The sequence below is a fragment of the Nicotiana tabacum genome, chromosome 2, assembly GCF_000715075.1.
Source record: "Nicotiana tabacum cultivar K326 chromosome 2, ASM71507v2, whole genome shotgun sequence".
NCBI classification, from domain to species: domain Eukaryota; kingdom Viridiplantae; phylum Streptophyta; class Magnoliopsida; order Solanales; family Solanaceae; genus Nicotiana; species Nicotiana tabacum.
In genome coordinates, this window is record NC_134081.1 from 120,712,215 (window position 1) to 120,784,303 (window position 72,089).

At 39.3% G+C, this 72,089-nt stretch overlaps 1 protein-coding gene, 1 long non-coding RNA gene and 1 pseudogene across 2 annotated transcripts; 1 reads left to right on the forward strand and 2 right to left on the reverse strand.

The window, feature by feature from the left end:
* The first annotated feature begins 20,072 nt into the window (after window positions 1–20,072).
* On the forward strand, window positions 20,073–25,154 carry LOC107771577 (uncharacterized). The gene is made up of 7 exons (XM_016590983.2): window positions 20,073–20,621; window positions 21,984–22,131; window positions 22,632–22,823; window positions 23,302–23,430; window positions 23,884–24,053; window positions 24,328–24,458; window positions 24,757–25,154. The coding sequence occupies exons 1-7, from the start codon at window positions 20,390–20,392 to the stop codon at window positions 24,850–24,852; spliced, it is 1,098 nt and encodes a 365-aa protein (XP_016446469.1). The 5' UTR covers window positions 20,073–20,389; the 3' UTR covers window positions 24,853–25,154.
* A 1,495-nt stretch (window positions 25,155–26,649) lies between these two features.
* LOC142168742 (uncharacterized) lies at window positions 26,650–28,382 on the reverse strand. The gene is made up of 3 exons (XR_012698686.1): window positions 28,249–28,382; window positions 27,213–28,117; window positions 26,650–26,814 (listed from the first exon to the last, which is right to left on the reverse strand). It is a non-coding gene; the product is annotated as an uncharacterized LOC142168742 (long non-coding RNA).
* An 18,164-nt stretch (window positions 28,383–46,546) lies between these two features.
* Window positions 46,547–49,408, reverse strand: LOC107771576 (butanoate--CoA ligase AAE1-like; annotated as a pseudogene).
* Between the last annotated feature and the right edge of the window lie 22,681 nt (window positions 49,409–72,089).

Genomic DNA, 72,089 nt, shown 5'->3' on the forward strand with positions numbered 1-72,089 from the left:
GGAATTTGTGAAAAAGGAAGTGATAAAGTGGTTAGATGCGGGGATCATTTTCCCCATCTCCGACAGCAACTGGATCAGCCCAGTCCAATGTGTGCCTAAGAAAGGTGGGATGACTGTAGTGCAAAACGAGAACAATGAGTTGATATCAACAAGAACAGCCACGGGATGGCGAATTTGTATGGACTATAGAAGATTGAACAAGGCCACCCGAAAATACCACTTTCCCTTACCGTTCATTGATCAAATACTAGATAGATTGGCCGGCAAGTCCCACTTTTGCTTTATGGATGGATGTCAGAACGAGTAAGAAGGTCGATCGAATGCCATTTGCTAATTTTCTAACTCAGTTCTTAATATATGAGGAGGTTGCGGAGGAGCCAGAGTTTGACCACACCATCGATCAGCCCCTACGACAAACGGACATCTCTAGTCTACGACTGAAAGAAGAGACTGCCATGACATCTTTGACAGGTGCCGAGCGCAATTCTCGTGATGATAGTTTTATGGCCCATATCTATGGGATGATGGATTTGCAGCTGAGGATAGGGGGTCGGCCGGCCACATCTTAGGAGTGGACCTTATTGGAGCAGCGGTACCCGCTCAATGCTCATGCCCAACACCTAGTTGGGATATGTGATGGCTACAGACTCCATGATGATGAGGATATCAATACACCTGAGCAGTCTGAGGCAGAGCCGGAGCAGTCAGATGATGAGGACGATGATGATGATGAGGAGGAAAAATAGGATGAAGAGTGGAGAGCCTCAGAGGATGAGGGCGCAGTTTGATCAGGGCCCTACTCATTTTTCTTGTTTTGTAAATTTGTGCATGCACTGAGGACAATGCATGATCTAAATGTGGGGTGGAGACTTATAGAAATTACTTGTAGTTGCTTGTTTTTGTTATTTTAGTAAGTGTCGTTTTCGTTAGATAATTGTTTTAGTTATTTGTTTTAGTGATTTGGTTTTAGTGATTTGTTTTTGTTATTTGTTTTGTTAGAATATATATATATATATATATATATATATATATATATATATATATATATATATATAATAGAAACTTGGACTTCCCGACGATGGATCTCCTAGACAGTTTTCTTGAGGGAAGTAAGTCTAGAGAAAAATACCAAAAAGTTTTTTTTGTGTGTAGATAATGTAGTAATTTCTCCTTGGTTTTTCTCTGGGCCGCGGTTCTTTTCCAAGGGCTTTTAGTTGAACCGGGTGTAGTTAGTTTTAATTTTTAGGAGTAGGAACCACGGGGCTATGCATTTAATTGCACCAATATCTCTTAGCTTTGTTATGCCTTGAGAATAGTTAGTACTATGGTTGTGGCGCTTAGGCTCGGTTTTTGACTCTAGTATAAGTACCTTAAATCATAGATTCTTAATTTTGCTTAACTGCTTGGACTGGAGTGTCGCGATGAAACCAATCCTGAGTGAGTTATGTGCCATGTCTGTGTGAGTTTTTGTATGTATTCTGTGCATTACATTTGATGTCTAGGACTTGCCCCGTGTGTGTGCAAAGCGAAAAAGTAGTCTTGTTCAGTCTATGAAGTGATATATGCATTTCTTTGTTAAGCCAGATATATATATAGTTTACACACCTAAAAGTTATGTATCGTAGTTAACACCTTTGAGCCTATAATCCTGTTTCTTTGGTAATCACATTACAAGCCATACCCATTTGTTTGAATCGACTATATATTTGAACTTTATCAACTCTCATGAGCACTTGAATTGTGATGAATTATGAAAAAGTTAAAGTGTGGGGGTGGTGGGTTGGCTTTTGAGTGGAACAATTGAAATAAGGAGAAAGGTGCACCGTTTGAAAAAACAAATGTCAATAAAGCCACTTGGATTAAGATAAAAGAAAAAAAATAGTTGTATTGTAAGAAAAATAATTATTGATGGTGGTGGCTAGTGATATACTGGTGCTTAAAGAAGTAGGGGCTAATATAAAGTGAAGTTAATGTGGAGTTTTGGTTTGACATAAGTATGGGCTTGAATGTTAAAGTGTATGTATTAAAGTACTTAAGGGAGGTGTAGTCACTTATATCCAAATGTATCCTACCCGACCCGCAGCCTACATTACAACCAATCAAAGTCCTACTTGATCTTAGACTGAATGAGCTCGATTAGTAGAGTATTACACTACCGGCAAGCCTATGGTGCATCATTTGTGGCATATGAATGTTTTTTCTGAGAGCGATTGAATTTTTCCTATCTTGAGTTCCTACGTTCTTAAAATTCATTTTGTGTGGAACTAAGCTCTTTGTTGGGTGAGGGCACGTGATTCATAAAGGAAAGGTAATGTCGTTGACCTCCATGTTATAGTAAGTAAGTGAATTGTGAATAAGTCATGGTATTTGTGATTCAAATCTTGAGGCGAGGATGTTACACCTTGGTGCTTAGACTATTTTAAATATTTTTGGTGTAATGAGTTAAGGGAATTTCTTAGTGAGGTTGTGTCTGTAAGTGTGGTTTGATTGTGCGAGGACGCACAATGTTTATGTCACGACCCAAAATCTAACTAGTCGTGATGGCACCTAACCCAACCCGCTAGGTAAGCCAACTTTCAATTATCCAATTCCAATAACAATTATTAAAATAATTTAAGTAAATAATTATCTTAACCTTATAATGCCCCAAGAACTGGTAGTACAAATCATGAGTTTCTAAGAATAGAGTGTACAAAGCGGAGATGAAATAAATACATAGTTTGTTTGAATAATACATAACAGAGCTTTTATAAATCTAAGGCTACCCTGAACAAGAGGCAGCTACAACAGGAACGCAGGTACATCTTCAAATCTCGCAACCATCGAGCACAGCAACAACAACAGCCAGTATCTGCACGCAATGTGCAGAAGTGTAGTATCAGTACAACCGACCCCATGTACTGAGTAAGTAACAAACCTAGCCGTAGGTTGAAAGGAGTGACGAGCTTCTACCAAGGTCGGGTCTAAAACCACTAGTCCACAACAGTCCATAACAATATAAAGCAAATAGTACCAGAAGAAACACAGAGATAAAAATGCTCAGCCGAAACATGATTTCAAAAATAATAGTTCTTCCTTTCAAATGCATCAGTAAAAACGCAAATCGTTTGCCAAAGTTGCCAAAAATATGAATAATTTGAGAACAGGAACGAGGACATAATTTCTCCCCAAGTTTACATAATCCATAATTCGAGTGGTAAACTTCAATTTTCCTTTGTGTTATAATGTTTATTTTTATGTATTGTATTTGTATTAACACTCATATATTCCACAGCGGATACCGGCCAGATATGAATTTTACAAGTTATGAACCAACGAACAGTTGGAATATGCCTAGTTTTGGTGTGTTGGATCATGGTGGTCCCTCCGTAAGTCATCGGCAACATGATAATGTGCATCATGGGATATCAACAGATTATGATTTGTAAGTTAAGTAATAGAGTTTATATGTAATGTTTGGATGAATTTGAGAAACTCATTATTTTATTGGTTGTGCAGTGAAAACGAGCAACTTGAAGGTCATGTCCTTACTCAATTGCCTGAAGGCGACATATTTAATCGGGATCTAGCAGATGCGCAGAGTCAGGAAGATGATAGTGATTATGACAATAATGTTGACGAGACTGGAGATGACACACCCTTCCCTGATGAGGGTGATGATGATGAGGACGAGAATGATGAACCTGATTTGACGAGGGAGCATTCTCCACCTCCCGTTAGACCAAGAGTGTACGAGTCTCATATGTCGTTTCATTCAAGGGAGATTCCCTACCTTGATCAATTGCCAAGTATGTCGAATGTGGATTCCCTGACAAGGGATCTTGACGAAATTCGGACAACAATATGGGACGAATCTAGAGTAACAGTGTTGTCAAAGAATATGCTTTTTGCTAACAAAGCGCGCCTAAGTAGGACGGTGTGAATGTACAGCATAAAAGAGTGTCGCGAGATCGTAGTTCATGAGTCATCTTCGGAAGTATACAAGGTTATTTGTTGTAGATGTTTTCAAGGTTGTAATTGGATGCTGCGAGCGAGAAAGTTGAAAACAAATATATGGATTGTGGAGAAATACATTGGCACCCACACTTATGAAATGGACATATTCAGTGGGGATCATTTTAATTTGAATGTTGACTTGATTTCTCTTGTCTTGATTCCACACATTGAAGCGTCCGTAAGGTACAAGATCAAAGAGTGTATAATATTTGTCCACCAAGTATATAGATGTACCATTACCAAAAGAAAGGCATTTATCAGGCGTAAATGTGCGTTTGAAATTGTTTATGGTAACTAGGATAAGTCCTTTGCCGCTTTACCCAGGTACATGGCTGCAGTGCAACACTTTTACCCCGGGACTGTTGTTGAATGTAAGCTTGAGCGAGTCCGAAAATACCAGAATACATATTCAGATATGTGTTATGGGCATTTAAACCAACCATTTATGGTTTTGTACATTGTCGGCCGGTAATATCCATAGATGTCACTCATGTCTATGGAATGTATGATATTAAGTTATTGATCGTCATTGCAGTAGATGCTAATAGAAGTATATTTCCTCTAGCATTTGCTATTTGTGCCAATGAAAGCCAAGAGACGTGGATATTGTTTTTGAACCACTTGAAGGAGCACGTTGTCAGACAGCGTTCAGGTATTTGTCTAATATCTTATCGGCATGGCGGTATTTTAAGTTCTGTACAGAATTTGTGTGCATGGCAAGAACTGTATGCCTACCACCGTTACTATGTTAGGAACTTGAAGGCCAATTTTCAGAGGGCTTATCCGAACAAGGACTTACATGATTTAATATGGATGGCTGCAATAGATCACCAAGAGTGTAAATTTAGTATGGTGGTAGAAGATGGAGAATTTTGACTATAAATGTGTTAGAGTCGTTCAACGGATTATTTAATGTAACGACCCGACCGGTCCTTTTGCTTTCTATATCCTCGTTTCCCTAAATAAGACTCCTCGTATGTGCTTTTATAATTTTATGACTTGCGGAGATGGTTAGTTTGGGATTTGGAAGGGTTCGAGTTGAAATCGGAACACTTAGTTCCTTAATATTGGCTTTAAAGGGGTAGGTTTGACTTTGGTCAATATTTCTAGTAAACAACCTCGGAACCGGGATTTTTCGGTCCCAATAGGTTCGTATGATGATTTTGGACTTGGAAGTATGTTCGGATCGGGTTTTGGATGACCCGAGAGCGTTTCGGTGCATAAAGTTGAAAGTTGGCGCATTGGAAGTTTTAAAGTTCTTTAAATTTGGTTTGGAGTAGGTTTTGGTGTTATCGAGGTCCGTTTGGGATTCCGAGCATGAAAATAGTTCCGTATGGTGATTTAAGACTTGCACGCAAAATTTGGTGTCATTCCGAGTAGTTTAAGTATGAATTGGCGCGTTCGGAGTAAGTTGGAAGAATTTGAAGTACATAAGTTGATTCTATTGGTTTTGGATTACGATTCTTAGTTTTAATGTTGTTTTCCGAGTTCCGAGGGTTCGAGCAAGTTCGTCTCGTGATTCCAAACTTGTTGGTATGTTTGGACGGGGCCTCGGGGGCCGCGGATGCCATTCAGACGAGGCACGAAACTCATTTGACTTGGATTGAATAGCTGAAGCATCAAGTTTCTGGTACAATCGCACCTGCGGAGGACCAGCCGTAGGTGCGAGCTCGTAGAAGTGAGCCAATAACTGCAGAAGTGAGAAGGAGTGGGCTGCCCAGTGGTCGCAGAAGCGAGGAGACAGGCCGCATCTGCGAAGGCGCAGATGCGAGGAAGGGAACCCAAAAGCGGACCGGTGCTCGTGCTGCAGAAGCGAGCTCACAGATGCGATTCTTCGCCCACCGAAGCGGGAAAGGAAGACTCGGGCATGGTCCGCATCTGCGAGGCTTTGTCTGCAGAAGCGGAAGTGCTGAAGGCAGTGAGCTTCATTTAAGTCGGGACTTAGACCATTTTTGGTTCATTTATTGCATTCCTTGGGCGATTTTGGAGCTCTTAGAGAGGGTTTTTCACCTAGCTATTGGAGGTAAGTAATTTCTATCAAATGTAAGTTAAATACATAGACTATGGGTAGATTTTAATATGTAAAATTGTGAAAGTTATGAGTTTAGATGAAAAAACCTAGGTTTGGATAAAAATGAGATTTAACCACGAAAATGGTTATGGGATTGAGTGAAAATTATATATTTGAGTACGTGAGGTTATGGGTAACATTTATCTTTGAAACTTTTCGGAATCCGGGCACGTGGGCCCGGGGTGAATTTTTGGAATCTTCCAATTTTGGTTGGGTAATTACTCTAATAGTTAAATTATGAACTTTTGAACACATATTGATTAATTTATATAACATTTGACTAGTTTCGGGCTGTTTGGCACCGAGTTAAGGATATAAAGCATATTTATGGACCAGAAGTGAGCTTGAGAACAAGGTAAGTCTCTTGCCTAACCTTGTAAGAGGGAACTCATCCACTTAGGTGTATTTGTTATGAATTACTTGTGTGGGGAGCTATGTACGCACTAGATGACGAGAGTCCGTGCGTAGCTAAATTCCATGTGATGTCCGGGTAGTCTTAGATTTACATCATGCTTTGTTTGCACTGTTATGTTGATTATTCATATTAATTGTCTTAAATAGAGCTGAGATTAAGGATTTTAAGATTTAAAGTCTCCAGTTTGAATTTCTTATATTTGGAAAAAATTGAAAATTTTTATAATAACTCTGATAAATCCATGTTCACTCGTGTCACAAGTATTTCGGCGAGCGAGGAAAATTCCTCTACTCTCATGGGAGCGGGCCGTTCACCTCGATAGGTTAATAGATGCATCTATAGTTTGTGTCGTTCGACCCATCGACAGTGCACATAGTATATTTTTGGATCGGGTCGTACGACCTCGACATAAATCATGCGTGATAATACTCGGAGCCTAATTATACTTGATATTATTTTATTGCTTGAGCGGTTAGAATTATTTAAATGACAGAAATTGACTTGGAATTTATTATTAGTGATCACTGCTTGTTACTGAGTTGTATTTATTATTTACATAATCCATGCTTATTTAGAATTCAAGTATTTTATTGTTAGCCCATACTAAGTGTTTATGTCAACCCCTCGTCACTACTTCTTTGAGGTTAGACTAGATATTTACTGGGTACATGTTGTTTATGTACTCACGCTACACTTCTGCACTAATCGTGCAGGTTTTGAGGCAGGTGCATGATGACATCCAAATCCACTACTAAAAAGTAAATAGATACGGTCGCATGTAATATAAATTGCCCAACTATGAGTCGGGGTCGAATCCCACAGAGAACAATATGTAGGCGATTAGAAATGTAAGAGAATTATCACTTGTTATGCAATGCCAAACACTTAGAATTTGGTTGTGAAAATATTATAGCTAAATGCGAAAATGTAAACTAACCTAGAAAGCAAGTAAAATGATCAATGGCTACAAGCATGGATGCATCGGGATTTACACTCAAGTAACGATCCAATGTATTTCACGATTTTATAAATATGAACGAGTTTATGTTAATTAGCCTCGGGTAATAATTCTATATTAGCTTCTTACGAAGAGTAACAAGACTTCCTAATTGAATTATCCCTAAAACAATTAAGAGATTAAGCACATCCGGATACGGCTACAAGGGTTAAAGCCTCAAGTTCTTGTTAATTAATCTTTTTCAACCCCAAATAATCTTTCTATATATGTGACAATTCTATAATATAATTTACAAATTGCCTTCCATATTTTTATTACCATTTTTTTCTCGAACTTGTATAAAAAAAATTAAAAAATAGAAAGTATATGTTGGGCCCACTTAGGCCCGCTTGGGCCCGGGACCGGCCCACTTAACCCGGGACCGTTAGTTCGTGATCCCGGTCCCGGGCCGGTTCTAACAAGAAGCCCGCGAAGCCCGGGACCGCTTAGGACCGGCCCGCCTAGGACCGACCCACTTAGGACCAGGCCCGCGAAGCCCACTTAGGACCGGGCCTGGCCCACATGCCACCCCTAGTTGTTACTAAAGAAGTTTTTTCGAAAAAGGCCTAAAAATACCACCGCTATAAGCACAGACAACTCACGTGCGGCACGGACAACTCACGTGCCATAATATAAATATCTGGATCCGCACGGCCAACTCATGTGCTATAATAATAGCTGAATCCGCACGGCCAACTCACGTGCTATAATAATATCTGGATCCGCACGGCCAACTCACGTGCTATAATAATATCTGGATCCGTACGGCCAACTCACGTTCTATAATAATATCTGGATCCGCACGGCCAACTCACGTACTGCATGGCCAACTCACGTGCAATAGTATAATATCTGGATCCGCACGGCCAACTCATGTGCAATAGTATAATATATAGATCCGTACGGCCAACTCACGTGCAATAGTATAATATATATATAAAGCCAACATGGCATGCTGCAGTGTGCAGCCCGATCCCAAAAATATCCTTACAATCAGGCCCTCGGCCTCCCTCAGTCATTAATCTCTCCAGTCTCTCTTTCATGGGCTCACAATGTCATGAGAATAGCCCGAAATGATGTATCAATAAATAACAACAAAGACTGAGATATGATATGCAATGAAATGAATATGAGTGAGTATAAATTTTCGTTTTAAAATAAATATTTCACAATAATATGACCTCTGTGGGTCCCAATAATACTGGCACATAGCCTCAACATGATTTTTAATATGCTTTTCAGCTCAATTTCTTTAACTCATAAAACCGCATGGAAAATGCCAAGATCATTTAACTACAAAATTCCACAGAAACAATTATGTCATAATTTCTATAGTGTACGCCCACACACCCGTCACCTAGCATGTGCGTCACCTCCCAATAATTCACGAAATATATATATTCAGGGTTCATACCCTCAACTCCAACATTAGAAGAGTTACTTACCTCGAACAAGCCAAATCCAATGTCGAGCAAGCTAAGCAATGCTCCAGAAATTCCATTCTGCGCGTATCAACTTCTAAACAGCTCGAATCTAGTCACAATTAATTTGATTCAGCTCATAAAAATTATAGGAATTAATTCCGTATCAAAATATTAATATTTTCCAAAAATCTGAAATTAGGCCCCAAAAATCATCCGTGGGGCCCACGTCTCGGAATCTGATAAATCTCACAAAATCCGAACTCCTATTCAACTACGAGTCCAACCACACCAAAATTACTCAAATCCGACCATAACTCGGCCTTCAAATCCTCAATTTAAACTAAGAGGGTTTTCAAACGTTTCCAACTTAATTCACCAATTAAATGATAAAAATAACCATGGATTCGGGTAATTTAACCAATATTGAGTTAAGAACACTTACCCCGTTGTTTCCTTTGAAAAACTCCCGAAAATCGCCTCTTCCCGAGCTCAAATCCGTCAAAAATTGAAAATGGGACTGTCCAGACCTCTCGTCTTCGTGAACGCGACAGGTCCCTCGCGTTCGCGAAGCACAACTCGACTGCCAACAAATTTAACCTTTCACGAACGCGACCGTGGCTTCGCGAACGCGAAGCTTTGCAAACCTTACCCTTCATGAAAGCTACCACGACTTCGCGAACGTGAAGTTTTACCAGCTCAGGCCTTCGCGAACACGACCGCCACCTCGCGAACGCGTAGAACAAGGACCCGGGGGTCCCCAGTAGTCTCACTCCTCCAACACCTCTCACGTGTTCGTGATACATGCACAAACCATACCTTTACGTTCGCGTCCTCCCCTTCGCGGACGCGAAGAACAAAACCTCACACTCAGAAAACACTCTTCGCGAACGCGAGGGCCCACTCACGAACGCGAAGGAGAAAATCAGAAAAAATGCAGCAGGAGATATCAGCAATCTCACCAAGGCCAAAAATGATCTGTTAACCATCCAAAACTCACCTGAGCCCCTCGAGACCTCAACCAAATATACCAACAAGTCCTAAAATATCATACAGACTTAGTCGAACCCTCAAATCACCTCAAACAATGCTAAAACCATGAATTACACCCAATTCAAGCATAATGAACTTTGAAATTTCTAGTTTCTACAAACGACTCCGGAACCTATCAATTCACATCCGATTGACCTCAAATTTTGCACACAAGTCATAATTGACATAACAGAGGTATTCAAATTTTCAGAATCGGATTCCGACCCCGACATCAAAAAGTCAACCCCCGGTCAAACTTCCCAAAAATTCAACTTTCGGCACTTCAAGCCTAATTCCACTACGGGCCTCCAAATAATTTTTCGAACACGTTCCTAAGTCCAAAATCACCATACAGAGCTATTTGAATCATCAGAATTAAATTTCGAGGCCATTTACACATAAGTCGACATCCCATCACTATTTTAACTTAAGTTTTAAACCTTGGAACTAAGTGTTCCAATTCATTCCAAAACCTCACCGGACCCGAACCAATTGCCCCGGCAAGTCACACAATAACTGTAAAGTACAATTTGAGTAGTAAATGGGGAAACGGGATTGTAATACTCAAAATGACCGGTCGGGTCGTTACATTTTAAGTGTGGGGTATTGATGTGTGGCTATAATTCCATAGTTTCGTATATTATTTGCCTTGCATTTTATATGCTTTAATGATAAACTACACTTTAATTGTGCGTTACAGAGTCTATTTTATGTGTAGGTGAATTGAAGATGAAAGTAGAGCAAAAGGAATACTTAAAGTCTAAAGTGTGCTCGAAAACAGCTGAAAAGAAGAAAGAAAGAAGTGAGCAGCCTACGAACGAGGAAGCTGGCGAAGCCAGGCCTAAAGTGGGCGTTAGAGCAGGCGACGCCAGGACTTTAGCACGCGTTAGAGCAGGCCAGGCGAAGGGTAAAACGAGGTCTACCAGGCTTTGGGGATGGCGACGCCAGGCCTGGGGCGAGCTCAAGCTAGCAGTAGGCCTCGCGAGGCCAGGTCTGGGCGTGCACATTCCGAGTTTTAAAGACTTATTTCGTCTCCTGGTTTGACTAGGACTTGGCCTACACATTTAGGTCTTTTCCTACACATATAAATAGACCTGAAAATGCCACTTTTGAGGACTTTTGCAACCGGAGGCAAGGATAGCTCGTGGAACAACCGTTGGGAGTTAGACTCATCGATTTCTACATCCCTTTATCCTTACTTTGTAATTTAATTACGCAAAATACTTTGGATATTGTGACTATGAGTATGAGTAGCTAAACTTCTAATCTAGGATTTTGATGGAACCTATTGGAAGATGATTTTCATGTTATGTTAATATAGATTTGTCGTAGTATTTTCTATATTTGTTCAACTATATTATTATTGTTGTTGATTGAAGGGACCTCAATCGACTGTGCCTATTTAGTGTGTATTACTTGGGAGAGAGTGCATATTTAGGTAGTTGTTGAACAACATTACTCCTAACGTATACGAGGGATCAATATGAAGGGTTTAAAGGTGGGATTAGGGATAACAAAACCTTGATGCGATCCGAGTGAGCCGTAATTAATGCCAGCTAGCATAATTCGAGATAATATATCTAGTAAATTGTGGTAATTACTTAGGAGAGAGTTAAGACAGTCAGAGTGCTCTTGATCGATAGAGAAGACTTAGGCAAATTTATAGAAGGCGCAGCGAAAAGGATTCCGACAATAGGGGAAATCATAACCTTAGATCATTCCAATTCTTGTCTACAAACCGTAGTAGTTAGTTATTAATTGTTGCACTTGAATTACGTAATATTTAGTTAGTAAACATCCAGATTGTCACTTAAATATTTCTGAAGATTGATTGCGTGAGTTCGTGCGAGTCTAGTAGCTGTGTTTGATAGGTTAATTCCCTGTGGGATTCGACTCCGGACTTATTAGCCAGAATATATTTGCAATGACCGCTTAGTCCTTTTTATAAGGCATAGTTGGGCGTGATCAGGTATCGCGGAATAAATAATTACACGGTTTGAGGTAAGTAACACTTCTAAACTTGGTTCCAAGGGTATGAATCCATGAATTACATGTTGTATGAATTGTTTGGAGATGACACACACGCTAGGTGACGGGCGTGTAAGCGTATATCATAGGGATTATGACTTAATTGATTCCGTGGAGTTGCATAACCAAATAAATGTCATTATCCGCACATCTTCCACGTGTTAGAGAAATTGAGGTGAGACTCATATTAAAGATCATGATTTGGCTAAGATCCTGAACCTGTGGGTAATACCAACACTGGCGCCGTAGGCAAAGCAGTCTTGAGCTTCTAAAAGCTCAACTCACACTCGTCTGACCATATGAATGTGGAACCCTTCTAGGTCAATTTGGTCAATAGAGATGCTATAGATGAAAACCCCTCCATAAACCGACGATAGTAACCTGCCAAACCCAGGAAACTCCGGATCTCTGTAGCTGAAGTAGGTCTAGGACAATTCTGAACTGCCTTAATCTTCTTAGGATCCACTTTTATGCCTTTTGTCGTTACAACATGCCCAAAAAAGGTAACTGAGTCTAATCAAAATTCGCATTTTGAGCATATAACTGATTATTCTTCAAAGTCTGAAGCACAGTCGGAAGATGTTGCTCATGCTTCTCTCGACTGCTGGAGTAAATCAAGATGTCGTCAATGAATACAACCACAAAGTAATCCAGATAGGGCTTGAACACCTGGTTCATCAAATCCATAAATGATGTTGGGGCATTTGTCAGCCCAAATGACATCACTAGAAATTCATAATGTCCATACCGAGTCCGAAAAGCTGTCTTAGGGACATTAGATGCCCTAATCTTCAACTGATGATAGCCAGACCTCAAGTCAATCTTCGAAAATACCTTGGCACCCTGAACCTGATCGAATAAGTCATCAATTCTCGGCAACATATACTTTTTCTCGATAGTAGCCTTAATCAACTGCCGATAATCTATACATATCCGCGTTGAACAATCTTTCTTCTTTATAAACAACACTGGTGCACTCCAGGGCGAGATGCTAGGTCTAATGGATCCCTGATCAAGCAAGTCTTGTAACTGCTCCTTCAATTCTTGAACTCCGGCGGGGCCATATGGTATGGTGGAATTGAAATGGGCTGAATGCCCGGAGCCAAATCAATACAGAAGTCAATATCTCTGTAAGGTGGCATCCTTGGCAAATCTATAGGAAATACTTTTGAAAATTCGCGAACAACTTGTACTGAGTCCATAGAAGGAACATCCGCACTGGGATTGCGAATATAAGCCAAATAGGCTAGACACCCCTTCTCGACCATATGCCGAGCCTTCATATAAGAAATAACCCTGCTGGTAGAATGACTAGGAATCCCTTTTCACTCTAATCGAGGCAACCCCGGCATGGCAAAGGTCACCGTTTTGGCGTGACAATCCAATATAACATGATAAGGCGACAACCAATCCATACTCAAGATGGCATCAAAATCTACCATATCAAGAAGTATCAGATCCACGCTAGTCTCAAGACTCCCAATAGTAACCACATTCGAATGATAGACATGATCTACAATGATAGAATACCTCACCGGTGTGGACACGTGCACAGAAGCTCTCAAAGAATCAAGAGGTATAACCAAATATGAAGCAAAGTAGGAGGACACATAGGAATAAGTAGATCATGGATCAAATAAAACTGAAGCATCTCTATGGCAAACTGGAACAATACCTGTGATCACGTCATCAGATGACTCGACTTCAGACCTAGCTGGAAAAGCATAAAATTAGGACTGGGCCCCACAACTCGGAGCTACATCTATGTGACGGCCTCTAACTGGTTGTCTTCTACCTCTAACAACCTGACCTCTACCTCTAACTGTCTGACCCCTACCCCTAGCTGGTCGGGCGGGCGGTGGAGTAACCGATGCCGGAATGATGGCACGAGAATCCTGCTGAGATCTGCTGCTCGACAACCTAAGGCAATGCCTCCTGATGTGACCAATGTTTCCACACTCATAACACCCATCCTACTATCATGGTTGATGAAACTGAAGCTGACCCGACCGTGTCGGATAACTGCCATAGTGACTCTGGAGTGGTGGTGCACTAATAGAAGCTGAATGTGCACTGAATGCTAGCTGTCCAAGGTAAGGAACATAAGGACCTTGACTCCGTGAAGCACCGTGAGAAGTCTGAAGTGCTGAATAAAATGGCCTGAGAGGATGACCCTTACCATAAGTACTCCTGCCTCTAGACGAGGCACCTCTGAAATTACCGGAATGATGGGGCCTCTTATCTGACACTAGCCCTCTCTCCTGTGAAAGAACCATCTCGATCCGCCTGGTGACATTAGCAGCCATCTGAAAAGAAATCTCACTCCCGGTCTCCTTGGCCATCTGTAGCTTGATAGGTTGAACGAGTCCATCAATGAACCTCCTCACCCTCTCTCTCTCTCTCTCTCGGTAGGAAGCAGAAGAAGAGCATGACGGTCTAGATCCACAAAACGGGTCACATACTGAGTGACTGACATATTGCCCTACTGGAGACGCTCAAACTGCTTGCGGTAATCCTCTCTCATTGTGATAGGGAGGAACTTCTCTAGAAATAGCCGTGAGAACTGCTCCCAAGTAAGTGCAGGCGAACCAACTGGTCTAGTAAATACATAATCTTTCCACCACCTTTTGGTGGAATCAGTCATCTGAAATATAGCAAAATCAACCCCATTGCTTTCGACTATCCCCATGTTCTGCAATACTTCATAGCAGCAGTCAAGAAAATCCTGTGGTTCCTTAGAAGGTGTACCACTGAAATGGATTGGAAATAGCTTGGTAAACTTTTCCAACCTCAACAAAGTCTCAGAAGACAAAGCAGGCCTATCACCGACCTATGGTGCAACAACTGGTTGAACTACCCCGACTGGATGGGCTACTGCAGCCTGATACTGGGGAGTTGTCTGTGAGCTGAAATGGCTAAAATAAATTTTGTCTAGTCAAGGAGTGACTTGCAATTATCCTATTCGTCTTCATTGTGACGGTCAAGCAGCATTCCACAAAATCAAAAATCCAGTCTTTCATGAAATAACCAAACATATTTAACTGGATTCATGACAAGATAGTAAATGAGAACATTCGTACCAGCTTTGTGTCTTCACATTAGCAATTGGCAATTCTTTACGAAGGCATTGGGAAAATCTCAATATGTTTCTCTCTTATGCAAGTTGGGCATTTGTAATCCGCATGCAATAATTGAGGGAAGGTATTAGGCATGTATATGTTATATATATTTTATGATGGTGAAGCATCGGTGTGGTCCATGGTGTAACTAGAGGTGAAGCATCGGTGGTCCATAGTATAACTAGTTGTTCTCCATATATGTTTAGGACTATTTTTTTTTATATTTGTTAGGACTAGGGTTTACTATTTGTATAAAAAAATCACCCGATGATTGAGGGATATCCATATTTTGCAGAACCTCAATATTGCGAATGTCTTCAGCCTTGACGTACATTTCTAATATTTTTATCATAAGAAGTTCCCAGTGTTCATCCGGAGTCCTCAAAAAATCTGCCAGAGTTATATCGTCTTCGATGTTAAACTCAACATAACAAGAAACCCCTTGCGGAGTAACAGAATGCAGATATCTTCCGGTTACTTTAATATTAATCGAACGTTTGTTCACACTCTTTTTTTAACATAACAACTATACCAATCTATCATACTCAATTGTAAGTGGCAACTTAACATGACACTGTGGAGAACAACTATAGCGTACTGAGTTATTCTCCACCACAACCCCCCCTCCAAATATAATGAAACCCTAATTTTTCGATCATCGGACATTATGACAAAATGCAAAATAACTTAACGAACAAATATTTCGTAAGACCTGAATGGACAAACGTGTCGTTAAGGTATAGCGCGGCGAATAACCGTAACCGCGCTATATATAAAATGGTAGTCTATTTTTTTTTAACCTATTTTTGTCATTTGAGTCCAAAAAGACCATACTTTGGTTCCGGACTCATCCAAATTTTATATGGATTAAACTTAATAAATTTTATATGTCTACAATTTGTTCTAAAATTATGACACATTTTGTACTGAACTCCTAGTGATTCGTTGGGATTTGTGTCAAGCCCATCCATTAGAAACTTTTTGCGATCTGCCAAGACATATGTACTAAATTTCTGATGATTCGGTAGGACTTAAGGCAAACTCATCTGTCAGGAACTTTAGTGGTTTTTATACTAAATTCCCGGTGCTCCGCAATGAGTTGTGACAAGACAAGTCTTTTGGCATCCATTAGGAATTGAACTCTAACTTTAGACTATGGGTGTCAAGGGGTGGGCCGGGTTATTAGAAAAGGAGACCGATCGGTTATCGATTTCCAAATACCGATTTTATCAGTTCCGTGCCTGGCCGGTGAAAATTTGAACCGGAATGATTTCGGGTCTAAAGGGCTGGGCCGGGCCATTTTTTTTGTAGTGTATTTTAATTTTTGTATAACTATCGTAATTTAAATTAAGATAAAGTAAAAATGTAAAACATAAAAAAAATCTTATAAAAAGAGTGTTTGCATAAATTTTAAATGCTTTAAAATTCTTATATTTGAATATTTCATTAAGAATTTAAGATAATACACTGAAGATGGAAAAAACTTTAACTTATAATTTGCAAGTTCTTTTTTTAATTCAAACTTGCAAATTAAAGTTTACATTTTACAACAACTAAATTAAAGAAAAAATAGTAAATTCAAATTTGAATTATTAAATATAAATCAAGAACTTCAAAGGTTTTGCATTGCCTTAGTAAGTTCTTCATAATCAATATGAACTTCTTGGCCATCTTCTGGAGTGTTAAATTCAGATGTGCCACTGTGTGTTAATATATCTCCAAGTTTATTGTCTTCTGGTTTATCAACATCTTCACGTTCCTGATTTCTTCGTTCCAATCTAATCCAATCTTTGAAACATACTAAAACTTCCAAAGCATTGTTTCACAATGAGTGACGAGTGTCTCATAGTTGTTGTCTTGCTTGACTAAATGCACTCTCTGATGCAACAGTTGAAATTGGCACATTTAGCACATCCCGATCCATAGCCGAAAGAGCAAGAAATTACTTTTTATTCTCATGCCACCATCCCAACGGTGAAAATTCCTTTGTGCGCGGCTCTGTTTGCTTTTGCAAGTAAAATTGAAGTTCATCAATATTTCTGCTATTGGTTTGAGTGGAAGGAAATGTAGACCAAATATTATAACCATCAAGGCCTTCATTTTTATCCATAGTAGCAGATGCAGTAGAAGTAGTACAATGCATAATAAAATTAACATTGCCTACGTTAATAGCGACATCATCAATTATATTTACATAATAATTATATAATTATTGTAAATAATCATTTAGCTTGTTCATACAACAATATATATCTGGGGTTTCAGTTTGTCTGATCTCCATATAAGTATATAAAATATTAATTAATTGGTGACAATTAGACATCTTAATAGAAGTATTTAAAACAATACCAATTAAGTAAATAAGAGGAATTGGAAAGAAATATTTTTTGAATTTTGCTTGCATTTTTCCAACAACGTCCTTGTATTTTTCTTTCTTCTTAAATTCAGAGAATAAAAAAGAAATTTCAGCTATATGTACTAAAGTCATAGTAACAATAGGGTAATATGCTCCAGAAAACTCAATAGTAGATGTATAAAATTTATGTAAAAATTTAACAACATCATTAATGGCCTCCCAAGTATTAGTTGTTAACATACGGTTTGGATCAGTACAATGAGTATTAGCAACTTCAGTTATCGACAATCTATATTTGTAGCAACATTTTAAAAATAAGTATGTATAATTCTATCTAGTAATAATTTCATCGGACATGAATCTGGTGTTAAGGTTATGTTCGATATACTTAGTCTTAAATTCCCTAATTCTAGATTATCTATTTTTTCCTTGAATAACATCAGTTGCTCTTCTAACATGAGTAATCTCAGTCGAAAATAAATCAAAATCACTTTTTACAATTAAATTACAAACATGACATGTACACCTAACATGAAAAATTTCGTCAAGTGGTGGTTTCAAATATAGTCTTAATATTGAAATAGCGGTATTATTGTTAGAAGCACTATCAAAAGACATACACAATACTTTTTTTATTAAAATTGTAAAATGCAATAATTTCGCAAATAGTAGTACTTATAAAAATACCAGTATGACTTTGATTTTCATTATATTTAAAAGTGATAATACGTTTTTGCATACAATAATTACCATCTATTCAATGACATGTAAAATAATCATTTCTATTAACATCATGTCCAATATCAGAAGTTAAAGAAACTCTACAAAGAAGATGGTTAAACAAATAACGTATGTATGTCTGATATTGTTCATGAAGTCTAAAGATATCAGATCTACAAGTACTTCTAGGGATACTTTTAAATAAAGGATTATAAATCCTTTGAATATACATAATAAGATATGATGAAGAAACAAAAGAAAAAGGTAGACAACACAAAGCAATCATTTTTGCTAACTCCTCACGATCCTTCATTTTATCATATTTCATAAGTCTTTCAATACTAGGGTTTAGAGTTCCTTGATTTTCATCTAAATCAGAGCCCCATTCTATAGGATGAGTAATTCTCATATGTCTACTAAGTGTCCCAGTAACTTCCCCCCCCCCCCAAACTTCCTCCAATCTTATGTTTAAAATCATCTTTAGAAATTTTGCATCTAACTCTATCAGAATTCTCTATTTTCTCAAAATATTTTCAAACTTTACTTCTCCTTCTCCGATTACTAGTCGGGGCTACAAGTGGTCTACTACTAGTGCCACGATCATCACCCCTGCTACAAACTCCAACACTACTAGGTATACGTGGTGTCTCATCTTCAATTTCTAATTCATTATCTTCTATACCGAAATCTTCATGTAATTATTCATAATCTATATTATTATCAGGTGATATTTCAGACGTGTAAAATCATTTAAATTACTATTAGAAGTTGATATAGTACCTCTTTTTCTATTTTTCCGATTACCCCGATTAGCATCCTTATTACAAACTCTTTTTGCAATATTAAACATATTGTAAAAATTTAACTACTAATAAAAATGAAATATGCAAATAAAATATTAAATAAGAGAACGAGTTGGAAGGAGTGCACCGAATTCCGCAATAAATTGAACAATTGATGATTTTTGAAGTTTTGAAATTGAATTTCGCAACTTTGACGTTACCACGAAGAAACGTCAATTGTTCAAAGTTCAAACTTCAAATAATACCATAAATAAAATTACAAAAAAAAATGAGAGCCAAATAGTTGATTGCAATTTAGATGAAGAATGAGAGAATGACAATTGAGAATTTGGATTTGAGAATTGAGAGATGAGTGAAGAAATGAAGAATATTGGGGGGGGGGGGGGGGGATATTTATAGTTTTTTAAAGAGCTAAATTAGTAAATACTAAAAGTGTTATTTTTGAAAACAAATGCCCAAAAGGGCTATTCTTGTAAAATAGCCGTTGGGCAACGGTTAAAATGACTGCTGACCGTTGCCAACTATATTAAAAAAAAATTGATTTACAATCATTGAACCGGTCCGGTTAACCAGTTCGAATTTGATTTGACAGTACTGGTTCTGACCGATCCGATTAACCGGTACCTCTATTCTACCCGGCACAATTCGTTCCCCGTCCCAATCCAGTCCTGCCCGGCCCCCTACCTACCGGTCCTGTACGGGCTAAAACCAGTATGGACCGATCCGAAACCGGGTCAACCCAACCCGTTTGACACCTATACGTTAGACCCGAAAGCTATTTTTGTACAACTTATTTTAAATAGAGTTAAAATTTAAACGGTGGCTCTAGAATAAACTATTTGTGCAAATCTCCCAATGAGATTCCTAAATATTTAACCAAAAGTCTCCAGTTCAAGTTTTGGTCCAAAATTTGAATTAATTGGATTAGTAAATCTCAACACCATGTTAAAAAAACAAGAAAATTAGTGTTAGTGTAATAAAAATATAGAGAGTTGCCTTAAACAAAAACAGGCATAAGAAGCGCATTGCATCATCAAAAGATTGTAAAAGGGAGTATGACTATGATGAGAGGAACTATGAAACAACAGAAAGATACAAAGAGAAAAGGGAAAATGGAGAAATGGCCAATAAACAAAGTTGGCGTTTAGATTTCTTTACTCTGCAGTCCTTGTATGGAAAACCAAAACTTACAAAACAGTTAAATTAATTAATTAACGTATGATTTTGTTGGATAAAATACGAAAACATCCGTCAATTTGACACACTCTAGCTTCTGGCTTTTTGTTGCCGTCCCAATATTCTATTATTCTGCTGTTTCTACTTTATCAAATTAAAAATGGGTTCTTTCCCTCTTCTTATTATCCACATTCAAGAACTCCCATTTCACCTACCAATTTCACTGGAAATTCTTGATATTCTTAATATTGGAAAATGAAGAGGTATAGGAATGGAGAAATATGGGATTTTGAGCAAGAAATGCAGCAGCAGCTTTTAGGAGATGGGTTTTGTGAAGAGAGAGAAGTGATATTAGGATTGGATGGGGATACAACTTGTACTGTCTGTGTTTGTATGCCTCTCCTCCCTTTTGCTGATTCACTACCTGATCCTCCTCCTATCCTCTCACGTGCAGTTGCTGGCTGCTCCAACCACAACTGTGTGGGAGGTATTTACACTTTTTGCCTTTCCTTTTTCTTTTAACATAACCTGAAATATTTTGATATAGACGAAGCATGCGTCGGCTACTTGCATGTTTGGGATTGAGTAATAGTAATAGTAGTTGTTGTTGTTATGTGTTGCAGCACTGGTAGTGATAATAATACAAAATGACATGTTTCAAAAATAACAAAAATCAGAACTTTCTTTCATTGGGATTTAGAGATGTACTATATATTTACCCGAAAGACATGAATTAGATAAAATCATTGACGAAGCCAGAAAATTCAATAAGGGTGTTCAAAACTTGAACACTCTTTGCCAGTGGACTATGCAAGGGGGTTCAAAGTCTACTTTTTTATCAATAACAAGTTAATAGTTTACCCTGTTCAGTTGACCACCCTTGGCGACACATAGCTTCGCCCCAGGATAAAATATAGGACAAGGTAGCAAAACCCAAACTGGAAAACCCAAAAAAGGAAAGAAAGCTAAATGCTTTAACTTAGTAGTATTGATATAGGTGAAGCATGCGTCCCAACTTAATTTGGGATTGAGGCGTAGTTGTTGTTGCTGTTACGTGTTACAGCACTACTAGTGTTACTAATTAAAAAGGAGCTGTATCATAAGTAGCAAAAATCAGAACTTCATTTCATTGGGACTTGGAGATGTATATATATTTCTCTGAAAGACATGAACTAGCTAATAAAGATAGGGTAAGGTAGCAACACCAGAACTGGAAAAACCAAAAAAAAAGGAAAGAAAACTGAATACTTTAAAATTTAGTAGTATTTCAAGTTACTGTGACCCAGAAAAAAAAAAAGGCAACTTCGCAATGCTATGAATTATTCCTTTCATTATACAGAGTTTAAGATGTGAACCTGGGTCGTGCATTATATTACTGAAATAGTTTGATAGAGAGAAAAAAAAATCATAGTATCAAAGTTTAAAATTTAAATGATTGGACAAAATTGAATTCTTGAATATTCTGAAATTATTTAGAATAAATTATTATTCGATGACTGTCAAACATTTTGGGACGTTAAATTGGAAAGGAGTAAGTATTACTTAATAGTAGTTAATACTACTATTCTTTCCATCTTGTGATTCGATTGTTCCTCTCCGTTTTGACTTAACTCTAGTCTAGTAGTCACTAGACTCACTATAGTAGATGGAACCTCTGCATTCACTGAGGAATGAAGTGTCACTACTATTGTTTCACATGTACTTCTCTCTTGGTTTATCTTTATCAAGGAGATGCACCATATATATCTGACAGGCAAATGTTATTCGTTTTCATTCCATTTTCATCTACCTTATTTAAGGATCAGTACTCTGCTGCCCATAGTTGTCACTAATAGATATCTGTTTACAGAAACCGCCGCGAGGGATGCTCTAGAGCTAGTCATGGCTGATGCTCTTTCAAAAGCAGGCTCAACACGTTTCTGTGTACAAGCTGTTTGTTTGGCTGTCTCTGGTGTCAACCATCCAACAGATGAGGAACGAATACTTAACTGGCTTAGGTATGCTCTAGAAAATCCATACTTTCTTATCGTCTTTCCTTTCTATATGCGTTCAGCACTAGTGGCTAGTTTCTAAATGATGTGTTCATAGTGTGCCCTCTGCTGCTACAAGGTGAAATAAAGTGCAATTAGAGATGAGAATTGAGATACTGCTTTCGGTGAATACCTAAATCTATTAAGTCTGTCTGAAAGGGTTGGAAGTTTAGAAAATGATTATATAATCTTAAATGAAAACTTTTTTCTAGCCATTGAAGATGCATTGCGTCGTTCATTGTTCTTCTGGTAATGGGAGATTTGACTTTATAAATCACCATTTGGCACAAGATCTTGTGAGTCGTGACTGGAGATTCTCTTACATTTTTCTTTCTGTCTTAAGTACCTGTCCTTGATCTTTATTTGGATTCATCATGCTCACGATTTTCTTTTCCTTGACTTCGTATTTACTTACACACACTTTTTATTTTATTTTTCTAAACTTTTTTCCATTATTTTTTTTCTAGAGAGATATTTCCCAGCCATGTCCAATTCTTTGTTCAGAATGATGCTGTGGCAGCTCTTGCAAGTGGAACAATGGGAAAGCTTCATGGGTGTGTCCTTATTGCTGGTACTGGAACAATTGCTTATGGTTTTACTGAAGATGGGAGAGATGCTCGAGCTGCTGGTGCGGGGCCTGTATTAGGAGATTGGGGAAGGTATACATGTCACGGCATCACTACATTTGTCGTCTTATTATCATGAGTTAAAGTGCTATTTCATTCTTTTGGCTTCTTCTCCCACACCTTGCAAGTCCATTTTCTACTGTGAAATGAGAGCCAATAGAAGGTATTGCTAATGATGCTTCATTTGGGATATTTGGCTGACAACTAGATAACGATATGGGCACTTTCATCTGAATTTTTTTCCCTTAGTTTGCTGTCTCATATTTAAGCTTAAAGCATTATTAGTGGAAGTTACTGTCTTTGGTTACATTTTCCAAACCTCATACCAGATTCCATTAACAATTGTCGTTTTAAGTTTCCAGTTGTTTATGCTGTCTCAAACTACCTGGCTCTGTAGCCCACATTTTATTTTGAGATATTTTGTTTTCTAAATTTGTCCTATCGATTTACCTTGGCAGCAACGGCTTTATAAACTTTTTTTGGTTGTTGTACTTTTCTTGTTCACATGCAGTGGATATGGTATAGCTGCACAGGCATTGACTGCTGCAGTCAGAGCCTATGACGGTCGTGGTCCATACACTGCTCTTACGTCAAATATTCTACGGAAGCTGGATCTTTCTTCTCCTGATGAGCTTATCGGGTACTTGGTCAAAATTTGAATTAGTAATCTCATAAACTTTTCTTATGAGTCGGTTGTCCTTTTAAGTAAATTATTGCCTCAGACATGAAAAATAGTACCTCATACAGTCAAAATTTGTTATTGAAAAGATGCATGCTCATTTGTGGACTAGCATTCGTTACTCATATTGTTAAGAGTTTTTCTTTCTGGTTTTTGTTTTTAGATGCGGAGGGAACACATTTGAACTTGATACCTTAGATGTCAAAGGAACAATATTTGAAGTATTCACCAGTTGCTGTAGTAAACATGCATAATGATGTTACTTTACAAGCTTATGTTCATGTTGAATTATGAGTTATCCTCATCTAGAATATTATCCTTTTTTTTAATTAATCAGTCTATCATTTCTCATCTCTAAAATCGTGTATTCAGAAGAACTCTTTGGGTCAGAACAATTTTTCATTTGATTCTCAGGTGGACCTATTCAGATCCATCTTGGGCTCGGATTGCTGCTCTTGTTCCAGTTGTAGTGTCTTGTGCAGAGGGAGGTGATGAAGTAGCAAATAAGATATTGAGAGATGCGGTTCAAGAATTAGCTTCGAGTGTTAAAGCGGTTGTTAGAAGACTACGCTTGTGTGGTGAAGGTATGCTGTCAATCGTTAAGCCATTGCAATGGACTATATCACATGAAAATGTTCGATATCTTTCATATCTAAATGACTGTATGTATTTGTGGTAAACTCTCTCTGTATATATTACCTCCAACCACTGATTAGCCTTGAAAAAATTGACTTCATTATCAGAAGCTCTTTTTAGATGTTCTTTTTATGTATTGTCAAACTTGTCTTACCTAAGTATTTGTGCAACATTGTCCCCAGGTGTGACTAACAAGTTGATTTTGAATTGAATTCTCTGTAGACGGAAATGATCCGTTTCCTCTTGTTATGGTTGGGGGTGTTCTTGAAGCCAACAAGAAATGGGATATAGGAAGAGAAGTGATTAACTGCATACACAAGGACTTCTCGGGTGTTCATCCCATTTGTCCGAAGGTAAGTGTAATCTCCCCGAACAGTTTAACTTCTACACGCTGACAGGGTACAAATATTTTTACGCTATCATGTTACGTAAAATAAGATAGGTAACTTGCTACAACTGGTGAAAATACACCGATAGTGTAAAAGTTTTTTACATTATCGATGCCTATAAGTCGAATCCTTCCTAAAAGCTTTCGTGGAACGTGCAAAATGTTAACTGGTTCTGTGAGGATTGCATCACTGTGCTACCGCTTAGCCTAGTACTGTTTCTCAACCAATTAGTCATCTCATTTACTAACTCTTTGGTAATTAGGTGGAACCTGCCATTGGAGCTGCTTTGCTTGCTTGGAACTTTTTGGCTAGATATAGTCGACGAGAGACTCTGAGAAGTGAGACATATTCTTCTTAAAAAGAGTTCAATCAATTGTACAGCAGCAAGGATGAATTGAAGGCCATTTTCAACATATAATCCACAAAGGAAGAAAAGTGAATTTTGTTTGTTCATTTTCTGTTATATAGGTTCTTCTTACTCTTGCTTAGGTTCACATCCTCTCTTTTTGTTTTCCCTGTTATTTGGTATTAGTTAGTAAATGTAACTTGCTTATCGAGATTAGTTATGTTCTACCCCTATTGACAAGGGTTATGTTACCTCCTCCCCGAGGCGGACCCAAGATTTGAAGCTGGTGGGTGCACTTTCGGATTCAACCAAAATCTACTTTGCATATAGAGTACTTTTCACTTTATTGGAACTTTTTATTATGTCAAGAGGATTCAAAAATGTCACACTTGCAATTTTAACCTATCTGCACAGTATAATTTTTTCATTCGTTCAAGCTCGCTCCGCCCCTGTGAGTACACAAGAATCAAGACTATATACTTGGCTGTTTATTACACAAGAACACTTCCAAGAGCTGTTGATGGACGACAATAACCTGAATTTTCATAATTTCCTTCCCACCTGTTAATTCAAATCAAATGCAAGATTAAATTTTCAATAATCTTCTTCAACAATGCAAAATATGTTGTTGGATAAAGTGCAACAACACGAATTAATTAATTTGAACCTACATTCATCGTCTTCTAGAATTTGAAGATCAAGTCGAGCTGATCATCGTGCACATTGTTAAGAGTTGAAGGGTTCCACTGGAATGGAAGGGAGTGAAGCGTTTTATCAGTAATTTTTCTAATAAACACATTAACTGCTTATTATCATTTTCAGTACTGAAAAAAAATTCATTGGCTATTTTCAGTCGGATAAGCCTAATGGTTATATATACACACTTGTATGGTCAATGAAGCTACCAAAATTGGAGTGGAGAGTATATGACAAATTAATTGTGTGTTTAGATTAAACATATTGAAGGAGGAAAAGAGAATACCTTTGGAGACTTATCCTTGTCAATGATGACAGCCCTTATGCCCTTTATAAATAAATCAATAAACTCTATTTGACGAAATGGTGTCACTTGACACAACTTGACATAAGGTACGTATTTACGCCCCTGGGTCATACAGAGACAACTTTACTGTTGTTCCAATACTCCCCTTCACTTGGTGAGATTCATGCCTCCCACAATTGATCGTAGATGGTTCAAACCCTATCAGTAGCGCAACATCCCTTTCTTCTGTCCTCCTCACCCACGCCTGATGTAATATATATATATTTTTTTTTAATGTTTGAAAGAAATTGTGAAGTTGCTTACCATGTTTTGGAGGGTCTATTGGTGAATCTCTGAAGAAAAGGAAAAGCTTAGAGAAAATTGAAGATTGAACTGATCACCTCAGAAGGAACAAAATGAGTGGCAAGTGTTAGTCCTGCCAATATTGCTGTATTTGTAAATAATAATTCTGCAAAATATAAGTTAGCGTAATGAAACAGTAATTAATTCGAGCCCACTGAATTCACAGTGTATCCTTAAGGAATTTAATCTCCTCCTAACCCAAGGTAATGGATTATTTCCTCCCAGGATAGAACGAATCACACACTGGTGTAGCGGTACTTCAAACCCCAGTGTTTCAGCGAACACAAAGTTCGGTAGCAAATCACACTTACAGTTGCTTTGTTTGAAGTTAAAATAATGCAGAACAAAGGAGTAGAAACTCAGAAAATCGTATGGAAATGCTGAGAGGAAGGAGTGCAATGTATAGCCAAAGTTGAGCGTTTTCAGTTTGGTGTTTGTGTGCCTTTCTTCAACAGCTGCTGTCTTCAACAGCTGCTGCACATATATATAGCAGCCAGCTTTGAAGATGAATGACCGTCCACGGTGGAGCATGCACTAGCTTGTTTGTGGAGCAAGCACTTGGCCATGGTGAGAAGAACATTATGCGGCTGCTATTGCAGCTGGTGGTCAATACACGGATTGGAACATATCTGTTACAAATGCGGATAATCTTACGTTAATATTTACTATTAACAAATAAATTTGGTCCAAAAAATTAATCAATCAATCATTTGACCGAAGCCGTAGCCGAGCGAGCGACGACGACGACGGCGCGAGGCTTACTTTCTTCTTAACTCTTTAAGAGTTACAAGAAGAGCAATTATATATATACCCACCAAAAATCTTTTCCTCTTCCAATATGGGACAATGTCTCATTGTCAAGAGAGGAAAACTTAAAATTTTACTCAAAAATTTTATTTTCCCTCCATTTCCCATTCAACAAAACGTTAGAGTTGATACAGTTTAAGAACTATTTATACAATCAGATCACTCTTGTTAAGGTAATTACAGATAAATATCTTTATAATAAGCATTAATTGGTACTAACCGCCTTCTCAATGACGACGGAGAACTTCATTGGCACCATCAAAGAAGCACCTCCACCCATTGCCATTCTTGTGGACAAGAGCAATATGTGGTTTCTTGTATGTATGAATATGGTAGCAAAGCCAATACATTCTATATGTACCTTCAAGGCCAGAATTCCGTTGAAAAAAAAAAAACGTGTAGTCATTATTCAGCAACAATAATATAATAACTACGCCTCAGTTCTAAATAAATTGAGGCTATATGAATACTCATTTCCTTTTTTCAGCTCAGATTTTATACCATCATCATATCAAATAAACAAAAGAAAACGTAAAAAAGAGTAAACTTAAGAACTAATTACTTGTGTTTCGACCATCATAGAATGTTTTCAAGTCTCCACCAACAGAGAAAGTACGACTAGCTCCCTATTTGTATTTAAAAAAATGAACGATAATTTTAAGAAATAATCAAATTTAACATCAAGAGAAATAAGCAAATATTAAGTAAAATAGATACTTGCCTTGATGATTACAAATTCAGCTTCATCATCTTTCTCGTATTTCTCAAATTTCTGCCCCAGCATTAATATCTAACAAAGGAATGATATTTCCTTACAAGCATGTTATAAAAGAATGATGTCGTTCTATACTAGAAAATTATTTATCTTTAATGACATGTTTTTATAGTCACATAAATCTCCATAAATTTTTAGAAAGATTTTCTATCTTTCTTAAACTCTAATTAACTTTGTGTCTAGTGATCAAACTACGCCACACGAATTGAACAGAGAGAGTAATATATTCTTAACTCGAATAAATAATTCTAGTTGTTCATCAATGTACCTCTCTCTGCTAAAATTTTTAAATGGTTAGGCCGATTTAAGGTGAGCACTCTGGCATGACCAAGTTCCTCAACAATAACAACCTGACAAGAACAAAAACAAAAAATTTTAAAAAAATATTTGAGCTGCATTTTAATTTTTAAACAGTAGTGCACAGATCGATAAAAGAATATAATTCTGAAGAAAATTTCTAAATGTTGAAGCTTGAAATTACCTCTCTATTTGGTTTCAATACTTGTTTAGGCATTGAAATATTAGTACTGAGGATAGATATTATTGCCAGAGCAGCTAACTGATCGACCCAAAGAAGAATTATGAGTGCAGAAATTGGAAACTGGACAACGAAAGGGAAATGCAAAGATATATAATATAAAAGAGATGCAATATGTCAAAGGTATCAAATTAATCTAAGTACACAAGTAATTGATGATGTCCATCTCATTGAAGAAGTATTAGGCATGTGCCTAATAAGAGTTTTCTTTGGTTTGGTAGCCAACCTTGTTGACTTGGTTTGGTTGGTAGCCAACCTTGTTGAATTAGTTTGGTTTGGTAGCCAACCTTGTTGAATTTCTTTGGTTTGGTAGCCAACTTTGTTGAATTGTGAAAAGTGTGTGTAAATTGTCAAATATTGTAGGCTTTAGAGGGTGAAGCTTTGGCTATAAAAGGAGAGCTTCAACTCTCATTTCTACACACCAACAAAGAGAGAAAGAAAGAGTAAGGTTTCACAGACAAGGTATAAGAAAATAGTCTGTGAGGAAAATAGAGAGAGAGCGATATTGTAGTGAGGTGGGAATATCAAAAGAGGGTTATTTCTTTTGAGTGTTGTAGTGGTCTTTGGAGTATTTACCTCCGACCTACAAAGTTGTAAAATTCCTTACTATAGTGATATCAGTTGCTCCTCTCGGGGTCGTGGTTTTTTCCCTTATTCAGAAGGGTTTTCCACGTAAAAATTTTGGTGTCATTGTTACTCTTTTATTCTTGTTAATTACCGTATCTCGGTGCTACATTATTATTCCGCTTTATTACCGTGAATATTATTTTGGTAAGGGGTTTATTCCCAACAACTGGTATCAGAGCACAGGTTCTGCTCGTTCACTGAAATACTATTCACTGTCGGTAGTACTATACTTGGTGAAAAATAAAAATGTCCGGAGTAAAGTACGAGGTAGCAAAATTCAACGGAGATAACGGTTTCTCAACATGGCAAAGAAGGATGAGAGATCTGCTCATCCAACAAGGATTACACAAGGTTCTAGATGTTGATTCCAAAAAGCCTGATACCATGAAAGCTGAGGATTGGGCTGACTTGGATGAAAGAGCTGCTAGTGCAATTAGGTTGCACTTATCAGATGATGTGGTAAATAACATCATTGATGAAGACACTGCACGAGGAATTTGGACAAGGTTGGAAAACCTATACATGTCCAAAACGCTGACAAATAAATTGTACCTGAAGAAGCAGTTATACGCCCTACACATGAGTGAAGGTACGAATTTTTTGTCACATTTAAATGTGTTTAACGGACTAATCACACAGCTTGCCAACCTCGGAGTGAAAATCGAGGAAGAAGATAAAGCCATCTTGCTATTGAACTCGTTGCCATCTTCGTACGATAACTTGGCAACAACCATCCTGCACGGTAAGACTACTATTGAGTTGAAAGATGTCACATCGGCTCTTCTACTCAATGAGAAGATGAGAAAGAAGCCTGAAAATCAAGGACAGGCTCTCATCACAGAAGGTAGAGGCAGGAGTTATCAAAGGAGTTCGAACAACTATGGTAGATCCGGAGCTCGTGGGAAGTCAAAGAACCGATCCAAATCAAGAGTCAGAAATTGCTACAACTGTAATCAACCAGGTCACTTCAAAAGAGATTGCCCAAATCCAAGGAAGGGCAAAGGTGAAACCAGTGGCCAGAAGAATGACGACAACACAGCCGCCATGGTGCAAAATAATGATAATGTTGTCCTCTTTATAAATGAGGAAGAGGAATGCATGCACCTGTCAGGTTCAGAGTCGGAATGGGTGGTTGACACAGCGGCATCTCACCATGCCACACCGGTAAGAGATCTTTTTTGCAGATATGTAGCAGGTGATTTCGGCACAGTGAAAATGGGTAACACAAGTTACTCAAAGATTGCGGGGATTGGTGACATTTGTATCAAGACAAATGTCGGATGCACATTGGTTCTAAAGGATGTGCGGCATGTACCTGATTTACGGATGAACTTGATCTCGGGAATTGCTTTAGACCGAGATGGATACGAGAGCTATTTTGCAAATCAAAAGTGGAGACTCACTAAGGGATCATTGGTGATTGCAAAGGGAGTTGCTCGTGGCACGTTGTACAGGACAAATGCAGAAATATGCCAAGGTGAATTGAACGCGGCACAAGATGAGATTTCTGTAGATTTGTGGCACAAAAGAATGGGTCATATGAGCGAGAAGGGATTGCAGATTCTTGCCAAGAAATCACTCATTTCTTATGCCAAAGGTACAACGGTAAAACCTTGTGACTACTGTTTATTTGGTAAGCAGCATAGATTCTCATTTCAGACATCGTCTGAAAGAAAATTGAATATACTTGATTTAGTATATTCTGATGTTTGCGGCCCAATGGAAATTGAATCAATGGGCGGTAACAAATATTTTGTTACTTTTATTGATGATGCTTCACGAAAATTATGGGTTTATATTTTGAAAACCAAAGATCAGGTGTTTCAAGTTTTCCAGAAGTTTCATGCTCTAGTAGAAAGGGAGACGGGTCGAAAGCTAAAGCGTCTCCGAAGTGACAATGGAGGTGAGTACACTTCAAGGGAATTTGAAGAGTATTGTTCAAGTCATGGGATTAGACATGAAAAGACAGTTCCTGGAACCCCACAGCACAATGGCGTAGCCGAGAGGATGAACCGCACCATTGTGGAGAAGGTGAGAAGCATGCTCAGAATGGCTAAACTGCCTAAGTCATTCTGGGGTGAAGCAGTTCAGACAGCCTGTTACCTGATCAATAGGAGTCCATCAGTTCCGTTGGCGTTTGAAATCCCAGAGAGAGTTTGGACCAACAAGGAGGTGTCCTACTCGCATCTGAAGGTGTTCGGTTGTAGAGCTTTTGCACATGTACCAAAAGAGCAGAGAACAAAGCTGGATGATAAATCTGTTCCCTGCATATTTATCGGATATGGAGATGAAGAGTTCGGGTACAGACTGTGGGATCCTGTAAAGAAGAAGGTCATCAGAAGCAGAGATGTAGTCTTCCGAGAAAGTGAAGTTGGAACTGCTGCTGATATGTTAGAAAAGGCGAAAAATGGTATAATTCCTAACTTTGTTACTATTCCTTCTACTTCTAACAATCCCACAAGTGCAGAAAGTACAACCGACGAGGTTGCCGAGCAGGGGGAGCAACCTGGTGAGGTTATTGAGCAGGGGGAGCAACTTGATGAAGGTGTCGAGGAAGTGGAGCACCCCACTCAGGGAGAAGAACAACCTCAACCTCTGAGGAGATCAGAGAGGCCAAGGGTAGAGTCACGCAGGTACCCTTCCACAGAGTATGTCCTCATCAGTGATGAGGGGGAGCCAGAAAGTCTTAAGGAGGTGTTGTCCCATCCAGAAAAGAACCAGTGGATGAAAGCTATGCAAGAAGAGATGGAATCTCTCCAGAAAAATGGCACATACAAGCTGGTTGAACTTCCAAAGGGTAAAAGACCACTCAAATGCAAATGGGTCTTTAAACTCAAGAAAGATGGAGATGGCAAGCTGGTCAGATACAAAGCTCGATTGGTGGTTAAAGGCTTCGAACAGAAGAAAGGTATTGATTTTGACGAAATTTTCTCCCCCGTTGTTAAAATGACTTCTATTCGAACAATTTTGAGCTTAGCAGCTAGCCTAGATCTTGAAGTGGAGCAGTTGGATGTGAAAACTGCATTTTTTCATGGAGATTTGGAAGAGGAGATTTATATGGAGCAACCAGAAGGATTTGAAGTAGCTGGAAAGAAACACATGGTGTGCAAATTGAATAAGAGTCTTTATGGATTGAAGCAGGCACCAAGGCAGTGGTACATGAAGTTTGATTCATTCATGAAAAGTCAAACATACCTAAAGACCTATTCTGATCCATGTGTATACTTCAAAAGATTTTCTGAGAATAACTTTATTATATTGTTGTTGTATGTGGATGACATGTTAATTGTAGGAAAAGATAAGGGGTTGATAGCAAAGTTGAAAGGAGATCTGTCCAAGTCATTTGATATGAAGGACTTGGGCCCAACACAACAAATTCTAGGGATGAAGATAGTTCGAGAGAGAACAAGTAGAAAGTTGTGGCTATCTCAGGAGAAGTACATTGAACGTGTACTAGAACGCTTCAACATGAAGAATGCTAAGCCAGTCAGCACACCTCTTGCTGGTCATCTAAAGTTGAGTAAGAAGATGTGTCCTACAACAGTGGAGGAGAAAGGGAACATGGCTAAAGTTCCTTATGCTTCAGCAGTCGGAAGCTTGATGTATGCAATGGTATGTACTAGACCAGATATTGCTCACGCAGTTGGTGTTGTCAGCAGGTTTCTTGAAAATCCTGGAAAGGAACATTGGGAAGCAGTCAAGTGGATACTCAGGTACCTGAGAGGTACCACGGGAGATTGTTTGTGCTTTGGAGGATCTGATCCAATCTTGAAGGGCTATACAGATGCTGATATGGCAGGTGACATTGACAACAGAAAATCTACTACTGGATATTTGTTTACATTTTCAGGGGGAGCTATATCATGGCAGTCTAAGTTGCAAAAGTGCGTTGCACTTTCAACAACTGAAGCAGAGTACATTGCTGCTACAGAAACTGGCAAGGAGATGATATGGCTCAAGCGATTCCTTCAAGAGCTTGGATTGCATCAGAAGGAGTATGTCGTCTATTGTGACAGTCAAAGTGCAATAGACCTTAGCAAGAACTCTATGTACCATGCAAGGACCAAACACATTGATGTGAGATATCATTGGATTCGAGAAATGGTAGATGATGAATCTCTAAAAGTCTTGAAGATTTCTACAAGTGAGAATCCCGCAGATATGCTGACCAAGGTGGTACCAAAGAACAAGTTCGAGCTATGCAAAGAACTTGTCGGCATGCACTCAAACTAGAAGACAGTGCTACCTCCTCTAGATGAATGAGACTGGAGGGGAGATTGATGATGTCCATCTCATTGAAGAAGTATTAGGCATGTGCCTAATAAGAGTTTTCTTTGGTTTGGTAGCCAACCTTGTTGACTTGGTTTGGTTGGTAGCCAACCTTGTTGAATTAGTTTGGTTTGGTAGCCAACCTTGTTGAATTTCTTTGGTTTGGTAGCCAACTTTGTTGAATTGTGAAAAGTGTGTGTAAATTGTCAAATATTGTAGGCTTTAGAGGGTGAAGCTTTGGCTATAAAAGGAGAGCTTCAACTCTCATTTCTACACACCAACAAAGAGAGAAAGAAAGAGTAAGGTTTCACAGACAAGGTATAAGAAAATAGTCTGTGAGGAAAATAGAGAGAGAGCGATATTGTAGTGAGGTGGGAATATCAAAAGAGGGTTATTTCTTTTGAGTGTTGTAGTGGTCTTTGGAGTATTTACCTCCGACCTACAAAGTTGTAAAATTCCTTACTATAGTGATATCAGTTGCTCCTCTCGGGGTCGTGGTTTTTTCCCTTATTCAGAAGGGTTTTCCACGTAAAAATTTTGGTGTCATTGTTACTCTTTTATTCTTGTTAATTACCGTATCTCGGTGCTACATTATTATTCCGCTTTATTACCGTGAATATTATTTTGGTAAGGGGTTTATTCCCAACAGTAATAGTTACTATTAATTTGCAAAAGCAACAATCGAATATTCATAAGTTTAATTAAATAATTAAAAATATTGTTTACCCTTAAAATTGGATAACAATTAAACTTATAATGTGGTTTTAAGGACACATGGTTTCACTTAATACCAATTGATGAATACGAAGGTTAATAACAGAAATAAACTATAAAGTAAAGCAAACCCGTTTTAGAATGAAACTCAGCCCTCGAGTTTGGATACCCTCAAACTAGTTGATGCAAGAACAATTAAAATATAACAAGCTGATGAACAATAGTAAAAACGAGAAAGAGAATTATATTACTTTGATATCTGTGAACAATGTGTGTTACAAATGATTAGAACCCCCTTTAAATAGTAGAGGAATTTCACTTATGGTATAATTCTAATTACAGAAGAAAATCACATGATTAGCTAATTAACTGTTTCTGATTTGATCCGTTCCGAGATTTACGCCATGATTCTCGACCAGTCACGGATATCTTGCCTTTCTGTTATTGTGCTATCTTCGATCTTGCTTGATGTCTATCTCATTTGGCTTCGATCGCTACTAGTCTCGATCTCGATAGGCACCTCGATTCTGAACTCGGTACCTTATCCTCGTGATTTAGTCTGTTCCGTTACGAGGCCGTCCTTCGATGCAACCTCCCGGTCTCGGTCAAATAGTAAAATCGGGTGGGCCCGATTTTAACCGTATACAGATAGTCCCCTCATTTTTTGGAGTGAAATGACAAGAAACGAATTAAGCCTTCGATTTTCTACCTCGGCCTGTCATGAGGTCATCCTCGTGACGTAAGCGACGAGAGTGACCGAAACGTCCCGTCGGTACAGTTCCCCAAGTCATTAATGAGTGTCAGTTGGTGGTCGGCCACTAGTACCTTTGAACCGTCACCGTGAATCCAATAAATAGACTCCTTTCTCATTGATTCAAACTTTACTTTCACTTCCTTCTAATCTCCAAAGCTTTTACATCTCTTAAGTTCTTCCCTTCTACAAATCTTCAGGTTTTGCTGTTAATCCTTTCTCAAACGTCAAGTTCTATTATCTTCCTCTTCTTCAAACTTACACAAAAATGGCAAAAACATCGAAAACGGTACCACAAAAAGAAGCTGTTTCATCTTCTCAACCGCCCGGCGGAAAAACGCCGGTGGAACCCCGTCTTGAGGAATGCATTCCTGGGGGGTGCGCGCTAAACTACGATTTCAAGACCGATAAAGCCTCGTCGATTCCTGGTCGATGCGAGCCAATGTCGAGGTATATATGCTCGATAGCTGAGCGATACCTTAAGCAGGTAAAGAAAGACTGCAACTGGGAGGGTAAAGAGGTGGTGATCCCGACCCCCGAAGAAGACATCACCACCCATGTGGAAGGGTTTCTAAGTGTTTACATTTACCCTTTCACGTTGGGCCCTCTCGATCCCGTCATCGTTGATTTTTGCCGTCAATATCAAATAACCCTAGGCCAAATCCATCATTCCTTTTGGCGAATTGTTATTTTGCTCTGATTCTTCGTGAGCAAAGTCGAGGGGCTCCTTTTCACCCTCGATCACCTTATCAGATTGTATAGCCCCGCCTCTATCGAGGCAGGTTAATAAAACTCCAACATCGGGCTACCAAAGTGCTGTTCTTGAGCATAGACGAAGACAAGGATCGAGGCTGGATGGGCCGGTTCGTTCGAGTGAGGACTTCCGACCTAATCCCAGTCGAGAAGATACCATTTTCTGAGAAATGGAACATGAATCGTAAGTACCGTCTCACTGTTAGCTTCCATGTATTATTTGTTCCTTTGTATTTTCTCATTGATGTTTTTTCCATGATGTAGCGGTTGCTTGGTTGCCTAGTGCTATTCCCGACCTCGAGAGTTGGGTTCGGAACCTAGCCTTGACCTATACATACGCCGAGCGCTCATGGCGCAATTTAACAAAGGTCCGATGGGAGGCCAAGAATCATGGTAAGCCCACTTTTTGTGTATTTAATGATTTGATTAAGATGCCCTTCTTCTACTTATTCAATTTTTTCATGTACAGGCCTGGGCAAGGATGCGGTCATGAGGCCCCCGTCTAGTGAGGAGGAGACTTCGACCCCGATTACGAAGCCGGTGAAGGATAAGAAGAGGAAAAGGACCTCAACCTCCGAGGATCCAATGCCTAAGAAGAATCCGGTTCGTAAGCTGAAGAAAGACACTGTTGCCCTTCCTGCGGATGTGATTCAACTGCTAAGGAAAGAAGAAGAAGAAGATGAAGACGATGGCTCGGAACTGGTGGCCAGAGTGAAGAAAACCATCGAGGCCCCAAAGGCCGCTGAGTTGGTGGTGGTTGAGGAGATTCCGCCTCGAGCCGAGGGGGTCTTGGAAAAGGACTCGGGCAAATTCCCCGAGTCGTCGAAGATTGAAGATGCCTCCCGCCTAGATGAGAAAAAGGCGGGTATGTCTAAAGGGGCTAGCTCCAAGGCCCTTCGCAGCGAGGAGAGCGCCCCAAGTGGCTCACTTGGGGCAATAGATATTGGATACTCGCCGATTCTCCCTGTATTTTTCGAGGAGGCAATTCGGGAGGCCCAAGCTACGAGGACTCCCCGAAGTAGACGGAGCCCATGGAGGGGAGGACCCCTTCCGTGGTTACTTTATTGGGGTCGAGGATGCTACCGACCTGAGTGAAGCATCGAGCCTCCTTGATGAGGCTCAACAAGCCTTGAATCGGGTGAGTCTCAACTCCCTTTGTCGATATCATACTTAGTTGATTTCTTCTCTTCCTGTCTAATTTCCGTTCTTTTTTCCGTATAGGCTTTGGCACTCCATCAGGAGGCGTTTGCAAAGTCCCGAGTAGAGCTGAGCCGATGTGAGGCCGCCCTCCGAGGGCTCACGGAAGAGAGAAATGCCCTTAAACTTCCCAGTGGGCAAAAAGAAGAGGATATCAAGGACCTATGAGCCGAGTTGGCCAAGGCTTACCAAGATCAGACCGACCTGATAGAGCAAGTAATGAAAATCTTAAAAGCTCATGGGCTCGATTCGGGAACGGTGGCTAACATTTCAATCTCATAGCTACAGCAGAAGGTCGAGAGGATCGAGCAGTTCTGCGAGGAGGTTAACATGATGAAGGCAGAGACCTTGGGGTGGAAAGAAAGTATGGACCGCTTTGCCGCTGAAAAAGAGGCTGCTCGAGCCCAATTGTCATCGGTCAAAAGTCATCTTCGAGGCATGAAGGAGAAAAGCTCAGCTCAGACAAAGAAAATAGAGGAGCTCGAGGCTCGGTTGGCTTCCGAACTTGCAAAGGCCAAATTTGAAGCCGAAATGGCAGAGGCGATCGTGACCGTCTACCGGGCCGATGCAGAAGCCGCTCAAGTCCAAGCGAGATTGGCAGCCGAGACCGCTCAAACTCGAGCACATTGGATTGCTGAACTCGCCAAATGCCAATCTCGGAGGGAAACTCTCGAGGAGATCCATGCTCGAGGTTTCGATCTTACCGATGAGATAATAAAAGCTAAAGAGCATGAAGCTGATGCTAGAGCGCTGGACTCTTCCGATGATGATGATAATGGCAGCAAGAGCGGGTCCGAGAATGGGGAGGACCTCGATGGAGAAGAATCTTCCCCTGAGGAAAATTAGGAATCTTAGGCTTTTTCTTTTTGATGTTTTTGTGCGGGACCCAGATCGGTCCTTGTAAATATTTTCGTATATATAAAAGATCTTTTTTCACTTTGACTTGTCTTTATTCTATTTCCTGCCTCGTGAAAATTCTATTCTATTCATGCCTTCATGCCTTATGGAGATTTTGCTTACAAGTTTGGGACTTTAGGCAACTAGACTGAAGTCAGACCAGTGTAGTCTTTAAAATCGATTGAGTACTTGCTCGAACTCAAAGTAGAGTGATCCCTTAGGTTTTAGTTGAGTAAGGACGATTTCTCAAACTCAAAAAATAAAATGGCCCTTAGGTTTTTGAATTAGGCCGATATGGCCTCAAAAGAATGGCTTTTCCCCTTTTTCGGCTTGAAAAATTAATCATAAAAATTTGTCATGCCTTAGCACGAGATAAATTTGTACCCATTAGGTTTTTCGAGGATTAGTGTTATCGAAATCCTTTGCTTTGTTATGCCTTAGCACAAAATTGTCTGGGAGTTCGGACAATTCGATACCCCTTAGGGTTTTTCGAGGGTCGATATTATCGAGACCCTTAGTAATTCAGTCGAGGGTTACCTTTTTTAACCGGCTTATGAGAATATTTGAAGGCCTGTTTTATAACGAAATTCGTACATCTCCGAACCGTGTTAATTTGGCCGTAGCTTTTAGTTTGGAATTTCCCCCTTAGGCTTGTTTCCCTGATATACTTCAAACTCGTTCGAAGTGTCAGTCCCCGAGTGGGGTGGTCGTGGCCGTGGCCTATAAAATCGAGGATTGCCTTTTTAAGGTCTTACGATTTCGAGGTTTAGTAATTCGATCATGTTGACTTTTTAGATAGCAGTCCCCGAGTATAGGGTAAATTGTTTGGACTTTAGTTGTGATCGGCCCTTAAGCCAGTTTCCACAATAGATCATAAGTATGAAATTGTAAAGTATAAATTTCTCTAAGGCATGGAACATCTGGTAAGGAAAAATACTTCTTTCAATAGATTATACATGCATACATGTTTTTCCATTAGGGCTCGAGTAATCTACATAGACACGGTTCATTTGATTGTTTGGTCATTTGCCTATCGAGACATGTCGACACGGAGTATTTTCCTTGTAACTATTAGAGGGTGATGCCCCCTGTATTCGAGGTTGATTGTAAAGGAGCCTCGGATACTGTTGAATTACTCTAAGTTAGCACGCACCATGGTTGCCTCGTTAAAAACCTCGCCGGAAAACCCTATTTGGGACAAAAACCAGTCTAAGAAAAAAGAGTGCAACTCTTGCTTTCAGACCTAAGAACTTTGTGTTTGAAGAATCCTTTGGTGTCTCCGATTAAACACCTGTAAATGGTTAGTATAAAATATAAACGAAAATAGAGAAGGTCGTACCTTAGCAGTAATATCGTTTGAGAAGTGATATATTCCAATTGTTTGGTAATTGTTCGCCGTTCATCGTGCCAAGTGTGTAGGATCCCTTTCCAATGATATCGAGAACCTGATACGGTCCCTCCCAGTTCGGGCCAAGTTTTCCTTTATTTGGGTCTCGAGTATTAAGGGTGACATTCCTTAGAATCAAGTTCCCAATTTTAAAGTGTCGAAGATTGGCTCTTCGATTATAGTACCTTTCGATCCGCTGTTTCTGTGCGACCATTCGAACGAGGGCGGTTTCTCATTTTTCACCTAGCAATTCGAGGCTTGTATTCATAGCCTCGTGATTTGACTCTTTCGTTGTATATCGAAACCTGACGCTAGGTTCCCCGACTTCAACCGGGATCAGAACTTTGGTGCCATATACTAAAGAGAACGGTGTTTCCCTCGTATTGGATTTTGACGTTGTTCGATACGACCAAAGGACTTCGGAAAATATTTCTCTCTATTTTCCCTTAGCGTCGTTCAATCTTTTCTTTAGATTTTGAATGATGGTCTTGTTTGTCGATTTAGCCTGCCCGTTCCCACTAGGATGATATGGCATCGACATGATCCTTTTTATTTTGTGATCTTCGAGAAACTTTATCACTTTGCTGCCGAAAAATTGCTTCCATTGTCGCATACGATCTGGGTAGGCATCCCGAATCGGCATATAATGTGGTCCCGGATGAAGTCTATGACTTCTTTCTCTCTAATTTTCTCGAAAGCATGTGCTTCGACCTACTTAGAAAAATAGTCAGTCATAAACAAGATAAATTTAGCTTTACCTGGGGCCGATGGTAGATGGCCGACGATATCCATTTCCCATTTTATGAATACCATAGGGATAAGACTGAGTGGAGTTGCTCTCCGGGTTGGTGAATCATCAGCACTTACCTTTGACATTTGTCGCACTTTCGAACAAACTCTTTTGTATCATTTTCTATATCGACCCAATAGTATCCTGCTCTGATGACTTTGTGAACCAATGATTCGACACCAGAATTATTTTTACATGTGCCCTTGTGGATTTCTCGTAGGACGTAGTCGGTATCTCCTGGTCCCAAACATATTGCCAATGGTCTATCGAACATCCTTCTATATAGTGTTCCATCTCCGGCCAATGTGAATCGTGCGGCCTTCGTACGTAGAGTCCTCGATTCCTTAGGATCCGATGGAAGCTTCCCGTTCTTTAGGTACTCGATATATTTGTTCCTCCAATCCCAGGTCACACTTGTGTAGTTGATTTCGGCATGGCCTTCTTCGATTACTGACCTTGAAAGTTTTACGACAGTCCCCGAGCTAATCTCGTTGTCTTCGACTGATGTCCCCAAATTTGCAAGGACATCGGCCTCGCTGTTTTGTTCTCAAGGCACATGTTGTAGGGTCCATTCTTTAAACCGATATAGAGTCACCTGTAGTTTGTCCAAGTACCTATGCATTCGATCTTCTCAAACCTCGAAGGTCTTTTAACTTGGTTTACCATAAGCAGGGAGTCACATTTGGCCTCGATGACCTCTGCTCCCAAACCTTTAGCTAGCTCGAGACCTGCAATCATGCTTCATACTCGGCCTCATTGTTAGTTAACTTGGAAGTTTTGTTAGCTTGTATAATTGTATTACCCATGGGTGGCTTCAATGCCTAGCCCGGACCCCTTCACGTTCGAAGCGCCGTCTGTGAAGAGGGTCCACACCCCCGATGATGTACCTGACTTTAATAATAGTTCCTCTTCGACCTCGGGTACGAGGGCTGGCCTAAAGTCGGTCACAAAATCCACTAAGATTTGAGACTTGATGGCCGTTTGGGGTCGATACTCGATATCATACCCACTGATCTCGATGGCCTATTTGGCCAATCGGCCCGAAAATTCGGGCTTATGCAAAATATTGCGAAGGGGATAAGTAGTCACCACACAGATCGGGTGACACTGAAAATATGGTTTTAATTTCCTATAGGCGCTTATTAGGGCAAACGCTAATTTTTATAAGTGTGGGTACCGGGTCTCGGCCTCACCTAAAGTTCGACTAACATAGTAAATAGGAAATTGCGTACCTTGCTCTTCTCGAACTAGGACCCCACTTACCCCGATTTTCGAGACTGCTAAGTACAAGTAGAGTTGCTCATCCGCTTTCGGAGTATGAAGCAGTTGCGGGCTCGAGAGGTACCGCTTTAATTCTTCCAATGCTTGTTGGCATTCCGGGGTCCATGCAAAATTGTTCTTCTTTTTGAGCAGTGAGAAGAACCTATGACTTCTATCTGAAGATCTCGAGATGAATCGGCCTAGGGCGGCTGTGTGCCCTGTTAATCTTTGTACGACCTTAAAAGTTGTCCACGACTGTGATGTCTTCGATTGCCTTGATCTTATCGGGGTTGATTTTGATCCCCCGATTTGATACCATAAAGCCGAGGAACTTACCTGAACCGACCCCGGATGCACATTTCTCCGGGTTGAGTTTCATGTAGTATTTCCTTAGTATATCGAAGGTCTCCTGCAAATGTGTCAAATGGTCCTCTGCTCGCAGGGACTTAATTAGCATATCATCAATATAACCTCCATTGGTTTACCTATTTGTTCTTCGAACATTCTATTTATGAAGCGTTGATAAGTGGCACCAGCATTTTTTAGTCCAAACGACATTACATTATAACAATAGGTGTCATACTTAGTGATGAACGAAGTCTTTTCCTGATCCTCCGGGTTCATTTATATTTGATTGTACCCGGAGTAGGCATCGAGAAAACTAAGGATCTCGTGACCGACTGTGGCATCGATCATGAGATCGATATTCGGCAGAGGAAAAGAGTCTTTAGGACATGATTTGTTTAAATCTTTATAGTCTACGCACATTCTAAGTTTATTTCCCTTTTTAGGGACTACGACTACGTTTGCTAACCATTCAGGATATTTTACTTCCTGAATGGATCCTATTTTGAGAAGTTTGGCTACCTTGTCCTTGATGAATGCATGTTTTACCTCGGACTGGGGCCTTCTCTTTTGTTTTACCGGGCAGAACTTCGTGTTCAAGCTCAGTCGATGTGTAGTGATTTCCGGTGGGATCCCTGTCATATCTAGGTGGGACCAAGCAAAACAATTCATATTATTGATAAAAAAATTTAATGAGGTTTTCCCTGAGCTCGGGGGTTAACCCCGTACCCAGGTATACCTTTCGATCGGGTAGATGCTCGATCAGTATGACTTGCTCCAGCTCTTCGACTGTCGATTTGGTGGCGTCAGAATCCTCGGGGATTATGAAGGATCGAGGGGTCCAGCATCGTCCTCGTATGTTCCCCAATTCTCCGACTGAGTCAAGGCTGGTGGTTGTGGTTGCTATTTAGCTTCCTGTTTTCCTTTGGACTCCAATCCCTTTGTTGACGAAAGTGCTGATACAGGTAATTCTTTATCGACCGCGAACATTTCTTTGGCAGCATGTTGTTCCCCATACATCTTTTTTACTCCATCTAGTGTTGGGAACTTCAGCATTTGGTGAAGGGTTGAGGGTACCGCCCTCATGTTGTGAATCCATGGTCTTTCGAGCAGTGCGTTGTATCTCATATCGCCCTCGATTACATGGAACTTTATTTCTTGAATAGTCCCGGCTACATTTACTGGTAGGATGATTTCACCTTTAGTTGTTTCACTCGCCATGTTGAAGCCATTGAGAATCCGAGTTGCGGGTATGATCTGATCTTGTAGGCCAAGCTGCTCCACGACCCTCGATCGAATAATATTGGCCGAGCTTCCTAGATCAATTAAAACACGTTTAATCTGAATTTTATTCATAAGGATAGAGATTACCAAAGCATCATTATGGGGTTGTGAGATCCCTTCTGCTTCCTTATCATTGAATGATAAAGTGCCTTCTGGCACATAGTCTCGAGTTCGTTTTTCCCTGGTGATTGATACTTTAGTGCGTTTGAACACGGGCCCTTGTGGAATATCGACCTCACCAACGATCATGTGAATCACGTGTTGTGGTTCTTCCTGCTCGTTTTTCCTGTTTGCATCCCTGTCTCTGAAATGGTTTTTAGCTCGGTCGTTCAAGAATTCTCGAAGGTGACCCTCGTTGAATAGACGGGCCACCTCCTCCCTTAGTTGTCTGCAGTCTTCGATTCTATGACCATGTGTACTATGGTATTTGCATATTTGATTGGGGTTTCTTTGGGATGGATCGGTTTGTAGGAGTCTGGGCCATCTAGTATCTTTGATTCTCCCAATGGCTGACATAATACCTGATGCGTCGATGCTGAAGTTGTATTCTGATAATCGTGGTGCTTTATTGGGATCAACATGTTTATCGAAGCCACTTTTGCTCATGAGCCCTCAAGAGCTCTGTCCTCGATCGTTCCTTCGATCATTTTGGATGGGATTGCATCTTGGGCCGCTGTTTATACGATCTGTGTTGTATGGTTGTTACCGATCTCTGTTCGACCGGGGTTCTCTGTCGATATCCCTTTGAGGTCTGCCAACGTGCCTGTTTGGATAAATGGAACCGGAAGGGGTCCCTAATTGATCATCCTCGACCCTGATCTTTGACTGGTACCGATTATGTACATCGGCCCAGGTTACCGCTAGTTATTCAATTAAATTCTACTTTAGCTGTTGTGATGCCACCGAACTTCGTTCGTTCAAACCTTGAGTAAAGGCTTGAACAACCCAATCGTCTGTGACCAGTGGTAGTTTCATGCGTTCCATCTGGAACCGAGATACAAATTCCCTCAACATTTCGCTGTCTTTTTGTTTCACCTTGAAGAGTTCCGACTTCCTAGTCGCTACCTTTATTGCTCCGGCATGTGCCTTTACGAAGGAGTCTGCAAGCATTGCGAAAGAATCGATGGAATTAGACGGCAAATTGTGGTACCATATCATTGTTCCTTTCGACAAGGTTTCTCCAAATTTCTTCAGTAGAGCAGATTCAATCTCATTGTCTTCCAAGTCATTCCATTTTATTGCGCATGTATAAGAAGTAACATGGTTATTAGGGTCGGTGGTCCCATTGTACTTAGGAATTTCTGGCATTCGAAATTTCTTCGGAATGGGTTTCGGAGCCGCACTTGGAGGGAAAGGCTTCTATACGAATTTCTTTGAATCTATACCCTTTAGAATCGGCGGTGCCCCCGGTATTTGGTCAACCCGGGAGTTGTATGTCTCTACTTTCTTGTCATTTGTCTCGATTTTTTTCTTCTCCCGATTCAATCCATTTAGTGAGCTCCTCGAGCATTTTCATAATGGCTGGGTCAGTCCCCGATTCGTTGGCGTTCGACCTTTCCGGCACAGGCTCGGTCCTATGGACGACTTCTGGTTCGATCCTACTTGGTGTTCGGTGCTGATTTTGTAGTTATGTTATAGCGGCTTGTTGATCCTGTAACATTTCGAATATCAATTGGAGGCTAACTCCACCATCTTCTCCGCCCTGCGTACGCTACCTTCGGATCAACGCCCAAATTTGCATTTAGGGCGACATGTGAACTGGCATCAACGGGATTTGCAATTAGTGCTCCCTCAAGGTCATCCTGAGGTGCCTCGATCCATGGGGCGACTATATTGTCATTTTAACGTGAAATCCGAGGTCGTTGTCACCATGTGTAGCCGCTGCTTGTGAGTTTGACATGTTTATCCTAAAAATAAAGATTCTTACGAGAACAAGTGTAAAACAATGTGTGTTATCAGAATCAGTATTAAGTAATCACTATTATGCTTGGCCCCACGGTGGGCACCAAACTGTTTACCCTTAAAATTGGATAACAATTAAACTTATAATGTGGTTCTAAGGACACGTGATTTCACTTAATACCAATTGATAAATATGAAGATTAATAACAGAAATGAACTATAAAGTAAAGCAAACCAGTGTTAGAATGGAACTCAGCCCTCGAGTTTGGATACCCTCGAACTGGTTGATGCAAGAACAATTAAAATATAACAAGCTGATGAACAATAGTATAAACAAGAAAGAGAATTATATTACTTTGATATCTGTGTACAATGTATATTACAAATGATTAGAACCCTCCTTTAAACAGTAGAAGAATTTCACTTATGGTATAATTCTAATTATAGAAGGAAATCCCATGATTAGCTAATTAACCGTTTCTGATTTGATCAGTTCCGAGATTTACGCCATGATCCTCGACCAGTCACGGATATCTCGCCTTTCTGTTATTGTGCTATCTTCGATCTTGCTCGATGTATGTCTCATTTGGTTTCGATTGCTACTAGCCTCGATCTCGACAGGTACCTCGATTCTAAACTCGGTACCTTATCCTCGTTATTTAGTCTGTTCCGTTATGAGACTATCCTTCGATGCAACCTCCCGGTCTCGGTCAAATAGTAAAAACCGCATACAAATGTGTCAAATAAAGGACGTGCAGAATGAAAGATGGGCACTCTTTCTGTAGTTGGTACTTAGTAGGAGTTTTTTTACTTAATTATAAAGTCAAACAAAATAATGATAAAAGTTGGCGCCGTGCTGGCTTAAGTCGGAGTAAAAATGTGCATTCGCCTAAATTTTGCTTCTTTTTCCCCTCGATTGCAAATTGACATTGTTTTGATATTTAATTATTTACGGATAAAAATTCTATGCTTTTTAAATTGTTTATGTTTAAAATATGGGTATGAAAGGGTGAATCTTTGTGATAAAGTTTTTCTTATGTGGCATATAAAAGTGGCAAAATGATGATGTGGCGATGGCATGTTATTTTTCTGGCGCGAAAATATTGATTTTTAGGTAACTTGCATTTTTTGGGTAACTAACACATAGTTCGGTGACATTACTGTTACGAATGGAATACTATTTCGCTTCATTGGATGCATCAGTTCCCATATAATTGTGGCTTTAGTGTTACAAAGAGTAAGTTTAGTGATTGTTTGACCCAAAATTTAGATGTAGATTTAAACACTTAGATTTTTTAATAAAATAGAGTTAATTTTAGCCAATGTTAATATCCAAAAGATGTATTAACCAATTTTATGACGAGATAGTACAAGTATAATCCAAGTAGCAATAAATGGTGACAACACTATAATATTCAATGATCCAAAAATGAAGAAGATAGCATTAAATAACAATAAATAGCAATGAATGACATTAAATAAATAAAAGCATGTGAGTCACCCGAAAAGGGTGAGATTCTTTGGTATTCTTTCTAACAATGATAAATGATTGATGAGTCTTTGAATATTCGGATTCTCTTTGGCTCGTGGGAGAAAAGTTAGACAAGAATCTCGAGAAAAAAGTATATTTTGTATGTGTATAATAAAGCAAGGATCTTCAGAGAATGTCAACAGATGAGTATTTCGTGTCCCCTATAATTATGTCTCTTTCTATTTATAAGGGAACATGTGCCAAAAATCCATAATAGTACATATATAGAGAATGTTCACTCGAATATTCTCTTTAGAGTCTTATCCTAAAACTAGCCGTTATTACTCTGTTTAAGAAAAGTGCTCGTCCTCGTCCTTGATCTCTTTGACTCCTCGACTCCGCCCTTCATCTCCTGTAAGATCACTTCGACCTTGAACATGGCTTTTTGTCGAAGCCATACGGGTGACACGTGACCGTCCTTGAATATGGTTTAAACATAACTGAGATAACTTTTGTCCCATATAGGACAATAAGTGAAATTAACCCTCCAATCAAATGTCACAAAATGATAAAAGAACAGAAAATGAATGTACACACACTTCCATGCTAATAATTAACTTGAGAACATATAGTCGGAATCGGGATTTAAAATTTGTGGGTTCGAGATTCTAATCATTTTAAGTTACTAGGTTCTAATTTAATAATTTATAGATATCCAATGGGTTTTTAAAACAAAAACAAGGTTCAAATCAAAGCTATTGGGTTCAGCCGAACTCGCCGAACTCGCTCCCGATACTCTAGCTCCGCCCCTGCTTAAGAATATCCTTCTTTCTTTAGACTTCAGTGTAGAAAAGACTGCCCAAAGCTTTTGATTTCTCCCTCAAGATGAATTTCTGTACCTTTCCAGTTGAAGTTTTCGGTAAATCTTCAAAAATTACTGTCCGAGGTGCCATGTAATGAGGCAAATGATCCCTACAAAAATTAATTATTTCCTGTGAAGTAATTTTTTCCTCAAATCCTTCCTTCAGTTTAACAAATGCACAAGGTGTTTGTCCCCAGTGATTATCTGGTCGTGCTACTACTGCTGCTTCAACTACTGCTGGATGTCTATACAAAACTCTTTCAACCTCAAACGAGCTTATGTTTTCACCTCCTGAAATTATTATGTCTTTTAACCTGTCCTTAATTTCTATGTAACCATCTTGATGTTTTACAGCAAGATCACCACTGTGAAACCATCCGCCTCTAAAAGCTTCTTCGGTTGCTTTAACATCTTTCAAATATTCACTCATTACGGTGTTTCCTCTTAACATAACTTCGCCAATAGTCTTTCCATCAAGTGGCACTTTTTCCATTGTCTCACAGTGTCTAACGTCAACATCTTCAATACAAAGATGTCGCACCCCTTGTCTTGCTTTAAGCGCGAGTTGTTTCTCAAGAGGCAAAGAATCCCACTCAGGCTTCCACAAGCAAGATGTTGCTACACCATGAGTTTCTGTTATTCCATATGCATGAGTTACTCCGAACCCGAGCTCCTCCATTTTGGAAAAGATCTGCGGAGGCGGTGGTGATCCACCTGTTAATATTTTCACCTTATGTGGAAGCGGCTTCCTGAGACAGACATAATATAATTAAATAATTAGCGGCATGCGCTCTTTTAATCAAACTTTTAGATTAAATGGTCAACAATAGAGTACTTTTACACCTGTCACGGTTGGTACTGCGCCCATATGTGTGACTTTGTAGAGAGAAATACTTTCAAATATATTTTTAGCAGAGATATGCCTAAGGCAAACATTTGTGCCACCAATTGCAGCCATTCCCCAAGTCAAACACCATCCATTGCAGTGAAACATGGGAACTGTCCAAAGGTATGTAGGCATCGGACCCATTCCACAAACTAGAAACATAGCAATAGTGTTGAGATACGCGCCTCTGTGATTGTACACAACTCCCTTGGATCCTGAAGTTGTGCCGGAAGTATAATTTATACTGATTGGATCAAATTCAGTTTTTGGCCATTTTATTGTAAAATTGCTACTCCCACTTGCCAAAAGATTTTCGTATTCATGAATGTTATTAGACGACAATGTCTCAGGTATAGGAGGCGAGGGATTCTCGGATTCAGGAATAAGAACAAGCATTGGTGGTTTAATTGTTTTGTCTTTTGAAAGAAGACTGATTGCTTGTTGAGAAATTTGGACCAAATGTTGATCAACGAATATGATTTTGGCTTCTGAATGATTTAGTAAGTCAGCTATCATTGCTGAATCAAGGCGTGTATTTAATGTACAAATAACTGCTCCAGCCATTAGTACTGCAAAATGCAATTCCTGCATCGCTGGTACGTTGGGAGCCAGAGTTGCAACCTGCAAAAATATAACAAGTTGAATCATTAAAACAATTTCAAGCAAAAGTAAAAAATTTAAAAGCAAATGCTTGAAAAATAATATTATTAGGTGTGCGAACAAAGTCTACGTTGATTGGTAGGAGAGTTACAGATCTCTTAATTGTGTGAGCTTATTGTGGATAATCGCTTTGGCCCAAAATTGATAATATCATACCAAGTTAATAGTATTTAAGCTGGTTAAGCGCAACAAATAGAAATTACTTCCTCCGGTCTACTTTAATTGATTTTTTTAGCTATTTTTACATATATCAAGGAATCCACCTTTTAGCATTAATTAACAATAAAATTGATCATATTAACCTTAATTTGTTCATTGAAAATACAACAAATACTCCTAGATTCTTTACTTCAAGGGCAACTTTAGAAAAAAAAAGTTAATTCCTTTTTTTATATCTGAAAAGATCAAATATTACAACAACAACAACGACCCAGTAAAATCTCACTAGTGGGGTTTGGGGAAGGTAGTGTGTTCGCAGACATTACCCCTACCCTAAGGGAACAGAGAAGCTGTTTTCGAAAAAAAAATCAAATATTGTGGACTGCAAAAAAAAAAAAAAAAATCGGTTAAAGTAGACCGTAGGGAGTAATATTTTACCACATCTCCACGAGAAATTCCTAACTGAACCAAAGCCGAAGCAAGTTTTAGACACCTAGAATGTGTATTTTCCCAAGTGTATTTCACAGAAGAACCAAACACAACTGAAGTTCTATCTCTTAAAACATCTGCTGCTCTCTCTAAAAAACTTATTGGTGTCAATGGAACATAATTTGCTGAACTTTTACGTAATTCGGTTTCAATATTTCCAGTAAGTTGGGACAGGTGGCGAACACTCTGAGATTTCTTGAGTTGGACTTGATTGAGGCCATAGAAGAACTTTTGAGCCAATTTAGAGCTTTTGAAGAAATAATTCATGGCATGGAGCAGTGGCGGGTTTAATTGAATCCCCTTCGTTGAAAAAAACATAAGTATACAAGTAAAAAGATTATGTATATATAAAGAAATTTTTTTCTGAATCCTCTTATTAGAATTTCTTACTGCTAGTTTCAAGGAATAGCAGATTGGGATTTACTACTTTTTAAGTGGAAACCAATTAAGTTAACTGAGTAATTAAAAGCCATTTAATTAACTATTGCATTAATAATTGGAACTGGTCCACCCCGAAGGTAGCTGTAAGCATAGCCAGCAAAAATTGAAATGCTAAGCAGTTTAAATTTCATCAACTTAAACAATAATTTTAACTTTTCTGTTTTTGGTTCTTTTGAAAAATAATATATACCACCAGCATTCCACAAATATACACTTTCACATTTTTTTCTCATCAATAATGAATGAAAATTTGAAATATGGCCTTAGTTATAGCATGTTTGGACAAGTATCTTCTTGGCCACAAGTATTTTGTTTTGGTCAAAATTATTTTTTTAAAGTTAATTGTGTTTGGCCAAGCTTTTAGAAGGTTAAAAAAAAGTGTTTTTGAGTAGAAGCAAAAACAGTTTTTGAAAAACACAAAAAAGTAATTTTTCTCCAAAAATATTTTTTCGAAAAATACACTTAAAAATATTTTTTAAAAGCTTAGTCAAACACTAATTATTGTTCAAAAGTAACCAAACACAAATTGTTTTTCATCAAAAATATTATTCTTTTTGTGAAAAATACTTTTATTAAAAACACTTTTCAAAATAAACTAATTATAGAAACTTGGCCAAACAGGCTACTAGTCTCGTATAAGCCATGATATTGACATGTTCAATTTAAATAATGTAAAGTTTAAATTAATCTGTTTACAAAATTAGGTTTTTCAAAATTAAAGTACATTTGAGAATACATTAACTCAACTAATTTTTTTAAACTTATTCTCTGTTTTTCATTTGTACTGTTTTGATTTACCATTATTAGCCACTAGGGAAATGGCATATCGAATAGCGTCTGGACATTCATTAGCTTTATTGCCCAACTTATTCTGGCTGCCTAAACAATAAATTTTTATCTTGCTTTATGGGCTATATTTAACTTAAACTTTCATTGACTTCTTTTAGCCATTAATGTCACGACCCAATTTCACCTATAGGTCGTGATGACGCCCAACACTACAGCTAGGCAAACCAACTAATAAGTCAAATATACATTGGTTAAACTTTTATTCCAAGAAGATAATAAAATACCAATTTCAACTAATGTGTATGCCAAGACCCGGTGTCACAAGTGCATGAGCATCTAGTAGATTATACAAAACTCCAAATACTATCTGAAATAAAATAGACAAAATAGAAATATCAGAAGAGATACTGATAGCTGCAGAACGGCTCAGAAAGGCAGCTCACTACTATGCCTCGGGATGACGTGGGTATGTGATGATAGGTCCTCCACTAGTACCTGTCTCAGATCCTGCACAAAAAGTGCAGCAAGTGTAGTATGAGTACGTAAACAACGTGTACCCAATAAGTATCAAGCCTAATCTCGAAGTGGTAGAGACGAGATGGCCGACTTTGACACTCACTATGGGTCAATAATAATAACTAAAATTAAGATATATTCAAATCAGCATGATTTACAGAATTTATAAATAATTTATTTAATCAGCGGAAATAATCAAATTCCTTCAAATGTAACAATTCTTAATATATTAATTAAATTCCTTCAACTCAAATAATTTCTAATTTATCAATTAAATCTCATTTACAGGAGTAACAATTAATTCCTTAACAAGAAAGAATAATAATTTATTAAATTCTAAAGATTTTTTAATTTATTAATTAGCTTCACAAGCTGAAATAATTTATTAAAGTATCGTGTAATTATTATTATTAAGCACGATTTCTGCCGAGGACGTACGACCCGATCCAGAGTGTTGTGTACACTACCGAGGGACGTGCGGCGCAATCCATAGATGCATCTATCCTGCCAAGGCGTTCGGCCCGCTCCACAAGAAAGGAGGACATTTTCTTATGTGCCTCTAGAAGGAGAGTATATTAATTATGAGATGAATTTGGGAGGAGAACAATTTCTTTTAACAATTAATTGATTTAAACAGACAATAAAGCCTATGAGATTTTCATCATTTAATATCTTTATCTAACAATTCACAATATATTCATATAGATATCAATTAATATAAATAAAGCAAAGAATACAATTTACACAAGTAAGGCATGCTTTGAGTCCTAAACTACCCAGACTTTAGCATTAATAGTAGCTACGCACGGACTCTCGTCACCTCGTGCGTACGTAGCCCCCCTCCCCCACAATTAGCAATAATTATTTAATTTTAATCGCTTATGAGGTAATTTTCCCCTCACAAGATTAGACAAGAGACTTACCTCGTCTTGCTCTAATTAAATCCACAATTTTGTCTTTTTTATGATTATCCAACTCTGTCTGGCTCGAATCTAGCCAAAATAATTCAATACAATCACTAAAAATTATAGAAAATAAATTCTATAAGGAAATACTACATTTTAAATAAAAATCCCGAAATTAATTAAAAATTCGCCCGCGGGGCCCACATCTCGGAATCCGGCAAAAGTTATAAAATCCGACAACCCATTCAATTACGAGTCCAACCATACCAGTTTCACTCAAATCCGACTCCGAATCGATACCGAAATCTTAAAATTTCGTTTCTATGATATTTCTAAACTTTTCCAAATTTCAATCTCAAAACACTAATTTATGGTGAAAATAATGATATACTTGTATATGTAGACCAAATCCAAGTTAGAATCACTTACCCCAATATTCTTTCCTTGAAAATCTGCCAAAAGTCGTCTCTGCTAAAGCTTAAGTTCGTCAAAAATGGCAAATGGGACGAATGCCCTCTTTTTATAAAACTGCCCAGCAGCCTTCGGAACTGGTCCTCGAACTGGGCCTCGATCGGGGCTTCGATCACAGGCTCGAGCCTGGACCTCGGTCATGGCCTCGATCAGGGCATCGAGGTTGGGCCTTCGATCATAGCCTCAATCATGGCATCGAGCTTGAGCCTTCGATCAGGGCATCGAGCATGGGTCTCGATCCTAGCCCTCGAGCCTTACCTTCGATCATGCCCTCGAGCCTTGCCTTCGATCGAGGCTTCGATACTGAGCCTCGTCCCTGGCTTCGACTCAGGCCTCGATCGTGGGCTCGATATCTGGGGCTCGATCTGAGGCTCGATCACAGCCCAGAATATGCAGCAGAAGAGAAAATTGCAGCAGCTTTTTAAGTCCAACTTTTGATCCGTTAACTATCCGAAACTCACCCGAGGCCCTCGGAACCTCAACCAAATATACAAACAATTCCTAAAACATCATACGAACTTAGTCGAACCTCTAAATAACATCAAACAATGCTAAAACCATGAATCATACCCCAATTCAAGCTTAATGAAACTAAGAGTTTTCAACTTTTACATTCAATGTCGGAACTTATCAAATCAACTCCGATTGACCTCAAATTTTACACACAAGTCATAAATTATATAACGGAGCTATAAAAATTTTCAAAACTGGATTCCGACTCCGGTATCAAAAAGTCAACTCCCCGGTCAAACTTTCAAACTTTAAATTCCTATTTTAGCCATTTCAAGCCTAATTTCACTACGGACTTCTAAATAAAATTCCGATCATGCTCCTAAGTCCAAAATCACCATACGGAGCTGTTGGAATCATCAAAATTCTATTCCGAGGTCATTTTCTAAAAATGTTGACTGAATTCAAACTTAGCACATTAAGGCCAACTTAAGGAACCAAGTGTTCAGGTTTCACCTTAAACACTTTCAAATCCCGAACCAACCATCCCCGCAAGTCATAAATCATTACAAGCACCTACGGAAAGTTTTATTTTAGGGAACGGGGTTCTAAAAGTTAAGATGACTGGTTGGGTCATTACATTCTCCACCTCTTAAACAAACGTTCGTCCTCGAACGGGTTTAGAATTATACCTGAAGTGCTGAATAAGTCTAGATATCTGCTCCGCATGTTTTCCTCGCTCTCCCAAGTCGCTTCCTCGACTGGTTGGCCCCTCCACTGGACTTTTACTGCAGAAATCCTCTTAGACCTCAACTGGCGAACCTGTTTATCAACAATGGCAATTGGTTCCTCTTCATAACCCAAGCTATTATCTAGCTGAACTGTGTTGTAGTCTAACACATGTGATAGGTCGGCATGATACTTCCGGAGCATAGATACGTGAAGCACCGGATGAACTCCCGATAGGCTGGGAGGCAAGGCAAGCTCATAAGCAACCTCCCCAACTCGTTTTAACACCTCAAATGGGCCTATAAACGTTGGGCTCAATTTGCCCTTCTTCCCGAATCTCATAATTCCCTTCATCGGCGAAACCTTTAAGAGAACGTTTTCACCTACCATAAATGATATATCACGCACTTTCTGATCTGCGTAACTCTTTTGTTTGGACTGTGTTGTACGAAGTCGCTCCTGAATCAACTTTACCTTTTCCAAGGCATCCCTTACCAAATCAGTACCATATAACTTAGCCTCACCTGGCTCAAACCATCCGATAGGTGAACGACATCGCCGACCATATAAAGCCTCAAATGGAGCCATCTCGATGCTGGATTGGTAACTGTTATTATAAGCAAACTCGACCAAAGGCAGGAAACGATCCCACTGACCTCCAAAGTCAATCACACATGCCCTGAGCATATCCTCCAAAATCTGAATTGTCCTCTCTGACTGCCCATCGGTCTGCGGATGAAAGGCTGTGCTGAGCTCTACACGGGTCCCCAACTCACTCTGTACTGCTCTCCAGAAATGCAAAGTAAACTGAGGACCTCTATCTGATATGATGGAAATTGGCACACCGTGCAACCGAACTATCTCCTAAATATAAATCTGGGCCAACCTCTCTGAAGTATACGTAGTCACAACAGGAATAAAATGTGCCGACTTAGTCAACCTGTCAACAATCACCCAAACTGCATCAAATTTCCTCAAGGTCCGCAGCAACCCAACTACAAAATCCATAGTAATTCATTCCCATTTTCACTCTGGTATGGTCATCTGCTGAAGTAGGCCACTGGCCTCTGGTGCTCATATTTAACTTGCTGACAATTTAGACACCGAGCTACATACTCAACTATGTCCTTTTTCATTCGTCGCCACTAATAATGTTGCCTCAAGTCACGATACATCTTAGTAGCACCTGGAGGAATAGAATATCGAGAACTGTGTGCCTCTTCCAGGATCTTTTTCCTCAGTCCATCCACATTAGGAACACACAGACGATCCTGGAGTCGTAGAACACCATCCGCTCTAATAGTAACTTCTTTGGCATCACCTCGTAGTACCGTTTCACGAAGAACCACCAGGTGTGGGTCATCATACTGGCGAGCCTTGATCTGCTCAAATAGTGAAGATTGGGCCACAACACATGCAAGAACTCGGCTGGGCTCTGAAATATCCAGCCTCACAAGTCTGTTAGCCAAGAATTGAATATCTGAGGCTAATAGCCTTTCCTCTGCTAAAATGAAAGCCAAACTACCCATACTCTCCGCCTTTCTGCTCAAGGCATCTGCAACCACATTTGCTTTGCCCGGATGATACAAGATAGTAATATCATAATCTTTTAGTAACTCCAGCCATCTGCGCTGCCTCAAATTTAGATCTCTCTGCTTGAACAAATGCTGCAAACTGCGATGATCAGTGTAAACTTCACAAGACACCCCATAAAGATAATGCCTCCAAATCTTAAGAGCGTGAACAATCGCAGCTAACTCCAAATCATGTATCGGATCATTCTTTTTGTGGGGCTTCAGCCGATGTGAAGCATATGCAATAACTTGCCCTTCCTGCATCAATACACAACCCAAGCCAACGCGCGAAGCATCGCAATACACTGTATACATCCCCGAACCAGAAGGCAACACTAACACTGGTGCTGTAGTCAATGATGTCTTGAGCTTCTGAAAGCTCACCTCATAATCATCGGACCATCGGAATGGAGCACCCTTCTGGGTTAATTTGGTCAAAGGTGCTGCAATAGATGAAAAACCTTCCACGAACCGGCGATAATAACCTGCCAAACCCAGAAAACTCCTGATCTCCGTCGCCGAAGTGGGACGATGCCAATTCTGAACTGCCTCAATCTTTTTGGGATCAACTTTAATACCTTCGCCCGATACGATATGTCCCAAAAATGCTACAGACTCTAACCAAAACTCACATTTAGAGAACTTGGCATATAACTTTTGTTCCCGCAATGTCTGAAGCACTACTCTCATATGCTGCTCATGTTCCTCCTTACTACGTGAGTAGATCAAAATGTCATCAATGAAGACAATGACAAATGAGTCAATATATGGCCTGAATACCCTGTTCATCAGATCCATAAATGCTGCCGGGGCATTAGTTAAACCAAAAGACATTACCAGAAACTCATAATGACCATATCTAGTACGGAAAGCAGTCTTCGGAACATCCGAATCCTGAATCTTCAACTGATGGTACCCCGACCTCAAGTCGATCTTAGAGAATACCATAGCACCCTGCAACTGGTCAAATAGATCATCAATACGTGATAACGGGTACTTGTTCTTAATAGTGACTTTGTTCAATTGGCGATAATCAATACACATCCGCATTGTTCCATCCTTCTTTTTCACAAACAATACTGGTGCACCCCAAGGCGATACACTCGGTCTGACAAACCCTTTGGCTAGTAACTCTTCAAGTTGTTCTTTCAATTCTTTCAATTCTTTCGGAGCCATGCGATACGGTGGGATAGATATAGGATGGGTATCTGAAGCCAAGTCAATACAGAAATCAATATCACAATCAGGTGGCATACCTGGAAGATCTGACGGAAACACATCGGGGAACTCCCGAACTACAAGCACTAAATCAATAGCTGGAGTCTCTGCAGTAGTATCCCGAACATAGGCTAGATAAGCCAAACAACCCTTCTCAACCATGTGTTGAGCCTTTATAAAAGAAATAACTCGATTAAATGAACTAATAGGCGAACCCTTCCACTCCATCTTAGGCAATGCTGGAATAGCCAAGGTAACAGTCTTGGCATGACAATCTAGAATAACATGATATGGAGATAACCAGTCCATACCCAGAATAATTTCAAAATCGGTCATCTTAAGCAATAAGAGATCTGCTCTAGTTTCATAACCACATAATATAATAATACAAGACCGGTAGATCCGGTTCACAACAACAAAATCGCCCACAGGAGTGGACACATAAACAGGAGTACTCAAGGACTCACGAGAAACACCCAGGAATAGAGCAAATAGAGATGACACATATGAATACGTAGATCCTGGATCAAATAATACTGAGGCATCTTTGCCACAAATAGAAATAATACCTGTAATCACGGCATCTGAGGCCTCTGCATCTGGTCTAGCCGAAAAAGCATAGAACCGAGCTGGAGTGCCAACTGGCTGGCCTCCGCATGGCTGACCTCCACCTCTAGGATGACCCCTACCCACCTGTCCTCCACCTCTGGGTGGTCGGACTACTGGTGGAGCAACTGGTCTGGTAAGCATAGGCTGCTGACCCTGCTGTACTGGTCTAACCCGAAGCCTGGGGCAAAACCTCCATATGTGACTGGGATCCCCGCACTCGTAACAACTCTTCAGTGCGATGGGCTGCTGACTAAGTGTCTGGCCCTGGGGACCTGAACACCCACTGGGAGGACCCTGAATAGCTAGTGGGCGGTAAGAACTCTCTGGGATAGCATTGAGATAAGGTCGCACTGGATCACCTCGAGGAGGTGGTGGTGCTGGATATGGGGGTCTGCTGGACTGTCCCCTCACGAACTGACCTCTACCCCCGGACGGAGCATCTCTGAACTCTCCAGAGTACCTGAATCGCTTATCTCTCATAATCTGCTCTCAGCTCCGTTGACGTATACCCTCAATCCTCCGGGCTATCTCCACAACTCGCTCATAAGAAGTACCCATCTCAACCTCTCGAGCCATAGTAGCCTGAATACAAGTATGTAAACCGGCTACAAACCTTCGCACTCTCTCCGCCTCGGTAGGGAGTATCATTAGTGCATGGCGAGATAATTCAGAAAACCTTGCCTCATAATCAGTCACTAACATCTGACCCTGCTGGAGCTGCTCAAACTGAAATCGCAACTCTTCCCTCTAGGAGGGTGGAATATACCTGTCCAAGAAGATACGGGTGAACCTGTCCCAAGTCATGGGAGGAGAATCTGCTGGTCTGCCAAGAGCATAAGACTGCCACCATCTACGGGCTCTACCCTCTAGCTGAAAAGTAGCGAAATTAACCCCATGGGATTCCAATATCCTCATGTTGTACAGTCTATCCTTGCAACGATCAATGAAATCCTGTGGATTCTCATGTCGCTCACCCCTGAAGACAGGAGGATGTAGCCTAGTCCATCTGTCCAATAGTTTCTGAGGATCGGCGGCTACAGCTGGCCTGGGCTCAGGTGTAGCTGCTGCCACTGGCTGGACTCTACCCATGGGTAGTGCACCCTGGGTCTGATATACAGCAGCTGCTTGTCCATGAGCCTGCGCAGTAGGGGTCTGTGCTCCCCCGCCCGCCTGAGATGTGATTGGGTCTGCCGGAAATAAACCGGCTTGAGTCATATTATCCATGAATCGCAGCATACGACCCAAGACATCCTGAAACCCCGGTGTAGATGTGAAGTCCACCGGAGCTGGCTCTGCCACAGGCACCTCACCCTGCTCCTCAATAATGGGATTTTCTGCTGGATTCACTGGCGGCATAACCGGAATAGTCCTGGGACGTCCTCGCCCTCTACCACGGGCTAGAGACCTCCCTCGGCCTCTACCTCGGCCTCTAGCAACTGGGGAGTAGCTCTTCCCTGGTCTGGAATCTCATTAGAGCGTGTTCTCACCATCTGTGAGAGAATAAGAGAAGGATATTTAGTACTACATCAATTGCACGATGGAATATGAAGAAAGGTAGTTTCCTAACACCATATAGCCTCTCGAAGATAAGTACAGATATCTCCGTACCGATCCGCAAGACTCTATTAGGTCTGCTCATAACTTATGAGACCTACGTGAACCTGGCTCTGATACCATGTTGTCACGACCCAATTTCACCTATAGGTCGTGATGGCGCCCAACACTACAGCTAGGCAAGCCAACTAATAAGTCAAACACATTGGTTAAACTTTTATTCCAAGAAGATAATAAAATACCAATTTCTACTAATGTGTGTGCCAAGACCCGGTGTCACAAGTGCATGAGCATCTAGTAGATTATACAAAACTCCAAATACTGTCTGAAATAAAATAGACAGAATAGAAATATCAGAAGAGATACTGGTAGCTGCAGAACGGCTCAGAAAGGCAGCTCACCACTATGCCTCGGGATGACGTGGGTATGTGATGATAGGTCCTCCACTAGTACCTGTCTCAGATCCTGCACAAAAAGTGCAGCAAGTGTAGTATGAGTACGTAAACAACGTGTACCCAGTAAGTATCAAGCCTAATCTCAAAGTGGTAGAGACGAGATGGCCGACTTTGACACTCACTATGGGTCAATAATAATTGAAATAAAATTAGGATATTCAAATCAGCATGATTTACAGAATTTATAAATAATTTATTTAATCAGCGGAAATAATCAAATTCCTTCAAATGTAATAATTCTCAATATATTAATTAAATTTCTTCAACTCAAATAATTTCTAATTTATCAATTAAATCTCATTTACAAGAGTAACAGTTAATTCCTTAACAAGCAAGAATAATAATTTATTAAATTCCAAGGATTTTTCAATTTATTAATTAGCTTCACAAGCTGAAATAATTTATTAAAGTATCGTGTAATTATTATTATTAAGCACGATTTCTGCCGAGGACGTACGTCCCGATCCAGAGTGTCGTGTACACTGCCGAGGGACGTGCGGCACGATCCATAGATGCATCTATCCTGCCGAGGCATTCGGCCCGCTCCACAAGAAAGGAGGACATTTTCTTATGTGCCTCCGGAAGGAGAGTATATTAATTATGAGATGAATTTGGGAGGAGAACAATTTCTTTTAACAATTAATTAATTTAAACAGACAATAAAGCCTATGAGATTTCCATCCTTTAATATCTTTATCTAACAATTCACAATATATTCATATAGATATCAATTAATATAAATAAATCAAAGAATACAATTTACACAAGTAAGGCATGCTTTGAGTCCTAAACTACTCGGACTTTAGCATTAATAGTAGCTACGCACGGACTCTCATCACCTCGTACGTACGTAGCCCCCCCACAATTAGCAACAATTATTTAATTTTAATCACTTATGAGGTAATTTCTCCCTCATAAGATTAGACAAGAGACTTACCTCGTCTTGCTCCAATTAAATCCACAATTTTGCCTTTTCCACGATTATCCAATTCTGTCTGGCTCGAATCTAGCCAAAATAATTCAATACAATTACTAAAAATTATAGGAAATAAATTCTATAAGGAAATACTACATTTTTAATAAAAATCCCGAAATTAATTAAAAATTCGCCCGCGGGGCCCACATCTCGGAATCCGGCAAAAGTTATGAAATCCGATAACCCATTCAATTACGAGTCCAACCATACCAGTTTCACTCAAACCCGACTCCGAATCGATACCGGAATCTCAAAATTTCGTTTCTATGAGATTTCTAAACTTTTTCAAATTTCAATCTCAAAACACTAATTTATGGTGAAAATAATGATATACTTGTATATGTAGACCAAATCCGAGTTAGAATCACTTACCCCAATATTTTCCCCTTGAAAATCTGCCAAAGGTTGTCTCTGCTAAAGCTTTAGTTCGTCAAAAATGGCAAATGGAACGAATGCCCTCTTTTTATAAAACTGCCCAGCAGCCTTCGGAACTGGTCCTCGAACTGGGCCTCGATCGGGACTTCGATCACAGGCTCGAGCCTGGACCTCGGTCATGGCCTCGATCAGGGCATCGAGGTTGGGCCTTCGATCATAGCCTCAATCATGGCATCGAGCTTGAGCCTTCGATCAGGGCATCGAGCATTGGTCTCGATCCTAGCCCTCGAGCCTTACCTTCGATCATTCCCTCGAGCCTTGCCTTCGATCGAGGCTTCGATACTGAGCCTCGTCCCTAGCTTCGACTCAGGCCTCGATCGTGGGCTCGATATCTGGGGCTCGATCTAAGGCTCGATATCTGGGGCTCGATCTGAGGCTCGATCACAGCCCAGAATATGCAGCAGAAGAGAAAATTGCAGCAGCTTTTTAAGTTCAACTTTTGATCCGTTAACCATCCGAAACTCACCCAAGGCCCTCGGGATCTCAACCAAATATACAAACAGGTCCTAAAATATCATACGAATTTAGTCGAACCTCTAAATCACATCAAACAATGCTAAAACCATGAATCATCCCCCATTTCAAGCTTAATGAAACTAAGAGTTTTCAACTTCTACATTCAATGTCGGAACTTATCAAATCAACTCCGATTGACCTCAAATTTTACACACAAGTCATAAATTACATAACAGAGCTATGAAAATTTTCAAAATTGGATTCCGACTCCGGTATCAAAAAGTCAACTTCCCGGTCAAACTTTTAAACTTTAAATTCCTATTTTAGCCATTTCAAACCTAATTTCACTACGGACTTCCAAATAAAATTTCGATCATGCTCCTAAGTCCAAAATTACCATACGGAGCTGTTGGAATCATCAAAATTTTATTCCGGGGTCGTTTTCTAAAAATATTGACCGAAGTCAAACTTAGCACATTAAGGCCAACTTAAGGAACCAAGTGTTCCGGTTTCACCTCAAACACTTCCAAATCCCGAACCAACCATCCCCGCAAGTCATAAATCATTACAAGCACCTACAAAAAGTTTTATTTTAGGGAACGGGGTTCTAAAAGTTAAAATGACTGGTTGGGTCATTACAGTTAAATTAGTCATCACTAATTAATAATCATGTATATTACATTTAACTAATTATTTGTATATTTTGTATCTTAGAGCTCCTTCCTAATTAGATATATTTTAATTAAGAAAAAGAGAGACAAAAACAAGAAGGCAGAAAAAGTTAATTGAGATAAAAACTTATAAAGCTTAAATTTTTTATCCGTCTCTGCTGATGCTTGCCTAGTGTCTTAAAGATAAACAAAGTACAACCAAGCCTATTTGACTTTAGCATTGATTGAATGCGTTTTGGTGAATTTATTATTTATTTTTTCTATAATGAAACACGCAAAAATCTTATATTTAATTAAAGTGCTTATATACATGTACTAAGAAATAGTTATGGAACAACAACCATCCAGTGAGTTTTTATAAGTGGGATCTGGGGAGAATAGAATATACGCACATCTTACGCCTATCCGGCTACCCGGAGAGTAGGGAGGCAAGTTAAGGAGCATTCTAATGAAACAAAATTTTAACATATAAGAAGCATGTAGTCCAGCCTCAAGTTTCATCAGTTCTGCGCTCCTTACAAGTAACGGCAAAATTTAGAGGCTAAGGATGTGTTTGGTATAACGAAAAATGTTTTCCGTAGAAGAAAATAAGTAGTAATCTTATTTATTTTTCGGTGTTTGGTACGCAAATTAAGGAAAATAATTTCTCAAGAGTATTCATAAATAATTTAGATACAATAAACATGAAGCCATAAACTTTCAAACCAACAACCTTCCGAACCCACAAATTTCATAAATTCCGAACCGCGAAACTTTTGAACTCGTAAACTCTATAATTTCTAAACGCGCAAACTTCCAACCACATAAACTTTCGAACTCATAACTTTGTAACTCGTAAAATTTTGAACCAGTAAACTGAAAAATAAAAAAACCAGAACTGAAAATATAAAAAATACATAGTATATTTTTTGCCGCGGGGGTAGGGGGAGGGGGTGTGGGTGGTGCAGAAAAAATAAAAAAACTAGAAAATTAAAAATACAAAAAAATAATAATAATCTTTTTTGCGGGGGAGGGGGTGTTGTAGAAAAAAATTACCGAAAATTGAAAATACAAAAACAAAAATTAAAAACAAATTCAGGTGGGAGGGTGGGGGAGGGTTTAGCAGGGTGGGTGGTGACGGAAAAGGAAAAAAAGCTGAAATCTAGAAAAAATCTTTTTGGAGAGAGGGGGTTAGATGTAAGGGTAGGTGGAGTTTTTAGAAACTGTTTTCCTAACTTTTTTTTAGGGAAGTCATTTTCCTCCAATTTCAAAAAAATGTGATATCTAGAAAAATATTTTTCAAACTATTTTGTGCAATCAAACAGTGAAAAATGAGAAAATATTTTTCGTCATACCAAACACACGTCAAAGTTGACAAAAAAATTACTCCTAATTAATAGCATTTAATAAATATTCCACCAGTTAGAATTAAATTGAAAAGTGTCCCTAAGGAGGTATACTTAAATTCCACAATGAGTACGAAGGTTACTCGCATTAGAAACACACAACATAATCTATATATACCATCTAACGAAAATAGTCATATACCCAACCATTTAAATTAAAAATAGCTAATGAATATATAATATATGTATAATCATACATAATCTATATATATCAGTTAGAAAAAATAAATAATGAATCCAGCTAGCTGTTGGTCTATGGATCCCAAAAGAAAGAGCCAAGGCTCAATGTCCTAGCACCCTAGGCCCCAACTCGGTGCACAACGTTCCTAGCCCATGTCCAATTAACCCCCGCTCTCTTCTGGTCCGCCGACCCTAACCCTCTACCTTGCAGCCAAGCCCAATCCCAAGAGGCCCGTTTTCTTTTTATCCTCGCATAAGTATTAACAATCAAGCAATTATTTTAGAGGAGTTTTTATAAACCACTATAGTTTAGAGCCTAGTATCTATAGTTTGTCTAGTCATCGCGCGTAGCTACTATTCAATTGTTACTAACTTATATCACTTGTATTCAAACGTGTAATGAATATTGCATATGTTAACTGTATTAATTCGCGCTACGAATACAACAGTGTATCAACACGTATCCGTTCGCGCAATTGTATTCATTCGTGCAACGAATACAATATGTATATATGTTCACACAACGAATACAACTAAAGCGAAATAAATTTTCTTATTGTGAGTCGAACTCAAGACCTCTGCTAACTAAGCGGCGTGCTCTAACCAACTGAACTTCGAGAGCATGTTGCTCTCTTGTTTCAGTTCAAAATAATTAATCTCTTATTTCATGAATTTGCTATAAAATTCAAATATAACTAATGAATGATAAATTTGCTGAAAGTATAACAACGAATGGTAAATATTTGATGTGTTACGTAATTTTTCCATATTTTTTTATCAACTACATATTTCCTTAATAGAGCATAAATATTACTACTTCTTTATTTGCAAAACTTTATTCCTATAAATATTTACAAGTAGTATTCCATTATTGAACTTCAAGTTAAATATTGAAGTGATAAATTTAAAAAATATATTTTAAGAAATAATATGAGTATTCGCTCACCAATCTTTATTGTTCACAGACTTTTTTATTAAGTGAAGTTTATTTCAAACACAATTTTAATGTCTACAATTTTTTATTATTGTGGACAATAAATTTGTATCAAGAAATAAATTCGAGACTGAAAGATATTACAACAATCAAGTGATTTGAGTGTACAATCTCTATGATTCCTTTGATTCTACTTTTCCAATATAAATTCAAGGGCCTTTGAGTTAAATCTTGAATTTGAATTTGATTTATCCGTCGCGAACATTTTCATTGTTGCCACGAATTTTATCACGAACAAGTAGCCTTGATCTTTAACGCCTTATATTTGATTTGACTTCGTTCTTGATCTTGAATACCTGAAATTTGTGTTAAGTGCTTGAATGCTTGAGCACTTGCGGTTTGTAGAGAATTGTGGCCTTTGATCCACGAGCTCATTCGTGTCTTCTTGTTATAACTTCTGGTGTCTTTTCTTGGTTATGAAGACCCCTATTTATAGTTGTGGGAGAGAAGAGTTGTGATGGGGACAAACTCTTTCGGGCCAATCAGATTGCAAAGTAACGAGACCGCATTTGATTGGCTAAGACATGTCACTTGAACATGTGTCGCGGTTTTATTGGCCTTTTAATCTTGGCATGCCTTGTCATTTTGACACGTGGCATGATCTCATTGGCTTTTCTGTTTGACTTGGCGTGCCTTGTCATTTTGACACGTAGTACCAAACTGGGCCTCTAGGAAGATGACATCTTGAGCTTAATGAAGTGAGCTCATCACTTTAGCCCAATTAAATAGGTTAACCCAATAGATTAAGACTTATTTATTTAATCTATATATATATATTGGACTTATATAATTAATTCAATTATATTAACCCATAGTATTTATTTGACTAATATATTTTGCATTTAAAATATAGTCTAAGTTATTTTATTGGATTTAAAATTCAATAAATTTTGTATGCTTACAAATACCCCTTACTTCAAAACTTGTCAATATTTTTCAACTTTTGAAGACTAGGCTCGAAGTATTCATGTAACAAATATCTTTATTTTACTTTACTCATTTCTTATAAACAGGCCAGTTGGTCTTCACGTAAAAACATGTTTTAGGATTCAACTTGATAAGAATCAAAAAATTGAGATTCTCAATGAAAACTCACGTGAGCCAACTAAGATCTGCTGGAATTAGCTTTCTTTGATCACTTGATCAAACATTTTATCTAGTACACTTCAATACCATCTTGTAAAAAAAAAGATCCCTCCAAATAAATGCACCAGATATAAGTAGAAACATATTAGTCTTGTGGAGCATACTTATATGTTTCTGTACGGGACATGGGAGTTGGGAATCTACTAGGACAAATCGAGTTACGTTAACTTTTGAAATCCTTCTTTGAGTTTTATTCGGATAAGGACAATGGGAAATAGCGACCACCTTGCCAACTCTATCTTTCTGTCCCACATCGACAAACTTTCTGGGTGGCTCTCATTCGCTAGCTATATATATGGCATCGCATTCTTCAAGTGTACAAGACACATTTTCCTTAATGTGTAAAGGAACTTAAACGTCTACTTACATCAAAGTTCACTTTAAGAATGAAAAATTATAGTTTTTTTTTAAGAACAAATCCGTAAAGAAATCAATTTAAGGTGCAAATAGATTAATATGTTCACGTTAAGATTGAAAAATTATAATTATTTTTACGGATAAACCTGCGAAAAGACCAACTTAAGATGCAAATGGACTAACATGTCCACCTTAAGATTGGAAAACTAGAAAACTTCAACTTGAAGACAAAACTTCAACTTGAAGACTTGGCGGACTTTGCAGATTTCAACTACTATATTCCTTCATTCTTCCTTCGAATAACGATCGGGGGTAATATGTATATTTTGAACTCATGCGCCTGAACTTAGAATGAAATTCTAAGATGCCTACGTACATCGGTGAACATGATCAAGTCATACCGTAGTTTAGAATGTGTGAGTTTTTTTATATGTCCTAACTTTAACCTAGCAGACCTTTTTTTTTGGGTCGTACAATGTTTATACTCTTGTGGGTTAGGAGTAACATGCAGTTTATGCTCTTGCGTTAAGGAGCGTAGCGACTTGCATTTTAAGCTCGTATTTTGAGAAACTTTACAACTTAAAGATTTTGCTCAAATTTGAAGAGCTTAATGATATGCAGCTTAGGCTCGTGCGTCCACGAGCGTTGCAACTTGAAAATTTTGCTCAAATTTGAAGAGATTCAGGACATGCAGTTTAGGCTCGTGCGTCCAGGAGCATTATAACTTGCAGTTTAGGCTCATGCATTGAGAAGCATTATAACTATTAGTTTAGGCTCATGCGTCAAGGAGCATTGCAACATGCATGGACTTTTTAGTTTCATCTTCGGATGAATAGTTGCCCCCATTCTCAGCATCGTTTGTGTCACGACTCAAAATCAACTAAAGGTCGTGATGGTGCCTAACACCGCCGTCAAGCAAGCCAACATTGAATGATTAACTTAATTACTCATTTTAGTATTTTGAAATCATAGTTTTTATCATTCAATAGTGAGAAATAGAACTTAGAGGGTAAATGTTAATAATTTCACAACTACAATAATGAACAACCTGTAAGCACCCCCAAAATCCGATGTCACAAGTGCATGAGCCTCAACTAGGAAATATAATAAAATATAAAATTTGTCTGGAATACAAATTAGACAGGAGAATATAAATAACTCCGATGGAGACTCTGCAGGCTGCGGATCGCAACATGAAATACAGCTCACGGTAAGTCTCCGCAATAGCCGCGCCGCTGCGCCCAAAAGACCACCTGACATATATGTACCTGCACAAAAGTGTGCAGCAAGTGTAGCATGAGTACATAAATCAATGCGTACCCAGTAAGTATCTAGCCTAACCCCAGAGAAGTAGTGACGAGGGGTCGACATCGACACTTACTAGTGGTCCAATAAGACAGTTATAATAAGAAGTAAACAGATATGAAACAGAGTAAACAAACGAAATAAACAAGTGTAAATACGTGATACAATCCTCCTCTCTACAATAGACTCAAGCTCTCAATTAGCAATTACCTCCTCAAACGGAGCATATATTTATAATGGACCTCACCAGATAGATCGTCATAACTCAAATCAGGAAGACTCATAGATACACTGACTTCTTGTCAAATATTAAGCATGATTCTATGAGAGTATTGGTTTCTTGCCAAATGTTACGCACGATTTCATGAGGATATTTTATAGAAATGCCGAGGCGTACGGCCCGATCCCATCATAATCTGTGCACTGCCGAGGGTCGAACAACTCGAACCATAGATGCATCTATTATACTGCCAAGGCGAACGACCCGCTCCCATAAGAGTGTGGTACATAATCCTTCAGAGGCGAATAACCCGATCCCATTAGAATAAGAAGATTTAACAAGTCCTTGACCCCACTCACTAATAAACGTGTGAGTTATAATTTTAAGGAAAACCTATCGATGAAAACGCATAGCGCAGGAGAAATCCGTAAGAGGCACACAATTATTCCGCGGCTACTCATGAAACTCGTCAAATCTCTACAATAGCAAGTATATCACTCTACGCACGTCTAGTCTCAAGTCGTAATGCGAAATAAAGGAATTAAACGAGCAAAGATAACCCCTATAGTACAAGTATAGCATGGTGTGAACCTAAGTCTACCCGGACAGTGACATGAATCTAGCTACGTACGGACTCCCGTCACTTCGTGCGTATGTAGCCCCCGCAATAAATAACACATATCATATACATCACCTAGGGGTAGGTTTCCCCTCACAAAAAGTTAGACAAGAGACTTACCTCGTCTCAAAGCCCACTTTCCTGTCACAATTTTGCTCTAAAGCCCCAACTTGGAACCGTTCAATCCGAAACTAGTCGAACAACGTGCAAATTAATCAAAATATACTCCAATACTTGAAATTTAACAATTTATAAAAATTTTCAACTCCGCTCGAAAAGTTGGCAGTGGGGACTACATCTCGGAATTCGACGAAACTCATAAAATTTGATAACTCATTCGATTATGAGTCCAACCATACTAGGTTCACTCAAATCCGACTCCGAATCGACATTCAAATCCCAAAAATTTATTTTTATGAAATTTCTACAATTTTTTCCAAATTTTCATTTCAAAATATTAATTAAATGATAAAAATAATGATATATTCATGTATATTAACTAAATCCGAGTTAGAATCACTTACCTGGATGAATTTCTTGAAAATCCCACGAAAAATCATCACAAACCGAGCTCCCAAAGTCCAAAAATGAAAAATGAGATGAAACCCTCGTTCATATAGTACAAAAATCTGATCCCTCATTGTGTTGACCGCACATCCCAGGTTCTGCGGCCGGAATCCAAATAGTGCGGCCGCACTTCAGCAGCTCTGCATTACCAGGCTTCAGTAAATTGATCATAACTTTCTCTATAAATGTCCAAATGATTAATGGTATAATTTCTGAAAGCTAAACTCAAAGGGATACAACTTTCGTTTTTGAATTATCTCCAAATTCCATGTAGATTAAAAGATATAAGCTTCCAAAGTCGGACCATCGAATCTGCAGAAATCTAAATTCTGCGGCAGCGAGAGAAATTCTGCGGTCCGCACTTTTCCTCTGCATCAGCACTCCAAAATGTGGGCACTTCCAAAGTTTTAGAACAACATCAGAGTGCCAAAATGACCAGTCTCGCTCAAAGCTCACCCCGAAACACACCCAAGCCACTCGAGACTCCATCCGAATGTACCAACAAGTCCTAAAACGTCATACGAACTTAGTCAAGCCCTCAAATCACATCAAACAACATCAAAAACACAAATCACACTCCAATTCTAGCCTAATAAAAACTAACAATTTCCAAGTTCTACATTCAATGTCGAAACCTATCAAATCAAGTCTGATTGACCTCAAATTTTGCACACAAGTCATAAATGACATAACGGCCCCATTCCAAATTTCCTGAATCGGAATCCGACCCCGATATAAAAAATTTCACTCCCGGTCAAACTCCCCAAAAATCATTCGAATTTTCAACTTTCGCTAATTGATGTCGGAATGACCTAGGACCTCCAAATCAACATCCGCACACGCTTCTAAGATCAAAATCACCATATAGAACCATTCCCAGGCTCAAAATCCCAAATGGACATCGATCACATCAAAATCCACTCTAACCCAAACTTAAGAAATTCTTAAACCTTCAAAATGCCAACCTTCCGTAATAAGTGCCGAGATACTCTCGAGCCACCCGATTCTCAACCCGAACATACGCCCAGGTCCGAAATCATTATACAAACCTATTGAAACCTTCAAATACTAATTACGAGGTCGTTTACTCAAAAGTCACACATTAGTCAATTCTTCCAACTTAAAGCTTCCGAAATTAGAATTTTCTTTCTAAATCTATTCCGAACTTTCCGAAATTCTATTCCGACCACACGTACAAGTCATAATACTTGAAGTGAAGCTACTCAAGGCCTCAAACCGCCGAACAACACGCTAAAACTCAAAATGAACGGTCGGGTCGTTACATTCTCTCCCACTTAAATATACGTTCGTCCTTGCACGTGCCAAAGGCTGCTCTAGAGTTGTCCAAAATCACTTTTTAATACCTTGTGCACCTACCCGTGCCACCACAATCCGGTTGAGCACATTAGCTCGAGCCAGACTGAATATCTTTCCTGCTACCTTAGCTAACAAGCTTTAGAACCAAGTTCCAACATCCGAAATTCTCCACGATACCAGATTCTAATACATGAACACCGTATCAGTCACCAGACACTGAACCCAACATGACCATGCTCCTCCGCTGAAATCATCCATGCACCACATAACTCATTTGCCCAAGGCGATCTCCCCCAAGCACAATAACTGAAATTTCCCCTGACCCGAAGCCCGTAGTATACCTTATAACATATATAAGCCATGTTCCAACTCTCGCAATACTGCCACGACGGAAGAGATGTGTAGAAACTCATAACCACCTGCCGAATCACCAATCATGGAGTTTCTCCTCCTAACAAGAACCATTACTTCATTCTGAACTGAATAATGATATTTGCCCTTTAATATACCCTTCCTAACTCCGATCGCACTGATCCCAGGTCCAATAACCTCATCTTACCCAGTACAAGCCACTCAGGCAATAAGCCATCTCAAACACTTCCAAAAGTCTCATATGACGCCATCAATGTGCCGACAGGCCATGACTCAAATATGATATATAAGGAAAAATGAACCCTGGGAAAGAACTACCCAGCACATATAACTAATACGATAACCGAAAAGATGTTATGAACCTTTCTCAGAGAATGAGAAACAAAATGCACAAGAATAGATATAGGGAACCGTACTCATCATCTCGCTATTACGGCATGCAACCCGATCCATACGTGATACCGTTGCGACATGCAACCCGATCCAAATAACATATCCGTGGCGGTGTGCCACCCGATTCACACATAACAATAAGTAAGGAAATACCCATCAAGCCATAATGCTAATACCTATGAAATATCCGAAAATCGACCACAAGCACGCCAAGTGCCTGGGGAGACGTATAGTGCCGTATGCTACAAAACCCAAGCACAACTAAGGTGCAATAAATGACCTGCATCTCGAGAGCCATCCTGCTCCCACAACACCACGAACTTCATGGGATCTCAATACATGTGTGAATAATCAAACCGTCTCACAACCCACATAGCACAATAGAGATTACACGGAATGACTGACGATGGAAATAACATCCAAGGCTCGAAGACTCATCCGTAAGCAACGCTATGTTGAAATGAATATATTCACATTTAGATCCATTCACGGACCTCAAGCCGATTCTGATCGTACCGTACTGGGCTAATAACCTTTCAAGGATCCACAATAACTTTTTCCCATGACATAGAAGAATAACCGTCAAATCCGGAACAAAGTTCCACAGTCCATGACCAAATGAATAGAGTGCCCTTCAGGCATAAATTCTCACATTAGCAGTAGTACCATAACCTCCATACTCGGTTTCAATCCTTAATCAATCCAGTGACTACATGTCACACTTATACAATCTTCCCGTGGGATACATCCCCATGACCTTCCGCACTAGGTAGCAAAGTCTGCATGTCCATACCACCAGCTATACTAGTGCTGTAAAGCAAATCGAGAATCCACAAATCAGTACACAAAGCCTCTTACATATGACACCGTTCTCAGGTGACGCTATAGAAAATACCGGATTACTCCAAACATCCGAATTCTTCCCTTCTCATCCGAGCTCGTGACATTCTTGTCAACGCCTAACCGCCACTTTGATCCTCAACTTCCAATTCTCATGCCGCTCACTGCACCTAACATGCCACTATGCGAGAGTACAAGAATTTCATCATAACTCATGAACCACTAATAGAATAAACACTTCATCATATAGAAATCTTTCACTTAACTCATTTCAGGAGAACCATTGCAGCACGCGACTGAATTCCCAAAACTGCAGAAAATACAAATCTCAAGTTGTGGTCTAAACCACCATAACTCTTCCGGGATCCATCTATACATAACAGGCCTTAATAATCGAATACCTCCAAATAAATCAATTTACGGCGGCCGTCAAGCCTCGCACATACTGCCACCAATCACCTGTATAACTTAACACGCTGAAGGAACTGATCATTGCCACCATCATGCCGATTCAACCATTGCTAACCGAACCAACATCTTCTAATTTACTCTGGACTTGCCTTAGAAATAATAATTGCTCAATTCAAAATATAACGAACTCAATCCGCACTCATCCTGAGTGACCTAATTCACGAGACCACGTTGTCTCAAAACCCACGAACCATCTCATACCCTTCATGTGTGCACAATAGCATCTTCAACTGGTACACCCATTCTGATAATTCCTCTACGAATTCGGAATTATTTTCTCTCATTTCTCAAATGCTACTCTGTAGACTGATGATAACATAGAACACTCCAAGTCCCTTTCATAATCCACTGCAAAAGCTCGATACTTAACCACACTACGGACTTGAAATCCTTAGGCACCACACTTTAATTTTTGAACCTACTAGGACCGTTGTTGAGAGCCATCCACTCTGACTTGGTCCCGAATATAATCAATTCCAAGGCTCTGCTAGCACATGAACACCCTCTCAAAGAAGTAACTAGCTGAATTCCCTTCCTTGTATATCACATCCACATGAAGTATAAACTCGGAGTCTTCCCAAAACCTGAACATGAATAGATGAGGCCAAATATAGTACACATCCCTCAAATCCTTTGCTCGAATTACCACTGATGTTTTCTTTCCTT

What these genes read in the sequence shown, in the direction of transcription:
- LOC107771577 (XM_016590983.2), top strand. Translation starts at nt 20,390, where the DNA reads ATGAAGAGGTATAGGAATGGAGAAATATGGGATTTTGAGCAAGAAATG. An exon ending in CAACCACAACTGTGTGGGAG is followed by an intron (nt 20,622 to 21,983) that starts GTATTTACACTT and finishes ATCTGTTTACAG; the next exon opens with AAACCGCCGCGAGGGATGCT. An exon ending in TCTCCTGATGAGCTTATCGG is followed by an intron (nt 23,431 to 23,883) that starts GTACTTGGTCAA and finishes TTTGATTCTCAG; the next exon opens with GTGGACCTATTCAGATCCAT.